The 72,089-nt window shown below is 44.1% G+C and overlaps 1 protein-coding gene and 1 long non-coding RNA gene across 58 annotated transcripts; both read left to right on the top strand.

Annotated features, from left to right (window-relative positions):
- The first annotated feature begins 28,515 nt into the window (after positions 1 to 28,515).
- On the top strand, positions 28,516 to 35,355 carry LOC119275923 (cyclin-T1-2-like). Of its 42 annotated transcripts, none has more exons than XR_005136056.1 (11): positions 28,516 to 29,064; positions 29,282 to 29,488; positions 30,129 to 30,274; positions 30,360 to 30,456; positions 30,562 to 30,621; positions 31,573 to 31,684; positions 31,819 to 31,892; positions 32,355 to 32,443; positions 33,328 to 33,409; positions 34,200 to 34,761; positions 35,030 to 35,355. XR_005136056.1 is itself a non-coding variant. In XM_037556850.1 (4 exons), the coding sequence occupies exons 1-4, from the start codon at positions 33,266 to 33,268 to the stop codon at positions 35,128 to 35,130; spliced, it is 483 nt and encodes a 160-aa protein (XP_037412747.1). In that variant the 5' UTR covers positions 32,735 to 33,265; the 3' UTR covers positions 35,131 to 35,355. The 42 variants fall into 42 exon arrangements, 3 of the variants coding, with proteins under 3 accessions (XP_037412747.1, XP_037412745.1, XP_037412744.1); XR_005136052.1 differs by adding an exon at positions 31,289 to 31,358 and having other exon boundaries at positions 31,573 to 31,892; XR_005136050.1 differs by adding an exon at positions 31,289 to 31,362 and having other exon boundaries at positions 31,573 to 31,892.
- Positions 35,356 to 49,777: 14,422 nt separating this feature from the next.
- LOC119275920 lies at positions 49,778 to 53,698 on the top strand. 16 transcript variants are annotated; one of them, XR_005136017.1, is made up of 8 exons: positions 49,778 to 50,235; positions 50,444 to 50,548; positions 50,660 to 50,879; positions 50,957 to 51,213; positions 51,889 to 51,919; positions 52,121 to 52,229; positions 52,528 to 52,612; positions 52,778 to 53,698. It is a non-coding gene; the product is annotated as an uncharacterized LOC119275920 (long non-coding RNA). The 16 variants fall into 16 exon arrangements; XR_005136013.1 differs by having other exon boundaries at positions 50,660 to 50,875; positions 50,957 to 50,998; positions 51,116 to 52,229; XR_005136011.1 differs by having other exon boundaries at positions 50,957 to 50,998; positions 51,116 to 52,229.
- Positions 53,699 to 72,089: the final 18,391 nt, after the last annotated feature.

The raw sequence follows: 72,089 nt of genomic DNA, 5'->3' as shown, positions 1-72,089 counted from the left end.
AGATGGGAATTTGTTAATGTCCGGTTGTAGATAACTTGACACCAAATCCGAATTAAAACGCATCAACCGCGTGTGTAGCCGTGATGGTCTCTTTTCGGCGGAGTCCGCGAAGTGAACATGGATTCTGGGTTATGTTTGACGTAAGTAGGAATTCAGGATCACCTCTTGATCATTGCTAGCTTCACGCCCGTTCCGCTTGTTCTCTTCTCGCTCTTATTTGCGTATGTTAGCCACCATATATGCTTAGTCGCTGCTGCAGCCTCACCATTTTACCCCTTCCTTTCCCTTTAAGCTTTGCTAGTCTTGATACCCATGGTAATGGGATTGCTGAGTCCTCGTGGCTCACAGATTACTACAACAACAGTTGCAGGTACAGGTTATGCGATGATCATGACGCGAGACCGATGTTTGCTTGTGTTGGAGTTCTTCTTCTACTTCTTCTTCGATCAGGGATAGGTTCCAGGTCGGCAGCCTGGGCTAGCAGGGTGGATGTCGTTTGAGTTTCTGTTTGTGATTCATCCGTAGACGGATGCGCTCTTATGTATGATGTATTGTTGTATTCGTGTGGCATTGTATGCCTTATGTATGTATCCCCATCTATTATGTAATGTTGATTTAATGATATCCACCTTGAAAAAGCGTTTCGATATGCGGGTCTATCCTTGGTGGGACCTTCGAGTTCCTTTTGGATAGGGTCGCATATTGGGCGTGACATGCTCGGGCCTGACCCAGTGGCGTTTGCTTTCTCTGCATATATCTAAGTTGATTTGTTCCTTCATGCTTAACCTACTCATCATTATCGTCTGCTGCCTACCGTGGACCTCTCCACCCTCATGCAAAGCGCTTGCACGTTAAAAGGGGATGCCTGAGCATCGCGACTCATGGGCTCTTATTGTCTCTCCAGCCCTCACACCCTAGCCTTGACCCACAGCATCGCGACCTGTCATACCAGTGGCGGCTGAGCTAGCTCAAGGGTTGGGACCTGAGGACGTAGAGCATTTGCATTCTAACCACCTTGCAGGAACGTACCACCGATAAAGGCCCAGAGCCAGGCGCAACCCGCCTCAAGGTAGGGCCTCTTGGGTCCCGCGCTGGCTCACGGGTGCCCAGATACACCTCTCCTAGCCCTACCGTGTCGGCCACTTGTCAGGGCGGGGCTGTACACGCCCCGGGGGCTCCTCCCAGAGGGGAGCCCCCCTCCCATGCACCAGTGGAAGCACCATACTCCGTGCTAGCTGACGACACTGCCGAGGAGTGGCTATGCCCATACACATACGGAAGCGCTATGCTCTGCACTGGTGATAAACAACTGAGGGCAGCCCACGGCTGCGTCAACCTCAGGGAGCCCAGATCTCAGTGTCTGGCCTCATCGCAATGCCTCCCCTCGGGAGCGCCGCGCGAGGGGGCTGGACACGGGGGCTGCGCCCGGGCCACGCCCGAACACACGCCACCCAGCCAGGTCCCTCAGACCTGGTCGTCGCACGTCCCTCCTCGGGCGGAGCCAAGGTATGAAGACTCGTTTGCGCGTCAAGGGGGGCTCCTGAGCATCACGACTCAGGAGCCTAACTGGTCACGTAGCCCCTCACTCCTTAGTTCCGAAAGGCTAACGGTGGTTGAGGTATGCGCGGCGCCGGGCCCTGCCGATGTAGAATGACAAATCCTCTCCTTCACACCCTCCCTATTTGCTATTCGCGCATCAAGGGGGACTCGTGAGCATCGCGACTCAGGAGCCTAACTTGTCACGTAGCCCCTCACTCCTTAGTCCCGTCCTGGTGATCCAGTCGAGGCTAACAGCGGCTGAGATATGCGCGGGGCCGGGCTCTGCCGACATAGAACACAAGCAAATAGGAAGGAAATCGCAAAATCTAGCAAATCCAGAAGCAAATATTACAGACCATAAATTGTTCTCACAATACCAAACACAAATTTAAACGCCTCCACGAGGCATGGTGCATGTTGCAGGAATCAAAGCAGGAAAAAGGCCGCGAGAAGATCACCCCTGGGCCGCGCCACCACTCGTGGTAGAGTCACGCTTGGCAGCCCCACCTCCTGGAGCTGCGGGGCCGGCAGCACCTCGCTTGGGTGCAGTGTTGAAGGCGCGAAACTTCGATAACAGGGCCTCTGCTTGACCCTTGATGGCTTCGGCAGCAGCGGCGGAGCGCTTGGCGTCCACGGGCTCCAGCAAGTCGTCAAGGTTGGCGCCGGGATTGCGGAGGTAGATGTGGCTGAGGATCTGCATCAGCGCTGCGGAGGAGAGGACGCGAGCCTCGACTTTAGCCATAGGGCCGATGCCGATCACGACTTCTTCAAGCGCCTCTACGAGGAAGGGAACCAGCTTAGCAGGGCCTTCCTTGGCTCCGGCCAGCGGCTTCTCCAGGCCACCATCATAAAGCGTTTTCAGCGCTATGCAGGCCCTCTTCTCGTAGAGCGCGAAGGCCGCATGGTCCTCGGCCAAGACCTTCGCCTCGGCATCCAGTTCGACCCTCTCCGCCTTCAGTGCCTGCTCCAGCGTCTTTAGCTGGTCATGGTCAGCTGAGAGTTCGGCGTCGTGCTCCTTGACAGCAGCCTCCCGAGACTTCATCTCCTCCTCCTTCACCTGGTGGTCACGAATCTCCTTGGCGAGCTCATCACGCAGCCCTCGCAATTCACCTTCCAGCGTCTTGCAATGGCCCTTGGCAGTCGAGGCATCCTTCAACGCCGCGTCGCGAGCGGCCATGGCCTGGGAGGTGGCTTGTTTCCCCTCCTCGGAAGCCGTCACAGCCTGGCTCAGCGCCGCTCGGACGGAGCCATCAGAGCGAACCCAACTAGAGATCAACTCCAAGCGCCCGGCCACCAGGCGAGGGTCCGCGCTCCAAAGATCCTCCTGCAGCCGACTCAGTTCCTCGGCGGCATGGTCCAAGGCAGCAGAGGAAGCAGAGGAGATGGGGGCCGACGGAGTAGGAGGAGAAGACGACAGCGTGATCACGGCTTGGGAGGAAGGGACCCCCTGAGCCTTGGGCACCTCGGCGACAGCATCAAGCACAGGCACCTCCAGAGTCAGCGGGGTCACGGGGGCTGACTCCTCGCCGGAGCGTCCCTGCTGGCCTCGCAAGGATGATCGGGCAGGGGACGTGCGGGCCCCGTTACCTCCCTTTCCCGCAAGTGAAGACGCGGCCATGGCTGAGGAGCCCGTCCCAGGCGGGGTCGCCGCGTCTCCCTTTATCCTCTTCGCCGCGGGCAGCAGCCTGCCCAATAGAAGATGTCAGATCTCGACAGCAAAAGACAGGAGCAAGGCGGAAGTCGAGCACTTACTGATTGACTGCCGCTGGATCCCACGGGCTCCGGCCAAGCTTGAAGCCAAAAAGCCTCTTGCGAGGCTCAGCCTCGGGAGGCCCAGTCGCAGGAGAAGGCACGCCAAAAGGGCTAGAGATGACTTCGGCTGATGCAAGGGCCGGGGTAGATCCTTGGGGGATCAGCCCGGACCTGTCCTTCCTCGGGACCAGGGGCACGTCCTGCCCCTCTCGCCTGGCGCCGGCCTCGTCATCGTCAGGAAAGGAGTGGAGGGTGCTGGACCTGTGCTAGGGGGAAGTCTCCCCCGTCCACTCGAAGGTCGCCTCCAAATCACGCTCCTCGTCCTCGTCATCATCTCCCTCCTCTTCCCCGCTGGATTCACCAGAGGACAGGTTCACCGTCGCCGTCGCCGCCTGAGCCTCAGGATCCTCCGCTGGCACCAGGCCGACCCCGTCAAAGGTGGGCATGGCGTCCACCACCAGCTCCCAGTCATCACGGAGGAACAAAGGGACCGGAGCATCCACCGGGCCTGCCACTTCCTCTCCAACCAAGCAGCGGAGAGTTGCGGTCAGATCCTCGTTGCTCAGGGCATCCAAGCTCAGGCAGAGGACGACATCCGCATCCGCGAGCCTCCACAGTGGGCGTGAGTGCACCTGAAGAGGGGCCACTCGGTGCGACAAAAACTCCCACAGGAGCGAGGCCCCGGTCAGCTTCGCCGCCCTCAGACTGCTCGGCCTCAGGTCGGAGTTCATCTTCTCCAACACCAGCTTCGCCCGCCGATCATCGAGCTTCGTGCGGGACCACGCCTCAACGGCCTCAGGCTGCTTTGTCGGCTGCTCCAGCAGGGGGTTGCAGCACCCAGCGTCCACCATGACCCACTTGCTCCGGAAGCCCTCGGCCCTCTTCCTAGCCTTCGAGATGGCGTTGGACTTGGAGTACGCGACAAAACTCACGCACGCCGAGATATTGCCACCGGAGACCCGGAGGGAGAAGAAATGGCGCAGCAAGGCCATAGAGGGCACCACCCCAACGTGCGCCTCACAGTAGTAGGCGAAGATCGACAAGAGGAGGATGGAGTTCAGGTGGATGTGCAGTGCATGCAACTGATACTGGCGAAGGACGACAAGGAAGAACTCAGAGAAGGGAGGAACCAGGCCAGCGACGACGGCATTCATGAAGAGGGGGTAGAAGGTGCTCCCCTTATCCTCCGGCCGGGCGGAGCCAAGTCGGAGCGTAGTCTCCCCCATCTCGTTGATCTGCGACGCCGCCATCCAGTGCGTGAGGGCGAGATTCTTCTCCGTCACGTTGGGGGAGACTAGAGCCGGTGAGTATCAGGCCGATGCGGCCCCAGCCGGGGTCCTACGTGGCGCCATTGCTCGCCGGGGGAGAAAGGATGTGATAGATCTGAAGATTTTGGAAGCAGAGGGGCGAAGAGCAAGAAAGGGGATCTGGAGCAAGGAGAGCAAGAGTAATGAAGGTAAGGCTAACCCCGGATCAGCCTTTTGTCAGTCGAGCGGTTGCCGAGGCAGCGTGGGGGAGCGGAGACGCCCACATCCAATCAACCGCCACGCGGCGCCCAAGGTCGCATGCTGATGGGCCCCGCGGCGCTCCGCACTTGCCCCTTCGCTTCTCCTCTAAGCCAAGTCCGAGCGCGCCTTGGGCCCGGGGGCTACTGTCGGTGTTCTAGGAACGGGGGTCCCCAGACTTGCCTGCCTGCGGCCTGCGGCGTGGCTCAAGTGGTGGCCCAGTACGACCCATCTTCATCAGCACAAGACTTAAGACCCTCGCAAGGGGCCAAGCCTGGCGGGGCGGACGATGCAAGGCTTCCTCAGGGACGGCCTCGCCAAGAAGGCTCGCGAGAAGGTGGAGAGATCAAGGCAGGGTACCTCGCGAGGTGCTCGTGACGCAAGCCATGATGATCAAGACCAGGCGGGCGCCAGGCGGGCGCCGGCCTGCGCAGTGTCCTTGTTTCCTCTTTGGTGCAAAGGAGGCAAGCACAGACGTGGAGTACCGAGGCATCAAACAAAGGTTGCCATTTTGGTGCAACAAGACCAAGACCGGATGAGCGGTAGGATGGAGGTCACCGTGGAGCCCAAGACAGCGTCGTCACCAGTGCTTTTGGCAGCCGAAGACCAACTTTAGTCAGGATAACTTGTACTAGATGTTCCCCTTCAAAATGGCCGTTGTTGGCGCCCTTCTCGCTCAATATTTGGGAAGAGGCCCAGGGCCTCTATAAATAGGACTAGCCACCACAGTAGAGAGGGATCCAGATTTTGGGAAGACACAGAGAGAGAGGCGATCGAACTCACACAAGTAGTTCATCGCACCAGCTCAAGAACACCTCTCGCGAGGTTGTTCTTCCCTTGTACTGTTCATCATCAGCCCCTGAGGCAATCTACCACATCACACACTGGAGTAGGGTATTACACCACAACGGTGGCCCGAACCAGTATAAATCCCGTGTCCCTTGTGTTGTTCATCGTTTTTAGCTTAGATCTCACGAGACGATGATACGTAGGTTGGTAGGGGAGAGATCTTCGTGCGCACCCCAGAGTTCGAACCTTAAGGGTCTGCCAGAACCCAACATCCGACACTATCTTATGATCAAGCAAAGCAATATGACAATGAATGCTCAAGTCATGTATACGATGATGATGGAAGTTGCATGGCAATATATCTCGGAATGGCTATGGAAATGCCATAATAGGTAGGTATGGTGGCTGTTTTGAGGAAGATACAAGGAGGCTTATGTGTGATAGAGCTTATCATATCATGGGGTTTGGATGCACCGACGAAGTTTGCACCAACTCTCGAGGTGAGAAAGGGAAATGCATGGTATCATAGAGGCTAGCAAATTGCGGAAAGGTGAGAGTGCGTATAATCCATGGACTCACATTAGTCATAAAGAACTCATATACTTATTGCAAAAGTCTACTTAGCCCTCAAAGCAAAGTACTACTATGCATGCCCTAGAGGGATAGATTGGTAGGAAAAGACCATCGCTCGTCCCCGACTGCCACTCATAAGGAAAGCAATCAAAGAGCACCTCATGCTCCAACTTCGTTACATAACGATTCACCATACGTGCATGCTACAGGACTAGCAAACCTCAACACAAGTAATTCTTAGTTTCACAAATACTCAACTAGCACAACTCTAATATCACCACCTTTATATCGCAAAACTATTGCAAGGAATCAAACATATCATATTCAGCGATCTACAAGTTTATGTAGGATTTTATGACTAACCAAGTGAATGACCAATTCCTGTCATCTCTCTAAATTGATATAAGTGAAGCAAGAGAGTTTAATTCTTTCTACAAAAGATATGCCCACGCTCTAACAAATATAATTGAAGCAAAAGAGCATTCTACAAATGGCGGTTTTCTATGTGAAGAGAAACAGGCAATCCAAACTTCAAATGATATAAGTGAAGCACATGAAGCATTCTATAAAGCCATACTCAAAATATTTAAGTGAAGTGCAATGAGCATTCTATAAATCAACCAAGGACTATTTCATACCAGCATGGTGCATAAAAGAAAAGTGAAAACTAAATGCAAAAGACGCTCCAAGACTTGCACATAATGCATGAACGAAACGAATCCGAAAACATACCGATACTTGTTGAAGAAAGAGGGGATGCCTTTCGGGGCATCCCCAAGCTTTTACGCTTGAGTCTCCTTGAATATTTACTTGGGATGCCTTGGGCATCCCCAAGCTTGAGCTCTTGCCTCTCTTCCTTTTCCTCATATGGAGACATCCTCGATTAGACACTACATCCACACAAAACTTCAATAGAAAACTTGGTAAGATCCGTTAGTATAATAAAGTGATGTCTACTACACAACCTTCTTGTAGATGTTGTTGGGCTAGCAAGTGCACAGGTTTGTAGGACAGTAGCAAATTTCCCTCAAGTGGATGACCTAAGGTTTATCAATCCGTGGGAGGCGTAGGATGAAGATGGTCTCTCTCAAACAACCCTGCAACCAAATAACAAAGAGTCTCTTGTGTCCCCAACACACCCAATACAATGGTAAATTGTATAGGTGCACTAGTTCGGCGAAGAGATGGTGATACAAGTGCAATATGGATGGTAGATATAGGTATTTGTAATCTCAAAATATAAAAACAGCAAGGTAACTAAAGATAAAAGTGAGCGTAAATGGTATTGCAATGATAGGAAACAAGGCATAGGGTTCATACTTTCACTAGTGCAAGTTCTCTCAACAATAATAACATAGATAGATCATATAAAAATCCCTCAACATGCAACAAAGAGTCACTCCAAAGCCACTAATAGTGGAGAACAAACGAAGAGATTATGGTAGGGTACTGTAACGCCCCGAGACCGATGTGACAGGTGTCATTTAGTTATTCGCTGTTGTTGCCTTGTCATTGCTTGTGTGTCATGCATTGCATATCATGTCATCATGCGCATTTCATTTGCATACGTGTTCGTCTCATGCATCCGAGCATTTTCCCCGTTGTCCGTTTTGCATTCCGGCGCTTCGTTCTCCTCCGGTGGTCATTTCTACCTTTCTTTCTTGTGTGGGGGTTTAACATTTCTGGATTGGACCGAGACTTGCCAAGCGGCCTTGGTTTACTACCGGTAGACCGCCTGTCAAGTTTCGTACCATTTGGACTTCGTTTGATACTCCAACGGTTAACCGAGGGACCGAAAAGGCCTCGTGTGTGTTGCAGCCCAACACCCTTCCATTTTGTCCCAAAACCCACCTAACTCTGCTCCATCATCTCGGTCGTTCGATCACGATCGCGTGGCCGAAAACCGCACCTCATTTGGACTCTCCTAGCTCCCTCTATGCCTATATATACAACCCCCTCCGAAATTCGCGGTTCAATCTTCCCCTAACCCTAAAAATTCTCAGATCCGCGCCGCCGAACGAAATCCCCACCTTCACCGGACATGTCCGCACCCCTCCACGCCGCTCCAGCCAACCAGAGGCTGCCATGTCACCTCGCCGCCGCCGCTAGCCAACCAGCGCGCGCCATCTGTCCGCTCGGTGCCCACTTCACCGCACCACGCCGCAGGCCCTCCTGGGCCCGAGGCTCCCCGCCGCGCCTCTCCTTTGTCCCCGCCGCCTTGGGCGCTTCGCGCCACCACCGACCCTTGCCGGAACACCGCCGCAGTGCAGCGCCGGACTTGGCTCCGGTCATCACCGACCCTTGCCGGAGTCCGCCCCCGTTGCCCCTTCGTTTTCCAGCTCGCCTCTGCCTCGATCCGGCCCTGGGGAGCCGAGCCCCGCTGGATCCGGTGCTCCTTGGCCTCCCTACCTCGCCGCACCCTGCCGGAATCCTCCATCGCCGCCATCGCCATGGATCGGGAGGAACCGATCTAGCTGGTTCCTCTCGTCGCCGTCGACCTTCCGCGTGGGCCGCGCCCTCCCGAAGGCCCAGCTCGCCCGCGCCCCCGCATCCAGCCTAGCTCCCTACGTTGACCGCGCCCGCGTGGGCCGGCCCAATCGTCCTCCTCGCGGTCCAGCCTCGCTCGGCCTCCTCCCCAGCTTCCTTCGCCAGATCCGCCGGCCTCTCTCTGCAGATGGGCCAAGGCCCAGGGTGAGCCGACCCCCAGCGCCCCCTCCTCTATTTTTTTCTCTGTTGGGCTTGCCCAGTTTCAGGCCGATCATGTTTTTTTCTCATCCTTCGATTTTGTCTAATATTCCAGAGATTGCAGTTTTGCAGAATAGTCCCCCTAGTTCATGCATTTAATAACTCACTAACCGTGCATCGGTTTGAAATAAGTTATATATGAAACTTGCTCAGAATTTCGTGTAGATTAATAATATCCAACTTTCATCCATGTCTGAGATGTCTAAAATGATGTTTGCATTAATTTGCTCCTATGCCATGTTAAAATGATTCAATTCATAACTAAATAACCGTAGCTCCAAATCTAACAAACTTTATATGTAAATGGGGTAGAAAAATGCCTAGTTTAACATGGTGGCTTTACTTTGCATGTTTAAAAACTATAAAATTATGTTTAGGGCAGAACAGTACCAAACCTAATATATGCATATGAGGAGTTTCCGGAATTGTTGTTCGTTACTTCCGGCCTCATTTAACCTTGACTAGATAGGTAGTTTACATTTGCTTCACCTCTTGCCATGTTAATCAACATGTAATATTGTTGGGTACATAAACGAGATCAAACTAAATAATTGATGTGGTGCTCTGTTAATATGCATCCCGATGCATATTGAGCTCCACTTAATTTGTAGGATTGCTTGTGCATTTTGCCATGCCGTGCCTCATTAAACCGGACATGCATCATACTCGTTTGTGCTTCATGCCATGTTGATGTGTTTGTTGTTTACTATGTTGTTTGCTTCTTTCCGGTGTGCTTCTTCGGGTTGTTTCCGACAACGTCGTGTTTGTGAGGAACCGTTCGTCTACGTCTGTTTGTCTTCTTCATGGACTTGTTCTTCTTCCTTGCGAGATTTAAGGCAAGATGATCATACCCTCGAAATCACTAATATCTTTGCTATGCTAGTTTGCTCGCTCTTGCTATGCCAATGCTTCGATGCCTACCATTTGCTTGTCAGCCTCCCAATTGCCATGTGAAACCTCTAACTCACCATGTCCTAGCAAACCGTTGATTGGCTATGTTACCGCTTGCTCAGCCCCTCTTATAGCATTGCTAGTTGCAGGTGAAGTTGAAGATTTCTCCATGGTGGACAGGATTTTGGTTGGGATATCACAATATATCTTATATAATTAATGCATCTATATACTTGGTAAAGGGTGGAAGGCTTGGCCTTTTGCCTGGTGTTTTGTTCCACTCTTGCCGGCCTAGTTTCCGTCATACCGGTGTTATGTTCCCGGATTTTGCGTTCCTTACGCGGTCGGGTGATTTATGGGACCCCCTTGATAGTTCGCTTTGAATAAAACTCCTCCAGCAAGGCCCAACATTGACTTTTACCATTTGCCTCACCACCACCTACTTTTCCCTTGGGAGTCGCTCTCTCGAGGGTCATCTTTATTATAGCCCCCCCGGGCCAGTGCTTGTCTAAGTGTTGGTCCGAACCAGAGCCACTTGCAGCGCCACCTCGGGGAAACTCGAGGTCTGGTTTTAGTTGTACGTAGTGTTCATCCGGTGTTGCCCTGAGAACGAGATATGTGCAGCTCCTATCGGGATTGTCGGCGCATCGGGCGGTCTTGCTGGTCTTGTTTTACCATTGTCGAAATGTCTCGTAAACCGGGATTCCGAGTCTGATCGGGTCTTCCTGGGAGAAGGTCTATTCCTTCGTTGATCGCGAGAGCTTGTCATGGGCTAAGTTGGGACACCCCTGCAGGGTATAATCTTTCGAAAGTCATGCCTGCGGTTATAGGCAGATGGGAATTTGTTAATGTCCGGTTGTGGATAACTTGACACCAGATCCGAAATAATACGCATCAACTGCGTGTGTAACCGTGATGGTCTCTTTACGGCGGAGTCCGGGAAGTGAACAGGGTTGTTGGAGTTATGCTTGACGTAAGTAGTCCAGGATCACTTCTTGATCATACTTTTATCGACCGTGCTTTGCCTTCTCTTCTCGCTCTCATTTGCGTATATTAGCCACCATATATGCTAGTCGCTTGCTGCAGCTCCACCTCATACCTTTACCTTACCCATAAGCTTAAATAGTCTTGATCACGAGGGTGTGAGATTGCTGAGTCCCTGTGGCTCACAGATACTTCCAAAACCAGCTTGTAGGTGCCGATGAGTCCGTGCAGATGATGCAACCAAGGTCAGGAGGAGCTCGATGACGACATTGTCCTTTGTGTTGTTTCGTTCTAGTTGATCAGTAGTGGAGCCCAGTTGGGGTCGATCGGGGACCTTTGTCGCATTTGGGGTTCTTCTTTTATTTTGGTTCCGTAGTCGGACCATGAGTGTTTTTGATTGATGTAATGTTTATTCATGTAATGGTGTGAAGTGGCGATTGTAAGCCAACTATGTATCTCTTTCCCTTATGTATTACATGGGTTGTGTGACGATTACCTCACTTGCGACATATGCCTTCAATGCGATTATGTCTCTAAGTCGTGCCTCGACACGTGGGAGCTATAGTCGCATCGAGGGTGTTACAAGTTGGTATCAGAGCCTTCCCCGACCTTAGGAGCCCCATTGCTTGATCGTTTTTAGCGGCCGAGTTGTGTCTAGAAAAATGTTTTGAGTCATTTAGAAATTATATATCGGAGAGTTTAGGAATTCTTTTTACTCCTCAGTCCCTTCGTCACTCTTGCGAGGCATCCTGACGTAGAGTTTTGACTCTTCTCTTCTCAAATTTCACTAAAAAAAATTTAGGATCACGCGGGTATCTTGGAATCGTTCCGATGGTTTTATGATGAGATCATTGTCTTGGTGCCTCCTGTCAGGGGTTTTGTGGAAGTGTCCCGGGGAGTTGAGCTCTGAGGTGTTGTCATCATAATTTTATCGTTGCAGTTCTGGAATACCTGAGTTTAGTACGCCGACATCGAAAATCTCTTTTATGCAGTTCGTTGGTGAGATAACCTCGATGCCACCCAGTACTGGGGCGGGAGTTCGGGAGTATTGCCATAACTTGTATAACGGATGCTTTTCGAAGGTCGAGGTAGATGATTTCCGAAGGTTTCTTGGTTATGTGTTGAAGGATGGATACAGCTGGATGTAGGATTTGCTAGTTTGGGTGAGATATTATGCTTCCCCTGTATCCCCAACACCTGATTGCATAACCGGAAAATTTTGGGAGTTTCATAGGTGGGAATTCAAGTAGCTCTTAGGATATCTTTTCGACAGATGTATGATATGAAATTGGGGTTCGACGTCTAGTGGTCCGCCTATTCACGGTCGGTTTTACAGTGGCCTTGTTGTGTCTTAAAGAGTCCTTGGCTATGCCTACTCGGGGACGCTTCGTATGTCATGTGCACTGCCTTGTACATGGTGGTGCTGTATGATCGAGCCCGTGTAGGCCCCACCACGAAAACTTCGGACGAAATCTCTATCATATGTTTGTTCCGGCTTATTCTGCAAGCCAATCCTTTGTTTTCGTTTTGAGTTGTGGTATTCGAGTTGCTTCGAAGTCAAATGTTGATTCCATACCTTCCCCAAATGGCGTTCTCATAGTTCTATGTGAATACTAATCCTTCATAATAATCAAGATTGTCTTGTCAATCCTTTTCAACCGGTGTGCTTCTCTTCAAGTGGATTCGGTCATTTCAACTTCCGCAAGATCAATTATCACTTCTTCTCAACGGTGTTTGTTTCATCCGTCTCCAAGTTGCCTTTGTTTTTCCCGCCCTCCCACCCTTCTACTTCAAGGATTCAGATTTCTTAATCACCATCCATTTTTATTGATGGAAGTCTCTCCATTCTTTTTCCTTCATGTTTTTACCCGGTGGTTCACATGAAGATGCTCTTTTAGTTCGTCATTCCCCACTCATTTTTCATCTCCGGTGGTTTCAAGTTAAGCTTTTTTTTGATCATATCCTCTCCTTGTTTCAATGTTTTCTCATGCCGGTGCAATTCTTAATCTTTCACTTCTCGCTATTCTATTGTCCCGGAGTGCTCAAGATATCTCGAAGATTCGTGCTCCCACTCTGCATTCGTTCAAGCTCTTTCGAGGATGTTATCTCATTCAAGTCTTTTAATCCAACCGGTGCATTCTCTCTTTTAAATCTTTTCTATGGTGTTTTTTTTGAGTGGGCCCTAACCCACAGGTCTTTTCCCAGGATCTTACCTGACTCTTCTTATTTTACCGGAGCTATTCTAAAATTTATTTCGAAGTTTGACGTAAGAATGAATTATCATCAGTCAAATGCCTTTCTCCAAGATCTTTCAAATTCTTCCCATAGTTGGCTCAACCTCTTCGCTTTTGATTCTCCCAGAGTGTCTAAATAATTCATGGTGGTGTTTCTCGTCGTCTTTCTTGGATTTTGAAGACCGAAGAAGAGTTTTTCCTCCTTATCTTATCCGTTCTCTCAGAGACTCGTGGTTCTAGCTTATTGCCATCCTCTAATAATTATTTTCGATTGTGAGAATTCTTTTCAACTATCCGGAGCAAATTCAAGAGTCTTCTCAATTTCTTATCCGGAATCCATCTTTTCAAATATTATTCATTCTCAGCTTTCAGCTCACGTTCTTCAATTTTACCGGTGCTTCGTGCAAGTGATCTTTAATCAGCTCGTGATCTCTTCGTTCTCATGGGTCTAAATTCTCTCAAGCATCTTCATTCATTTGCTAATTCTTCCCGGTGTCTTCCTTATCTTTTCTTTGTTCATTTTTAATTCTTACCGTGGTTCTTTCAAGATCTCTCTTCCTTGTTCATCATATCAATTCATTTGTTGTTCCAATCCTAACGGTGGTTCGTTCAAGATTTTTCTTCTTTCTTATCATATCAATTCATTCGTTGTTTTCCAAATCCCACCGGTGGTTCATGGAAGACCTTTCCAAGTTGACGCTATATCTATCTTAATCCTTTCAACGAGAATAAGTAGTGTGTCGAATCCATTGTTTGTCATCAATTTAATTGGTGAAGGATAAACATAATGTAATTCTTATTCTTGTTTCATCGAGTTTATTCAATTCCTGTTTTCCGGAGTGGCTCATCATACTTTTCATGGTTTCAAATGCTCATCTTTTCTTTCCCGGAGTTCCAAGCTCTAATTATCATGCCAAAGATCTATCTAAATCTTTACAAGGTTTCACCTTGTATTTTCAACTTCTCTTTCTTTTCGTTTGATCATTCTTTTGTTACCGGAGTTTCTTCATGGAGGCTATACATGATGGTTCATCAAGGATTTTATTCCTTCTTGAAGTTTTCATCGAGATTCTTTTTAAGGAGCTAAAGCATTCTTCATCTCGCATTCCGAAGTGCATTTTCTTTCTACCGTATCATTGGAGGTGGTATTATGTCATTCTTGATAATTTCCCTTCGTGCTTCGTGTTTCACAAGTTATCAAGTATGAGATATTTTAAATCCATCAACCTCTTCGTTGGAGTTATCTCGGGTTATATTTCACCTAAAGCCTTCCCTATGGCTTGTTGCTATCTATGTTGGTTATAAATGACCCAAGTTATTCATCTATCCTCCCGGTGAATTAAGCTTCTCATCTCCTTGTTGTTATCAATCTAATATATCGTTTCCATTAGTGGCAGAATTTCACCTCATAGTTTTGAGATGTTTTTCCATAAGCCCACTACAAACTTATTCTTTTCGTTGTTGGTTTTCAAACAACTCCGTTCTAGCTTTTGTTGTAAGCGTGCTCCCTCGAGTTATGTTTCCCTTCGTTCATCCCATTCCATTCTTACTTTCGTTCCGGAGGCATTGTGATGTTGCTCTCTTCAACCCATCGTCTTGTTTTGTCTAGTTCATGTTGAATTCTTTCCATTTACAGTCGGAGTGCTGCCCAAATTACATCATTCTTATTCCTTCCCTATTTTGTTTTAACCGGAGTCTCACCCAAGTACTTTCATCTTGCAACTTCATATTCTTACCTTCCATTTCCAACCGGAGTGTTGTCGTAATTGATCCTTATCGTTCCTTGTACATCTCATTTCAACCGGAGTGCTTGCTTATACTTCTTGTCCATTGCAATCCCTTTTCTTATGTCTTTCAAACTACAAGGTTCTAGTAATGTTCCTTGTTTCTCTTTTCTAACGGAGTGCTCTCCAATTCGTTCAACTCTGTTGTGTTCTTTCTTTCTTTCAATTTGTTCAACCTCTCAAGGTTCGTGGTTTCACTCGTTTGCCAAAGAAGCAACTTAGTTTTACCTCTTCTCTTTCTTTTCTGTTGTCCCTCCGGTGCCATTCTAGATCTCGGGACGAGATCCTCTCGTAGTGGTGGAGTGTTGTAACGCCCCGAGACCGATGTGACAGGTGTCATTTAGTTATTCGCTGTTGTTGCCTTGTCATTGCTTGTGTGTCATGCATTGCATATCATGTCATCATGCGCATTTCATTTGCATATGTGTTCGTCTCATGCATCCGAGCATTTTCCCCGTTGTCCGTTTTGCATTCCGGTGCTTCGTTCTCCTCCGGTGGTCATTTCTACCTTTCTTTCTTGTGTGGGGGTTTAACATTTCTGGATTGGACCGAGACTTGCCAAGCGGCCTTGGTTTACTACCGGTAGACCGCCTGTCAAGTTTCATACCATTTGGACTTTGTTTGATACTCCAACGGTTAACCGAGGGACCGAAAAGGCCTCGTGTGTGTTGCAGCCCAACACCCTACCATTTTGGCCCAAAACCCACCTAACTCTGCTCCATCATCTCGGTCGTTCGATCACGATCGCGTGGCCGAAAACCGCACCTCATTTGGACTCTCCTAGCTCCCTCTATGCCTATATATACAACCCCCTCCGAAATTCGCGGTTCATTCTTCCCCTAACCCTAAAAATTCTCAGATCCGCGCCGCCGAACGAAATCCCCACCTTCACCGGACATGTCCGCGCCCCTCCACGTCGCTCCAGCCAACCAGAGGCTGCCATGTCACCTCGCCGCCGCCGCTAGCCAACCAGCGCGCGCCATCTGTCCGCTCGGTGCCCACTTCACCGCACCACGCCGCAGAGCCCGCGAGGCCCGCCGCAGGCCCTCCCGGGCCCGAGGCTCCCCGCCGCGCCTCTCCTTCGTCCCCGCCGCCTCGGGCGCTTCGCGCCGCCACCGACCCTCGCCGGAACACCGCCGCAGTGCAGCGCCGGACTTGGCTCCGGTCATCACCGACCCTCGCCGGAGTCCGCCCCCGTCGCCCCTTCGTTTTCCAGCTCGCCTCTGCCTCGATCCGGCCCTGGGGAGCCGAGCCCCGCCGGATCCGGTGCTCCTTGGCCTCCCTACCTCGCCGCACCCTGCCGGAATCCTCCATCGCCGCCATCGCCATGGATCGGGAGGAACCGATCTAGCTGGTTCCTCTCGTCGTCGTCGACCTTCCGCGTGGGTCGCGCCCTCCCGAAGGCCCAGCTCGCCCGCGCCCCCGCATCCAGCCCAGCTCCCTCCGTTGACCGCGCCCGCGTGGGCCGGCCCAATCGTCCTCCCCGCGGTCCAGCCTCGCTCGGCCTCCTCCCCAGCTTCCTTCGCCAGATCCGCCGGCCTCTCTCTGCAGATGGGCCAAGGCCCAGGGTGAGCCGACCCCCAGCGCCCCCTCCTCTATTTTTTTTCTCTGTTGGGCTTGCCCAGTTTCAGCTCGATCATGTTTTTTTCTCATCCTGCGATTTTGTCTAATATTCCAGAGATTGCAGTTTTGCAGAATAGTCTCCCTAGTTCATGCATTTAATAACTCACTAACCGTGCATCGGTTTGAAATAAGTTATATATGAAACTTGCTCAGAATTTCGTGTAGATTAATAATATCCAACTTTCATCCATGTTTGAGATGTCTAAAATGATGTTTGCATTAATTTGCTCCTATGCCATGTTAAAATGATTCAATTCATAACTAAATAACCGTAGCTCCAAATCTAACAAACTTTATATGTAAATGGGGTAGAAAATGCCTAGTTTAACATGGTGGCTTTACTTTGCATGTTTAAAAACTATAAAATTATGTTTAGGGCAGAACAGTACCAAACCTAATATATGCATATGAGGAGTTTCCGGAATTGTTGTTCGTTGCTTCTGGCCTCATTTAACCTTGACTAGATAGGTAGTTTACATTTGCTTCACCTCTTGCCATGTTAATCAACATGTAATATTGTTGGTTACATAAACGAGATCAAACTAAATAATTGATGTGGTGCTCTGTCAATATGCATCCCGATGCATATTGAGCTCCACTTAATTTGTAGGATTGCTTGTGCATTTTGCCATGCCGTGCCTCATTAAACCGGACATGCATCATACTCGTTTGTGCTTCATGCCATGTTGATGTGTTTGTTGTTTACTATGTTGTTTGCTTCTTTCCGGTGTGCTTCTTCGGGTTGTTTCCGACAACGTCGCGTTTGTGAGGAACCGTTCGTCTACGTCCATTTGTCTTCTTCATGGACTCGTTCTTCTTCCTTGCAGGATTTAAGGCAAGATGATCATACCCTCGAAATCACTACTATCTTTGCTATGCTAGTTTGCTCGCTCTTGCTATGCCAATGCTTCGATGCCTACCATTTGCTTGTCAGCCTCCCAATTGCCATGTTAAACCTCTAACTCACCATGTCCTAGCAAACCGTTGATTGGCTATGTTACCGCTTGCTCAGCCCCTCTTATAGTGTTGCTAGTTGCAGGTGAAGTTGAAGATTTCTCCATGGTGGACATGATTTTGGTTGGGATATCACAATATATCTTATATAATTAATGCATCTATATACTTGGTAAAGGGTGGAAGGCTTGGCCTTTTGCCTGGTGTTTTGTTCCACTCTTGCCGGCCTAGTTTCCGTCATACCGGTGTTATGTTCCCGGATTTTGCGTTCCCTTACGCGGTCGGGTGATTTATGGGACCCCCTTGACAGTTCGCTTTGAATAAAACTCCTCCAGCAAGGCCCAACATTGGCTTTTACCATTTGCCTCACCACCACCTACTTTTCCCTTGGGAGTCGCTCTCTCAAGGGTCATCTTTATTATAGCCCCCCCCCCCGGGCCAGTGCTTGTCTAAGTGTTGGTCCGAACCAGAGCCACTTGCAGCGCCACCTCGGGGAAACTCGAGGTCTGATCTTAGTTGTACGTAGTGTTCATCCGGTGTTGCCCTGAGAACGAGATATGTGCAGCTCCTATCGGGATTGTCGGCGCATCGGGCGGTCTTGCTGGTCTTGTTTTACCATTGTTGAAATGTCTTGTAAACCGGGATTCCGAGTCTGATCGGGTCTTCCTGGGAGAAGGTCTATTCCTTCGTTGATCGCGAGAGCTTGTCATGGGCTAAGTTGGGACACCCCTGCAGGGTATAATCTTTCGAAAGCCGTGCCTGCGGTTATAGGCAGATGGAAATTTGTTAATGTCCGGTTGTAGATAACTTGACACCAGATCCGAAATAAAACGCATCAACTGCGTGTGTAACCGTGATGGTCTCTTTCCGGCGGAGTCCGGGAAGTGAACAGGGTTGTTGGAGTTATGCTTGACGTAAGTAGTCCAGGATCACTTCTTGATCATACTTTTATCGACCGTGCTTTGCCTTCTCTTCTCGCTCTCATTTGCGTATATTAGCCACCATATATGCTAGTCGCTTGCTGCAGCTCCACCTCATACCTTTACCTTACCCATAAGCTTAAATAGTCTTGATCGCGAGGGTGTGAGATTGCTGAGTCCCTGTGGCTCACAGATACTTCCAAAACCAGCTTGTAGGTGCCGATGAGTCCGTGCAGATGATGCAACCAAGGTCAGGAGGAGCTCGATGACGACCTTGTCCTTTGTGTTGTTTCGTTCTAGTTGATCAGTAGTGGAGCCCAGTTGGGGTCGATCGGGGACCTTTGCCGCATTTGGGGTTCTTCTTTTATTTTGGTTCCGTAGTCGGACCATGAGTGTTTTTGATTGATGTAATGTTTATTCATGTAATGGTGTGAAGTGGCGATTGTAAGCCAACTATGTATCTCTTTCCCTTATGTATTACATGGGTTGTGTGACGATTACCTCACTTGCGACATATGCCTTCAATGCGATTATATCTCTAAGTCGTGCCTCGACACGTGGGAGCTATAGTCGCATCGAGGGTGTTACAGGTACAAAACCACCTCAAAGTTATTCTTTCGGATCAATCTATTCAAGAGTTCGTACTAGAATAACACCTTAAGACACAAATCAACCAAAACCCTAATGTCACCTAGATACTCCATCGTCACCTCAAGTATCCGTGGGCATGATTATACGATATGCATCACACAATCTCAGATTCATCCAACCAACCCAAAGTACTTCAAAGAGTGCCCCAAAGTTTCTACCGGAGAGTCAATAAAATGTGTGCCAACCCCTATGCATAGGTTCATGGGAGGAACCCGCAAGTTGGTCACCAAAACATATGTCAAGTGGCACGTGAAATCCCATTGTCACCACAGATAAACATGGCAATACATACATCAAGTGTTCTCAAATAAAGACTCAATCCGATAAGATAACTTCAAGAGGGAAACTCAATTCATCACAAGAGAGTAGAGGGTGAGAAACATCATAAGATCCAACTATAATAGCAAAGCTCACGATACATCAAGATCGTGTCATAGAGAGAACACGAGAGAGAGAGATCAAACACATAGTTACTGGTACATACCCTCAGCCCCGAGGGTGAACTACTCCCTCCTCGTCATGGATAGCGCTGGGATGATCAAGATGGACACCGGTGATGGGTTCCCCCTCCGGCAGGGTGCCGGAACGGGCTCCCGAGAGGTTTTTGGTGGCTACAGAGGCTTGCGGCAGCGGAACTCCCGATCTATCTTCACATTCGATGTTTTAGGGTACGTAGGCTTATATAGGTGAAAGAAGTCGGTTGGGGGAGCCTCGAGGGGACCACGAGAGGGTAGGGCGCGCCCAGGGGGGTGGGCACGCCCCTGTCTCGTGGCCTCCTCGATGATCTTCTGATGTGAACTCCAAGTCTTCCGGATCATATTCTTCCTAAAAATCACGCTCCCGAAGGTTTCAATCCATTTGGACTCCGTTTGATATTCCTTTTCTTCAAAATACTGAAACATGCAATAAAACAGCAATGTGGGCTGGGCCTCCGGTTAATAGGTTAGTCCCAAAAGTAATATAAAAGTGTATAATAAAGCCCGTAATCATTCAAAACAGGTAATAAAATAGCATGCATGCTTCATAAATTATAGATACGTTGGAGACGTATCAACATCCCTAAGCTTAATTCCTACTCATCCTTGAGTAGGTAAATGATAAAAGAAAGAATTTATGAAGTGTGAATGCTAGAAGGTGCACAAGTTTGATCAAGGATAATTTCAATCACCTTTTCTAGCATGATAATATGTCATAACAATAGTTCATCTCATAAAACTTCTCACGATAAAGTAACAAGCAATTCACATGTCAAAGCATAGACCACAAACTTTCTTGAAAACTAGCAAACTTCATTCTCAGTCATCAAACAATTGCAATTCATCTTATTTTCAGGAATAGCAAACTCCACATACTCAACTATCATATAGTTCTATAATTTCTAACACTCACGCAATACTAATGGTTATGGAGTTTCAATCGGACTGTGAGAAAGATAGGGGCTTATAGTGTCGCCTCCCAACGTATTCACCTTTGGGTGATATCAACAATAATAGTTCATTCTAACTTACATCCAATTGGATATATATATCAGGATCTTCCCAACACGAGGTGCTTGCCAAAGGATAAAATGAAAAAAAGGAAAGGTGAAGATCACCTTGACTCTTGTATAAAAGTAAAAGACATAAAGTAAAAGATAGGCCCTTCGCAGAGGGAAGCAGAGGTTGTCATGCGCTTTTAGGGTTGGATGCACAAAATCTTAATGCGAATGAACGTCACTTTATATTGCCACTTGTATATGGACCTTTATTATGCAGTCCGTCACTTTTATTGCTTCCATAACAAGATCGTATAAAGCTATTTTCTTCACACCAAAAGATCATACATATTTAGAGAGCAATTTTTATTGCTTGCACCAATGACAACTTACTTGAAGGATCTTACTCAATCCATAGGTAGGTATGGTGGACTCTCATGGCAAAATTGGGTTTAAGGATATTTGGAAGCACAAGTAGTATCTCTACTTGGTGCAAGGAATTTTGGCTAGCATGAGGGAGAAAGGCAAGATCAACATGTTTGAATGATCCATGACAATATACTTTAACTGAGATGTCGGAAAACATAAACCATTATGTTGTCTTCCTTGTCCAACATCAACTCTTTAGCATGTCATAATTAATGAGTGCTCCCAATTATAAAGGATGTCTAGGATAGTGTATTTATATATGAAATCTCTCTTCCTTCAATATTCTTTCATGAATTGTTCAAATGACCAATACAATGCTTGCTAACCTTCAATACATTTACAACCTCTACTTCTTAGACGTGAAGTCATTACTCCCCATGGGATAAGCAAATGAGGTATATATAATTTCAGATTTATGACAATCAACTCATTCAACAATTTACTCATAGGATATAAGTGAAGCACACGAGTAAATGACAAACTACTCCAACAAGATATAAGTGAAGAACAATGAGTAGCTAAATAATTATCTAACTATGTGAAGACTCTTTCTCAATAAAGAATTTTAGATCTTGGTATTTTATTCAAACAGAAATCAAAGCAAAATAAAATAACATTGCAAGGATAGCACAACTCATGTGAAGAAGCAAAAACTTAGGCTCAACTGATACTAACCGATAGTTGTTGAAGAAGAAAGGTGGGATGCTTACCGGGGCATCCCCAAGCTTAGATGCTTGAGACTTCTTGAAATATTATCTTGGGATGCCTTGGGCATCCCCAAGCTTGAACTTTTGTGTCTCCTTAATTCCTCTCATATCATGGTTTCTTTTTTTTTCAAAAGCTTCATCCACAACAAACTCAACAAGAACTCGTGAGATAGGTTAGTATAAACCAATGCAAAACCTTATCATTTTCTACTGTAAAAAATCACTAAAATTATTATTCAACATTGCATACTAAATGCCTCTGCATATTTAATACTCCTATCATCAAATAGAATCATTAAACAAGCAAACATATGCAAACAATGCAAACATGACAGCCATTTGTCAAAACAGTACAGTCTGTAAAGAATGCAAGATTCATCATACTTGCCTAACTCCAAAAATTATGAAATAAAATTCAAACTGTAGTAAATTTATCAGATCTCATTATGCAAAAAGTTTCAACATTATATAATGCTCTGACTTTTCTAGGGAATTTTTGCAACAGCGGTCAACTTTCTGTTTTCAAACAGCAACATGTATACTAGCAGAATAAGCATGGTAAAGGCTATCCTTGACTTTTTTATTGAAACTAAAGATGCAAAACATTATTATAAATAAAAGCAAGCAAAAACTAACAAGAGAAAATGACGCTCCAAGCAAAACACATATCATGTGGTGAATAAAAATATAGCTCCAAGTAAAGTTACCGCTGAACGAAGACGAAAGAGGGGATGCCTTCTGGGGCATCCCCAAGCTTAGGCTCTTGGTTGTCCTTGAATATTACCTTGGGGTGCCTTAGGCATCCCAAGCTTAGCCTCTTGCAACTCCTTATTCCATAGTCCATCGAATCTTTACCCAAAACTTGAAACCTTCACAACACAAAACTCAAGAGAAAACTCGTAAGCTCCGTTAGTATAAGAAAATAAAACCACCACTTAGGTACTGTAATGAAATCATTCTAAATTCATATTGGTGTAATATCTACTATATTCCAACTTATCTATGGTTCATACCACTTAATACTAGCCATAGATGCATCAAAATAAGCAAACAACACATAGAAAACAGAATCTGTCAAAAACAGAATAGTCTGTAGTAATCTGTATCAAATGTATACTTCTGGAACTCCAAAAATTCTACCAAATTAGAAAGTCCTAAGAAATTTGTGTACCAATCCAGAGCAAAAAGAATCCGATCCAAATCACATTCGGGTGAATTAACAAAACTAATTTACTGGGTGCAAAAGTTTCTGATTTTCAGCAGGATCAACACAACTATCACCGTAAGCTATCCTAAAGGTCTTACTTGGCACTTTATTGAAACAAAAGCTATAAAACATGATTACTACAGTAGCATAATCATGTGAACACACAAAAACAGTAAGGGTAAATATTGGGTTGTCTCTCAACAAGCGCTTTTCTTTAATGCCTTTATAGCTAGGCATGATGATGACAATGATGCTCACATAAAAGATAAGAATTGAAACATAACGGGAGCATCATGAAGAATATGACTAGCACATTTAAGCCTAGCCCACTTCATATGCATAGCGATTTTTTGAGCAAACTTATGGTAATAATAATCAACTAGCATAGGGAGGTAAAACAAGCATAGCTTCAAGATTTTCAACACATAGAGAGGAAACTTGACATTATTGCAATTCCTACAAGCATATATTCCTCCCTCATAATAATTTTCAGTAGCATCATGAATGAATTCAACAATATAACCAGCACCTAAAGCATTCTTTTCATGATCTACAAGCATAGAATTTTTACTACTCTCCACATAAACAAAATTCTTCTCATTCGGAATAGTGGGAGTATCATAAGAGACTTGAACACTAAAAAATGTTTCCACATTAAAAGAGTAATGTTTAGAAAAAGGGTAATCATAATCATGACAAGATTTGTAAATATAATCATCACTACTTTTTATAGCATAAGTTTCATCACAATAATCATCATAATCGATTGAAACCTCTCCCAATATAGTGGAATCATCACTAAATAAAGTTGACACTCTTCCAAATCCACTTTCATGTTCATCAAAATAAGATTCAACATCCTCCAAAATAGTGGGATCACTACTTCCTAAAGTTGACACTCTTCCAAACTCACTTTCATCAATATAATCATCATAGGTAGGAGGCATGCTATCATCATAACAACTTTGCATATCAAAACTTGGGATGCTAAAAGTATCATCTTCATTAAACGTAGCATCCCAAAGCTTGGGACAAACATTAATTTCAGCAAATATATTATCAAATATGTCATTCTCATCAAGCATAGCTTCCCCAAGCTTGGGCCTTTTCATATCATAAGCATAATCACTCTCATCATTAATAGTATGGATAGCACCAATAGTATAGCAATTATCATTATCACAATGAGTAGTAGGAGCAACATCATTTGGGAGGGATACCTTTTTACCTTTGTTGCCCCTTTTTTCCTTTTCTTTTTCACATTATGTGTGGGTTCAACCTTCCTCTTTGAGCTCCTTATTGACGAGATTGGTTGAATAGAAAGCTCCTCCTCGTTACCTGATTCATCATAAGAAATAATAGGAGGATATTGGGAAGTCTCTTCCCTTTCATTAGTATTCTCATCATCTTCTGTTTGCTTTCTTTTCTTTAGGTAATTGGCAATATAAGGATTTTCAATGCAATTCTCCGCACAAAACATATAAATCCTTTCTAGATCAATATCAAGGAAATGCTTAAGATTAAATTCTGGAATAGGCTTAGTTAAACGTTTCAACTCTTCATAACCCAAAAGCAAACTAAGTTCATTATAATGTGCAAGGGAAATCAAATCATCACAATTTTTGGACACGATTCGGTCATGAAACAATTTGCATTGGAGATGTAAATGACCACGTTCATTGCAAAGTTCACAAGTACGGCAAAGGAATTTTAAATTTTCAGCATTCACATATATCCTTTCTTGCAACCATGTAGTTTCTAAATGCTTATGCCTCTTGCAATATATAGCTTCTCTATTTGGTGTGTTCATGCAAACATGCACTCCACAAAAATTGACATGCTTATAAGAGATATTTTCATCATAACTAGAGCAATCATCATTTGTACTATGGATATTCAAGGAGTTCATACTAATAACATTGCAATCATGCTCATCATTCAAAGATTTAGTACCAAGCATTTTAATGCACTCTTCTTCTAGCACTTGAGCACAATTTTCCTTTCCATCAAACTCACGAAAGATAATTAAAAATATGAAGCGTATGAGACAAACTTAACTCCATTTTTTTGTAGTTTTCTTTTATAAACTAAACTAGTGATAAGATAAGAAACAAAAAGATTCGATTGCAAGATCTAAAGATATACCTTCAAGCACTCACCTCCCCGGCAACGACGCCAGAAAAGAGCTTGATGTCTACTACACAACCTTCTTCTTGTAGACGTTGTTGGGCCTGCAAGTGCACAGGTTTGTAGGACAGTAGCAAATTTCCCTCAAGTGGATGACCTAAGATTTATCAATCCGTGGGAGGCGTAGGATGAAGATGGTCTCTCTCAAACAACCCTGCAACCAAATAACAAAGAGTCTCTTATGTCCCCAACACACCCAATACAATGGTAAATTGTATAGGTGCACTAGTTCGGCAAAGAGATGGTGATACAAGTGCAATATGGATGGTAGATATAGGTATTTGTAATCTGAAAATATAAAAACAGCAAGGTAACTAAAGATAAAAGTGAGCGTAAACGGTATTGCAATAATAGGAAACAAGGCATAGGGTTCATACTTTCACTAGTGCAAGTTCTCTCAACAATAATAACATAGATAGATCATATAACAATCCCTCAACATGCAACAAAGAGTCACTCCAAAGCCACTAATAGTGGAGAACAAACGAAGAGATTATGGTAGGGTATGAAACCACCTCAAAGTTATTCTTTCGGATCAATCTATTCAAGAGTTCGTACTAGAATAACACCTTAAGACACAAATCAACCAAAACCCTAATGTCACCTAGATACTCCATTGTCACCTCAAGTATCCGTGGGCATGATTATACGATATGCATCACACAATCTCAGATTCATCCAACCAACACAAAGTACTTCAAAGAGTGCCCCAAAGTTTCTATCGGAGAGTCAAGAAAATGTGTGCCAACCCCTATGCATAGGTTCATGGGCGGAATCCGCAAGTTGGTCACCAAAACATACATCAAGTGGCACGTGAAATCCCATTGTCACCACAGATAAACACGGCAAGACATACATCAAGTGTTCTCAAATAAAGACTCAATCCGATAAGATAACTTCAAGAGGGAAACTCAATTCATCACAAGAGAGTAGAGGGGGAGAAACATCATAAGATCCAACTATAATAGCAAAGCTCACGATACATCAAGATCGTGTCATAGAGAGAACACGAGAGAGAGAGAGATCAAACACATAGCTACTGGTACATACCCTCAGCCCCGAGGGTGAACTACTCCCTCCTCGTCATGGATAGCGCCGGGATGATGAAGATGGACCCCGGTGATGGGTTCCACCTCTGGCAGGGTGCCGGAACGGGCTCCCGAGAGGTTTTTGGTGGCTACAGAGGCTTGCGGCGGCGGAACTCCCGATCTATCTTTATATTCGATGTTTTTAGGGTACGTAGGCTTATATAGGCGAAAGAAGTCGGTCGGGGGAGCCTCGAGGGGCCCACGAGAGGGTAGGGCGCGCCCCCTGTCTCGTGGCCTCCTCGATGATCTTCTGACGTGAACTCCAAGTCTTCCGGATCATATTCTTCCTAAAAATCACGCTCCCGAAGGTTTCATTCCATTTGGACTCCATTTGATATTCCTTTTCTTCAAAATACTGAAATAGGCAATAAAACAGCAATGTGGGCTGGGCCTCCGGTTAATAGGTTTGTCCCAAAAGTAATATAAAAGTGTATAATAAAGCCCGTAATCATTCAAAACAGGTAATAAAATAGCATGAATGCTTCATAAATTCTAGATACGTTGGAGACGTATCATAAAGCAAATCACCACTCTTAAGTACTGTTGCAAACCAATTCATATTTTGTTTTTGCATTGTGTCTACTGTAATATAACTTTTTCATGGCTTAATCCACTAATATAAATTGATAGATTCATTCAAACAAGCAAACTATGCATCAAAAATAGAATCTGTCAAAAATAGAACATCCTGTAGCAATATGAACATCCACCATACTTATGGTATCCCACAAATTCTACCAAAATCATTAAAAATAAACAAGTTGTATAGCAAGACAGTGAAAAAAGAATCAGAACCGTTTGACGTTCCAGATAAAAATGTAAAATCGCGCACTACAGCCAAAGTTTCTGTCCTGCACCGTACAAACCAACAAACATTGTAAACATCCTAAAGGCAAACCTTGGCACGTTATTTTTATAATACAATGGAATTATACAAGGGGGTAATTATTTTTGTTAAAAAGTTTCTGTAATCAAGATTCACAAAGTTTCCGTGAGCATGAACAAAGTTCAAGGCTAGCTCCCACTTCAACAATGCTTGTCTTTCTTACTTTCACTTTCCTTTTTGAAAAGTTTTTGGTTCCCCTCTTTATTTTTTTGTTTTTAAACTATATAAAAGCACTCAACAGAAATAAATGACTCTCTAAAACTTTCAGGTTGTCTCCCTGGCAGCGCTTTCTTTAAAGGCATTAAGCTAGGCATATAGTGCTCAAGTAATGGATCCACCCGGATCCCAAGGTATATCAAAGCCAATTTTAATTAACAATGATTTGTGATTTAGTAGTGAGCACAAAGTAACATATATCATGCAGCAACAAATTCTAACTCTCTTCCTATGCATCAGCATGTCATAAAAGAACAATTCATGCACACCAAGTAAAGGCCAATGCATAGTATAAACAGTTTCTTGCAATTTTATCATGTTGGAAACATAAAGAGGCGGAGATATAGTTCCTCTCTCATAATAATTGCAAGTAGGAGCAGCAAGCACATGCATATTACATTCATCAAAATCATCATGTGTAGTAGTAAAAGGCAACCCATCAATATAATCCTTAATAAGCACAAACTTCTCCAATATAGTGTAGTCAGGAGAATTCAAAAAGATAATAGGACTATCATGCGTGGGTGAAATAGCAACAATTTCATTTTTAACATAAGGAACTATAGCAAGTTCATCTCCATAGGCATAATTCATATTGGCATCTTGGCCACAAGCATAGCAAGCATCATCAAAAAGGGATATTTCAAGAGAATCAACGGGATTATAGCAATCATCATAGCAATTATCCTTCGGTAAGCACGAAGGGAAATTAAACAATGTATGAGTTGAAGAGTTACTCTCATTAGAAGGTGGGCACGGGTGATCAATCCGCTCTTCCTCCTTTTGTTCTTCGCTCTCATCATCTTTTTCATCCAATGAGCTCACAGTTTCATTAATTTCTTCTTTCATAGCTTCCTGCAAAATATTAGTCTCTTCTTGGACAGCGGAGAATTTCTCAATATATAGTTTAACATATGCATTAGAAGCATAATTATCATAACAATATTCAAGTATGGCAAAATTTTCAGATTTGTAGAGAGTAGCATCATACTTTTCAATCAAAGAAGCAATTTCATAAGCACCCTTAAAAGCAACAAATTCTTCAATTTGTTGAACATGATAGTAATTATAAACACACTTAGCATACGAAGATACGATTCCATTATCAATAAACTCACATTGGTAGGGAAGGTGTTTCTTAAGGTTTTTAGCACAACAAGTAATATCATAAATTTAAAACAATACAGTGCATTCGCGACCGTCGGATCATCCTCGTTCTTGGCCTGGGCCATCAGATCTTTACCTCTGGTAAATCTAATATTCATCTGTTGGTAAGTTTTTTAGAGTATGACTGGTGGGCTCGTTTCTGGCATCTATCGACTGGGTGAAACATTGCGCAGGTGCGAAAGGATTTTGGCTAATCCTCTCCTCGCGTGCGGCATGCTTCCAGTGGGTCGTGGAACCCTAGACCCCTTTCCCCAATCCCACGACCGCCTCCATCCTCCCGTGCTCCACCCCGAGCGTGCTCGGGCTCCGCCTCCTCCTCCTCCTCCTCCACCATCCCTTCTCTTCTCACTCTTCCTCCTATCGCAGCTGCCTCCTCTTCTCCCTCTCTCCCTCCTCCTCGCCCCACGTGACCCCTCTCGCGCCGCTCGTCTCCACCTCATATCCAGAATCTTCGCTGCCGCCATAGACCGAGGAGGACGGCGCGATGACGACCATGATGCACCGGACATCCCAGATCGACGACGCCATGGAAGCCATGAGAGCTGGCCGAGGAAAAGGGGGAAGGGCCACATGCCATGAAGGGCACGGCGGCTGTGGGCGGAAGCAGCATGGGTTGAAGGAGCAGCGGATGTGGGCGGGGTCGGAGGTTGGGGGAGACTCGTCGGCTGGGCGACAGCGAGCGCCGGTGAGTGCAAGCATGTGTCTCCAGAAGCGTCCTCTCCTACAAGGCAGGCAAGGCCGACGTCGTCGCCCTCGCAGGTCCTCCTCCCATCCCTTTTGCTCCCCCTCCCCTGCCTCCTCACCTTGCCATTGAGTCGGACACAATGTAAGACAGCCCGCAGGCAAGCTCAAGCTGGAGGCGATGAAATCCCTCTCTTGTGCCAGAATCTAACTTCATATTTGTGAAGTGTTCTTTTGCTTCTATGTACTGTACCATGGTTGTGCTCTGACCAGATCGTTCCCATTTGTTTTGCAGGTTCTACGATCTGTTGCATCCCTGTTCTCGTTAAGGTTAGCTGCTCTATTTCCTAGGTACACGTGTATTATCGTTTATGTGGGTGCTATCATGGTGCTTGGTCTGCTGATCATTTTAATGTTCTGGATCTGGGGTGTGGCTGCATGAGAGGGGAGGCGGCCAATGACAGGGAGAAGGATCAGGCCGTCGAGGAGTGCAAGCAGAAGAGTAAGATGTGTATTTTTTATTGCCTCAAATGATTCAGATTAAGAGTGACAACATCTACGTGTTTGGTTGGGTGGAAAAGTCCCACTTCCGATTACAGCGCTTTCGTAAGACAGTAGAAGTCGTTTGGTTCACCCCTTCTATTTTCTGTTACGATGCTATCCAATACAGCGCTTCACTTCTGTGAAAACGTCCGATCATGGCTAGATACAGAATCATGTCCGCTACGTATTCGCTCATGTCCGAACCAAACAAAACACGTATTCGGGAAGATATATCGGAAGCAGCGCTTCCCGATACTGAAAATCAAAAACGATACCAGCGTGGAACCAAACGTATCCTATGTTTAAAGGTGAAAGGGTCAGTTTCTTGCTCTGTAGCCAGTCTTCAGTTACACATCACATGTGTCTATTTGACATCTACTTGTTTTCTGTATATATGTCTTCCATTCCATGTATCCTTGGGTGCTTATCTAAAGTTTGTATGTAATTACTTTATGGCGCTTGACAGATCACCCCGAAGAATAATTCTGCAAAACAATTATTAGTCCTGACGGCTTTTGTATTTTAAGCTGTACAGTTCATAACATATCATTTGGAACGGATGGAATACATGTAGTTAACTTGATTGATTTGTTTGTCAGATAAATAGCACGGAGAACATATCAGTGCTCTATGTGTGTCTAAGGGATCCAAGAGATGCAGCCATAGACAGTGACTGGTCCCTGAAGTTTGGGACGTTAAAGATAAAAGCAAGCAGTTTTCAGAAACTTTTAGTTGTGGCTCATGGGTAAATTTTGAAACACAAATTTCTTAACTTGTCAAATGTAGCAGAAATAATTAAGATTTAATCACCGCTACTTCCTGGAATGCAGGTTGGAGCAACTGGGAAACCATTGACAAATGCGGTCTCAGTTGGAGTTGGTGGTAGCTTCCTTGGACCTCTGTTTGTGCATGCAGCTCTCCAGATTGGTAAACATTTATTTTATCTACACTTCCTCTAGGTTTTCTTAACTGAGAATATATTTATTGCTAGATTTTGATCTGATATGCCTTTAAAATGTTACTAATTTTCAGACCCGAAAGCAGCAGAGTCTGCCAAAAGCTGGCAACTGAGATTGTAAGCGTGTACTTAGGGTATGCTTCTATATTTCTTTTGCTGACACCTATTACATGTTCTTCTCGCACTTCCTATGGATGATCAAAAATATTAAATGTGAGTGAGTAGAGGCTTCCTTTTTGTCTTTCTGCACCATTCATGCAACCCTAACCAGGAATTCTTTCATTATTGGAGTCTTTCATTGTATATATAACTATTTATTGATGCAAGGTGGGAGAAGGAGGTGGCTAGCCTTTATTGTGTTTTGGTGCGGTGCTCTCCTATTTAATGGTAGATATGATGTATAGGTTCAAGCATGTGATGTTTCTTTCAGTGCATATTTGTGCTTTATGATGTTTGATGCACACATAGTTGAACCTCTTACTCCATGTAATACTTTGCCAAAGAAGAATTTATTAATGTTGGTGTTTTTTCTCTTTTCAGATTTTAGCCTGGGTGCATAAACATACATGCCACACATTATGTTCAAATTTCAGTGCAAGGTTAAACTGGGGATAAATCATTATGGAAGGGAAATGAATGAATAACAAACTATATAGATTTATTATCATATCATTTATTTTTGATTGCATGATCTTAATTGCTCATCTCTGGAAATATTTTAGGCTCTTGCTCTTGGAAGATTAGACTGAGGTGGTGTTGCTTTATGAATAAATGGCGTGCTAACTTACTGGTTTGATTTAGGTGTGTAGGCAGAGGAAACAAAAGAATGATAATCCCAGGTTTAGGCATGCACATGGTCACTGATCACAAAGTAGGTAGGAACATGTGCAGTATTGTGATTTTCAGCAAGAGAAAGAGAAACATAGTTAATTGTATGGATTTTAAGCTACACTATGCGATGTTGCTCTATTATAAAGGCCTTGCTTAACTGCTTGGTTTGCAACATGTATTGCATTTCCAGGGATTATCCTTTTGCTTATTTAGTATTTCCTATGTTCTCTGAAGATTAATTTTGGCCCATACAGTTTCTGGTGACTGGAAGTCTGAAACTGAAGACAGGGCATATTGTTTTGGTTATGAGTGGTCGGAGATATTGTGGCTTGATGTCCCTAGAGCAGTCATACCCTTCCAAGATAGGTGAGCCTGATTTCTTCTGCAATTCTTCCACCACAGTACATGAAAAGGAATATGTTCTACCTATTGGCACCATTTCTTGTGGAGGATTGGTGCTTCCCCTTTATTTTGTCACACTTGGGTGTCCTTGAGTTCAGAATAGATTCACCTTTGTTCTGATTCTGCGCACACGTCGAGCGACGGCAAGCACATCAGACGGCAACACACGAAGGTGAGATTCACCCGTTCTTTCTCTCCCCATGCCGCCTCCTCCCTTCGGCCCCAATTCATCGGCGCGTGCAGACACCTTTCCTTCTTTGACTTCTCCCCTCTTTTTTGTAAAAGCAAAAAGAAGCAGGAGCAAAACGAAAGTGAGCACCATAGAAAGGATGATTATAAATTATTGCAATCGTTGTTGCCAATATGTCACATTACGGGTTCTTGTTGATCTTTGTTGGTTAAAATATGCGTTGCTCTGACCTTGAGAACATTTTTTATCTTACTACTGCAGTTTTGGTTTTTCACTCAAAACATACAGTAGTTCAGTTGTTAATCCATACATAGTCGTATTTGTAGGTTGATGTTATCATATCTTTCATTCAATATCTTGTGCAAAGTTACATGCGTATTTTTCTTTCTTTAGGCCGTTCACCCGGTTGATTTCTGGACCCATATTTTAATGGTTCTCTTGCAGGTGATGTGAAGGCTAGCTACTGTGATCAAGGAAATAACATGTATCTGTGTGGTTTGTTCCTGCTATTGATCGGCCATTGCTCGTTTAAGGTATGTTGTGCCCGTTGCTACTTAATGCTATATAAAACCTATAGCTGTACATAAAACGCCTTGATATGCAAATAACCCAGTTAAAATAAATGGGTTGCGCCATCTAGCATTACATGACGACATGCCAAACACTTTGCCACATAGGATAGTCTATATTTGTATTTCATTCAGTTATCTCATATTTCCAGTAAAAAAGTTCTTCGCTTTGGGGTTTTGGAATAATCTTCAGGAAGTTGGTGACGAGTTAGTAGAACTTATGGAAATGTCGATACTGTAGCTCAAAGTGTAAGATATTTTATGTCCTTCTATGCATTTATTGATACTGTAGCCTGTTGGCTGACTGTCCCTTACTTATCCAGAAACACTGAGTTGTGCTACTTACCCAACCATATGTTAAATATTTCAAAATGCGTCTTTATATTGTCATTGTATCGTAATTGCTTCTCCTGATGTGTTTTTGTTTTACACCAGCATATATTTAGTCCAGTGATATTCAATTGTTTGTCTGATAAGATAATATTTTACATCTTTATGGAGCACTCTTATGGCAAGCACATTTTTTCTGAATGAACTGCTGGTTTTTTTTTTTCTCCATAAATACGATAAATTATCATATCATATGAAATGTTAAGATATACTGAAAATATGCCCTGTATGATGGTGGTCTGGCATTTTAGAATTGTTTTGGGCAATGCATGTCTGTATGCATTTTTTCTTTTGGCCCTTGAAGGCTTCCATGGTACGCATCACATCTTTAATAGTTTGCAATTGCGATAAAAATTGTTGTGCTCGTATCTTTAGTTTTTGTTACACGTGGAGATAATGCCACAACTCTTCCTGGAATTATACTGTCAACTTATGCTGAATTTTTTATTTGTATGTAGGCCACAAGTGATAATTGCTACATCTATTATGTTCTGTCACCGTTTTTACCTTCGTCAATCTCATGCAAAAAATGATAGACGAGTAAGTGTTAGCCAATGACTAACTATAGTCCAATTTTTAAATATTTGTTGAAGTGTAGCTTCTAACTTTATAACATGTAGATACTTTATTTGAGTTTATAATATCCTGTTTTTTGCCTCATAGTTTAGTTTATATAAAAATAACAAATAGTTTCTATCTCCATGGTTTTCCAGTTTGGTGATTGTTCTCTCCATATAGAGGCATTAATAGCTAATAATACACTTTGTACTTCTCCAGTCCAATAGAAGTTGGCGCTGAAGCTAGCAACAGACTCTGTAGATGTCAAAACAACTTGTACTTTTGTGAACTGCACGGGGTGGTTATAAACAGTAGGTATTTTCTATGAGGATAAGATGCACAGATGTACATCCTCTTGGTGTGATGTGGGGATTTTAGTTTAGAAGAGCCTGAGACCTTGTTACTAAATAGCAGTTCACAGGTGGACACACCATTCGATCAATTATGCGGGGTTGAGGGTTTATCATGAATATTTTGGCTGGTACAGCTCTCAAACACACAGCAGAGTTGATTTAGGCCCAGTTACTCTTAAATTATTGAACGTGAAAGCATTTGAAAATCACCCTATCCATGAAGTAGTACCAAGCGTGTTTACTGAAATAGGAGTGCATGTGATTTCTTGTGTTCTTATCTGCAGCAGCAGTGGTAATGGTGTGATTTTCCTCTATATGTCTTGATAGAATATTAGTATTCTATACTATTTGTTATGCAGTTATTCTTATTTTTTTCATGGCGAATGGGCAAATGAAGTCTGAATCTAACATCTATATAGACAATCGCTACTGTTTGCATGTTCTTGGCTGGAAAAGTCGAAGAAACACCCAGGCCTTTGAAGGATGTCATCCTGGTTTCTTATGAGCTTATTCATAAAAAGGATCCTGCTGCTGGTCAGAAAATCAAGCAGAGGGTAATGTAATGGATCCAATTGGATGCTTCTTTTGCTATGGATTGTTCTTTGGTGAACCTTTTTCCCTTTACAAAAGTTGTAGCATGTCCATGACCTAATTTCACCCTATAAATCTTGTTGTTCTCATACAATAACAGAAAATAACTTCAGAAATATAGCCAATAGAAGGCTGGCTATTTCTATCAGAATCCTAACCTTTTCTCATCAGTATATCATTTATTTTGGAATTGTTTTGATTGCATCATCATCTGCTGAAAAGTTTACGAGACTGATAATGATCTAGAATAAAACTATATTCTAACCTACGAGGAGGCTGGGCACGTCTTCTAACCCGCAACAGACTGTATAGGCAGCGGGAGCGCCGGTCCAGACCATGGACGCAGCTTGGTCGAGCTATAACGAGTGCATCTAATTCCAACTCATCAAGGTGAGCTCCCTCTTTTATTCTTCTCAGGCAATGAGGCGTCATTGTAGGCCCAATCTTTTTGTTTGTTGCTTTGAAGAGTGCTGTCATGTTGTGGAAAGGCAACATGTGCTTGATATGTGGAGTTGGTGTTGAGCCTGGCGGTAGTAGACATGGAAGGCACCCATCTCACTTGATCTTGAGAGTTGATTCATATCTTTTTTTCTTGACCTGATTGAGTTCCTGTATATGCAAGGATAAAGAATAAGGGGCATTGTCGTGGTTGTTGCAGAAGGTGTTGGTCAGGAGCTGATTGCCGGGACTGATGACAAGAATGGAGAGCAGGATGAGTATGTCAACATGCTGTTCCTTGACGTTGGCCTTCTTTTATAAAGTTCACATGCAACTCTCCTCCATGGTTAGAAAAAAACTAATTTAAACATTTTGTTTCTTTGATGGTTACTCATTTCTCTTACCGTTGTTGTATCAAAACAATTGTATTTGTTGATGGCCACTTGGGCTCATTTTCGAGGAGAATGAGATGTGGAATAAACTACTCTGAAATGGTTGGTTCCCTTCAGACAGTTTATTAGCTAACTAATTTTGGCTGTTGTTGCACATGATACAGCTGTGCTCTGTTGTTGCCATCTTGCATTTTATGTGAGCTTAAACAGACAATCAATTAAAATTTTACTAAGTTCTTACAGTATGTATTTGCTCAAACACAGTTACTGAAAAAATGCAAATATTTTTAGCAAGTGCATGGTTTTAAATGGGACTCGGTGCCATTTAGCGCAATGGGCAGTGTTATACAAATATAATTTTTTGCTGCAACTGTTATACACTTTTTGTTCAAACTTGGATTTCACAATGTGATAGACATTTTCAAAAGAGTATGGTTTAATATATGGGCTTTCTACAACGAGTACTAAATATGTCCTTGCAAAATGAAACTATTTTCATGGACAACATGGCTTTAGTGGGTCTTTGCACCATTTGGCACAACGGATAAGAAATCGCACTGGTCGGCGGCTGAGGAAACGCCTCTGTCACCCAGCTGAGTAGCCGAGAAAGAAAGGAAGGGGATAGACAGTCTTCGCTGGATCTGCCCCCTGTCGCTTCATATTCAACTCCTCACGGGCCACAGGCATCACGCTACGTGGGCTGGGCTAAATAACATATGGGCTATCCTAATACCTCCTGATCCATATGTCTCCGTATATGCACAACAAAGACATGTTTTTTCTTAGGTTTCTTATCATTTTCCCTCTTTTTTTGCAGGTATGGGCTATCCTAATACCTCCTAATCCCTATATCTCCGTATATGCACAACAAAGACATGTTTTTTCTTAGGTTTCTTATCTTTTTCCCTCTTTTTTTGCAGGAAAAAGATGCACGGCCAGGTTTCTCATCATGATAACCATGTTTTCAAACTTGCTAAAAAAATACAACCATGCCAACTTTACTCTCTCATCATAGTGGCCATATTTTCAAACTAAACATATTCATATTATGCAAAGTTTTCCTTTTCCCAGACTATTATTTAACAACGTAATAAACATGTTTAAAAAATAGCATGATTTAGTTGAAGGTTCTTGTAGCATGAAACTATTTTTATCGGCATCATGTCTTCAGCAGGTCTCTGCGCCATTTGGCGCAACAGGTCAACTAGTTTCACATAAATTCCAAGCAAAGTATTGCAAACGATGAATTTGATCCAGTAAAAGTTTCCCTTTTTCAGATATACGGTGTCACACATAACAAGCATGCTCATCTAAAGATCTGCCCTCAACTAAGCTAGTTGGGGTTTCAGCACGAGCACAAAGGGATCGAAGATGATCCAAGTAAAAAGCTTCAGGAGTGTGATAGATTTTGAGTGGTTCTTCAACCATTGGTTCAGTGGTACAACTAAATTTTTTGGTATTTTGCATTTCCTACCCATAAGTAAAGATAGAAAACAACTCAGAACAACAAATAAAAATTACTTAGTGATAAAGCAAACAAGCACACACGAGAATATTCACCCCACGCTATGACTCCCCGGCAATGGCGCCAGAAAAAGGTCTTGATAACCCGCAAGTATATGGGATAGTTGTAGCCTCTTTTGATAAGTAAGAGTGTCGAACCCAATGAGGAGCTAAAGGTAGAATAAATACACTCTCAAGTCCTATCGGCCACTGATACGACTCTACGCACGCTTGACGTTCACTTTACCTAGAACAAGTATGAAACTAGAGGTACTTCGTAGGTGTGATAGGATAGGTTTGCAAGATAATAAAGGTTGCGTAAATAAAAGTAGGGACTGTTTAGATAAAGATACAATAAAGTAAATATAGCGAGTGTGGAAAAGTGGTGGTAGGAGTTGTGGAATTGTCCCTAAGCAATTGACTACTTTACTAGACCGATAGCAAGTATTATGTGGGAGAGGCATAAGCTAACATACTTTCTCTTCTTGGATCATATGCACTTTTGATTGGAACTCTAGCAAGCATCCGCAACTACTAAAGATTCATTAAGGTAAAAACCCAACCATAGCATTAAAGCATCAAGTCCCCTTTATCCCGTACGCAACAATCCCCTTACTCGAGTTTATGCTTCTATCACTCAAGCAACCCACCATAAAAGAATCATGAACATATTGCAACACCCTACAGCGGGAATCCCTCACGCTTGTGCGACACGGAGGGCACAATAGGACAGCAACATAACCACAAGCAAATTAAATCAATCATAGCAATTCATCAACCACCAATAGGACAACGAAAATCTACTCGAACATCATAGGATGACAACACATCATTGGATAATAATATGAAGCATAAAGCACCATGTTCAAGTAGAGGGTACAGCGGGTTGCGGGAGAGTGGACCGCTGAATATAGATGGGGGAAGGTGATGGAGATGTTGGTGAAGATGATGGAGGTGTTGGTGAAGATCGCGGTGATGATGATGGCCCCCGGCGGCGTTCCGGCGCCACCAGAAGCAAGGGGGAGAGAGCCTCCCTTCTTCTTCTTCTTCCTTGACCTTATCCCTAGATGGGAGAAGGGTTTCCCCTCTGGTACTTGGCTCCCATGGCTTGGGAGGGACGAGAGCCCCTTCGAGATTGGATCTATCTCTCTGTTTCTGCGTTCTGGAATTCTGCCCTGGCACCGTTTCCTTTATATCTGGAGATCCGTAACTCCGATTGGATTGAAACCTTCGCCCAGTTTGTTTTCCAAAAATTAGCTTTCTTGCGGACAAAGAAGGGTATCAACCGCCTTGCGGGTGGCCCATGAGGGTGGGGGGCGCACCCACTTTAAGTGGGCGTGGGCCCCTATCTCGTGGCCACCTCGGGCATCGTCTCGCGTTGATTTTTCCTCCCAAAAATCACAAATATTCCAAAATAATTCTCCGTCCGTTTTATCCCGTTTGGACTCCATTTGATATGTGGTTTCTGTGAAACATAAAACATGCAACTGACAGGAATTGGCACTGGGCACTGGATCAATATGTTAGTCCCAAAAAATAGTATAAAAAGTTGCCAAAAGAATATGAAAGTTGTAGAATATTGGCATGAAACAATCAAAAATTATAGATATTGACGGAGACGTATCATCCAACATGTGGGACATCGACCATCCTGGTCCACTTGTCATGCACACCGAACTCCAAGTGAGAGTCTCCCCGGTCGTCCCGCTGCAGTAATAATGATTAATGAGCTATCAAATCACATGCCCAACCTTTCCCACGGTGAAGTTTCTCGGACGAAGGAACCATTATGACTTCGTTAAATTCCGCTTCTTGAAGAAAACTACTGTGCCAACAGTACTGCTAGCTACAGTAGTTACTCCAACAGAGGCCTCCTTTCATTCATAGGATAGGAATTTTATAGGAATATGAAAATCATAGGAAGTGAGATGACATGCATCTCAATTCCTATAGAGAAAGAGATGCCATTTGATGCATAGGATAGGAATTTTCCCATTGAGTCTAGGCTAATGTACTGGTAATTTGCTCTAAAAACTACAGTAGTAACTAGTAGTACTGGTACATGATTGTACTTAGACACAGACGCACACACTAACTACTAGTACTACTACTTCTCACATGCTGGCCAGACGCCGTCGTTCTCCTTCCCGGCTTTGTCGGTGACACCCCACCGCGCTTGGATCTCCGCCGACCTCTCCGCAGCAGGGCATGCGTCATCTTCTTTCTTGCGGCGGCGAGCCTCTCTTTTCTTGAGTGCTTTCTGACTTTTCCACTCCCTCTATGCGGCTTTGGCCACTTCTTGCTCTACCGCCCATTCGGCCTTGGCAGCTTCAAATTCTGCCCACATAGGTGTGGTCGCGAGCGGCGATGAACTCGGCACGGCGGGATGCCATCGCTTCCCTACCAATTTGTGTGCGGTCGTGGGCGGTGAGGAACTCGGCGCGGCAGGGTGCCATCGCTTCCTTACCGGTTAGTGTCCTGCGTGGTGGCATGAACGACGCTTGGTGAGAGCTCTGGGGTGGAGTGGCCAGACAACTGTATAGTGCATTGGTTTGTCAAGAGCTCAAGGATAGAAGACAAAGGAAATTTGGATTCCCCTTCAATCCTAGTCATTTATTACCGAGTAAAATGCATTGGCGGTCATCGAACTTGTCTTGATAGCTCACTTTGATCATTGTATACGAGATATGGTGATTATACGGTCACTGGCTCAGCATATAGCTTCGTATTTGTCTGGTTGACCAGTCAAAGATTCCGCATGTGCCTCGTCAGCTCGTGTTCTTTATCTATCTATGCGGGCCATATGCCCGTTGGGCCCACATGTCAGTAACCCAACGCACCTGCAGTTAAGTCACTGAAGTAGCGTCCGCATTCACGCCTGACGAACCTACTCCGGCACACCCGTCCATCCATCGGCCGCGGCTCATTGCCATTCGCCCGCTATGTTAACTTGAGCCCCAACTCCCAGCCATAGCCAAAGACCCACACTCATTCTCCTCCGGTCCCTTCCTTCTGTCAGCACCACTCCAACCATGGCCTCCTGGCGCTCCAAAGCTCTCTTGGACGTACTGTCGCACGAGCAGATGAAGGACATCGGTGGCTCCGCTCCGGGCGTGCTCCAAAGCTCTCTTTGATGTACTATCGCAGGAGCAGACGAAGGAGATCACCGGCACCCCCCGACCGCCCTCCGCTGCCACGACCATGAAGCCAGCGTGCGTGCGTGGGCGTAGCCGACAGTGAGGAAGAGTAGTTCATGATAGGTCGCCGCCGCTCTGGTCCCTGGAAGGCCACCGCTACTCCACTCAGTCGACGCCAAGCTTGGTGGGGTAAACATCGGCGGTCGATTAGCCGCTTGACGGCGACGTGGAGGCGGAAATCTTCAGAACCTTGTGCTCCGGAGGAGGACGTTATCGAGGCGGATGAGGAGGAGGCAAAGGCAATGGCCGGCTTTCTCGGGTTCATGGCCGGACATGGTGGTCGGGCACCGACGATCGTTTAGATTAGGTTTATAGTAGGTTTTAGTACGGTTTGTGCAAAATATGTAATGAATTTTGTCCAATTTGTAGGAAAAGTTTTTGAAATGTAATGAATTTCATTCGGTTAATTTGAAATTTTCTTTGTTTGCACGAATTTCATCCGGTTAGTTCATATAGTTGTCGAAAGGTATGTGGGCAGCATCGGTTGGCATCCATCAGTGTCCTCGGACAGATGCTAGTGTAAATTTGTGGGCCAGCGCTGGAGATGCCCTAACTATCATGTTGTAATCGCTAAAATGCTCCATTATTTGGCAGGGAACAGTTATCCCTCGATCAAAATCAGATCCGCCGTGTTTCCACGGAAGTTGATCCTCTAGCATAAAGAAGAGAAGTCACCTAAGCTACAATTCCCTAACTTTCCTCCTTCGCATCCATATGATTAAGGCTCAAATGACTTGATTTAATTTGCAAATTACAAATCTATTGTGTACATTTATAAAAATTACATACAAACAAAATTATGATGCAATAAAATTAATTTTATATTTATTTACATGAATAGTAACCACGCACATAACCTGCTACAGTAGCTAAATACAATATTTGCTACAGTTCCTCCTTCTTTGTTTTGCACTAGATTGCACTGTAGCTTAGGTGACTTTCCTCCTTAATGTTAGAGGATCCACTTCCGTTTCACAGTCCTCCCACGTAAGAGTGTAAACTCTTGCTTACATAAAAATGGAGCAAGTGGACGACACTGTAGCACGTCATATCACTCAAACTAGCCCGCCTAACGCGCGGGAAAGCACCGCCCTCATCATTTTGTTCTAGATTTCTATCGATCGATCGCACGAAAATGTTACGCTTTGCAAGTTCTAAAGGAAAAGGCAACACACTTACGACTCGTACGCGTCGCACCCCTGACAGTCCGGCTCGCACGCCGCTCACCAGAGGGGATACACGTTGTCTTGCAATTTCACTAACATGTGGGACTGCAATTGAATAAACTGTCGATAGCCGAAATCTAATCGCTCGGCGGGTGTCGGCTGAGAAGAGAGAGATGGGGGAGGGAGAAGAGATCGCCCGCCTGCCACGCACGGACTCCAAGAAATATATGGTGATAATGCGAGGTGGGACATGTGGGAGTCCGGACCGCTTCCAAGCCCGCTTCTGACCGCCCTGGCCCACCAGAACCCCCCCACCTCCCAGCGTGCGCTCCCATCTCAGACGCGAGCTGCCCGCCGCATGCATGCATAGCAAGTAGTACCAGTAAAATACTGGGCTATAAGCCCGCTTATGTGGAGGAGAGAGAGGCATTGACAAAGTCAAGGAATGGGCTCTGCAAGATCCCGTCTCTACACGTGCTCCTAGGTATAAAAAAAATCAATTCTAAAAAAAGAGGCATAAAAAACAATTGTGTCTAAAAAAAGAAAGGTAAAAAACATTTGAGAGGAAATAGATGGAGAGAAAGTGAGAAAAAGTTGTAACCTTATAGCCAACCTTATAGTCAACACTATGGTAGTATTACATGAGGAAGGAGGGAGTGGTGCACATGCCAAGTTCACTGGGCTGCCGTGTTTCACACTCCTCCGTCGTAACAGTGGAGACAATAACTTTCATAAAAAATAAACAATGAATACTCGTTGCTCGTCCTCTATATCGGAAAGAATGCTTTCATTCGCCGACATGTGGGACGTCGACCATCCTGGTCCACCTGCCATGCACAAAATTATCCTGGTCCACCCCGGTCGTAGCGCAGGCCAAACCTTTCCCACTGTAAGTTGGTCGGACGAAGGAACCATCATGACTTCGTTGAATTCCGCTTCTTCAAGAAAACTTACTGTACCTGCAATACTGCTACCACACGTGAAGACTGGACGACACTGTACCACGTCGTATCACTGAAACCCACTAGGCCAAACTAGCCCGCCTAGGTCATCTATTTTGGAACGAGGGAGTACGTCTCTGTACTGCTATGATTTTGTGTTGGACGTCTCTGTACTTTTGCTACGATTTTCCTACCCTATGAACCAAATGAGGCCTGAATGTATCTGTGTCGACTATTGTCTGATCGATCGCTAAGCCTAGAATTTTAGGAGCTTGGGCTATTGGCCATCGACGATGGATAAGTATAAGCGTACCACGAGCTCATCAGCCCCAACGTTTCTCTTTGGTGAGTGTTTTGAAAGTACTATAGCTCGCACATTAGCTAGCCTACTAACACCAAGAATCATCAAACAAGCCCTGCTGATATGATAAACAATTCAAACTTACATATAAGCATGCCATATATTACATCAACGATAATGATAACTCCCAAACATTCGGGAGTTAATCATGGCAACCCAAACGCTTTTAGATGGTAACTTTAGTTTGCGTGAGATTAGGGAAACATGGTAATTTTTTGATGAAAAAACGAAAAAGGACAAAGTTGCCATCCCCTATTAACTAAAGTTGCCATCCCTACGAACTAAAGTTGCCATGTCAAAATGTTCGGGACGAATGATACGTCTCCAACGTATCTATTTTTCCAAACACTTTTGCCCTTGTTTTGGACTCTAACTTGCATGATTTGAATGAAACTAACCCGGACTGACGCTGTTTTCAGCAGAACTTCCATGATGTTGTTTTATGTGTAGAAAACAAAAGTTCTCAGAATGTCCTGAAAATCCACGGAGGCACTTTTTGGAAAATATAAAAAATACTGACGAAAGAATCAAGACCAGGGGCCCACACCCTGTCCACGAGGGTGGGGGGCGTGCCCTCCCCCCTAGGCGTGCCCCTGTCTCATGGCCCCCCTGAGGCTCCACCGACCTCAACGCCAACTCCATATATTCCGTCTCGCGGAGAAAAAAATTAGCGAGAAAGTTTCATCGCGTTTTACGGTACGGAGCCGCCGTCAAGCCCTAATCCCTCTCGGGAGGGCTGATCTGGAGTCCGTTTGGGGCTCCGGAGAGGGGGATTCGTCGTCGTCGTCATCATCAACCATCCTCCATCACCAATTTCATGATGCTCACCGCCGTGCGTGAGTAATTCCATCATAGGCTTGCTGGACGGTGATGGGTTGGATGAGATTTACCATGTAATCAAGTTAGGTTTGTTAGGGTTTGATCCCTAGTATCCACTATGTTCTGAGATTGATGTTGCTATGACTTTGCTATGCTTAATGCTTGTCACTAGGGCCCGAGTGCCATGATTTCAGATCTAAACCTATTATGTTTTCATAAATATATGTGTGTTCTTGATCCTATCTCGCAAGTCTATAGTCACCTATTATGTGTTATGATCCGACAACCCCGAAGTGACAATAATCGGGATACTTCTCGGTGATGACCGTAGTTTGACGAGTTCATGTGTTCACTATGTGCTAATGCTTTGTTCCGGTTCTCTATTAAAAGGAGGCCTTAATATCCCTTAGTTTCCACTAGGACCCCGCTGCCACGAGAGGGTAAGACAAAAGATGTCATGCAAGTTCTTTTCCATAAGCACGTATGACTATATACGGAATACATGCCTAAATTACATTGATGAACTGGAGCTAGTTCTGTGTCACCCTATGTTATAACTATTACATGAGGAATCGCATCCGACATAATTATCCATCATTGATCCATTGCCTACGAGCTTTTCACATATTGTTCTTCACTTATTTACTTTTCCGTTGCTACTGTTATAGTCACTACAAAACCCAAAAACATTACTTTTGCTACCGTTACCTTTATTATCATATAACTTTGCTACTAAATACTCTACTGCAGATACTAAGTTATCCAGGTGTGGTTGAATTGACAACTCAACTGCTAATACTCAAGAATATTCTTTGGCTCCCCTTGTGTCGAATCAATAAATTTGGGTTGAATATTTTACCCTCGAAAGCTATTGCGATCCCCTACACTTGTGGGTTATCAAGACTAATTTCTGGCGCTGTTGCCGGGGAGCATAGCTCTATTCTCTGAGACACTTGGGATTTATATTTGTTGATCACTATGAAGAACTTGAAAGACGCGAAAACTATGATCTATCCCTCAACTACGAGGAGAGGTAAGGAACTGCCATCTAGCTCTGCACTAGGTTCTCCTTCTATTTTGAGTAAGCTTGCGATACCTAAACCTGCTACTGCTATGAACTCTGATATGTCGCATGTTATTGATGATGCCACTTTTGCTATGCATGATACTTATGATGAAGCATCTTCTGTGCGTGATACTACCTTGCCATTAGGTGAATTTCTTGATGAACAACTTGCTAGGGTTAGAGGGAATGAAATTATTGAAGATGCTATTATTGATGATAGTGATGATGAAAATTCTCCCAATGATTATGAATTGCCTGTTGTTCCTGAGGGTTATGTTATGAATGAAGAAGTTGCTAGAGCTATCTTTGCTTGCAATGATAGATATGATCTTAAGAAATTATTAGCTAAATGGAAGCAGCAGTCTCTTAATGCTAGAATGAAACCTGACCCTGCTTTTGCTACTTCACCTATCTGTGTTACTGATAAGGATTATGAATTCTCTGTTGATCCCGAGATTATTACTTTAGTTGAATCTGATCCATTTTATGGCCTTGAATCTGAAACTGTTGTGGCACATCTTGCCAAGTTGAATGATATAGCTACCCTGTTTACTCATGATGATATATCTCGCTATTATTATATCCTTAAGATATTTCCATTCTCTTTAAAGGGTGATGCTAAGACTTGGTACAATTCTCTTGCTCCTGGTTGTGTGCGTAGTCCCCAGGATATGATTTATTACTTCTCTGCTAAATATTTCCCTGCTCATAAGAAACAAGCTGCCTTGTGGGAAATATATAATTTTGTGCAAATCAAAGAAGAGAGTCTCCCACAAGCTTGGGGAAGGCTTCTCCGGTTACTTAATGCTTTGCCTGATCATCCTCTTAAGAAAAATGAAATACTTGATATCTTTTATAATGGACTAACTGATGCTTCCAAGGACTACTTGGATAGTTGTGCTAGTTGTGTTTTCAGGGAAAGAACAGTGGACGAAGCTGAATTACTATTGAATAATATGTTCACTAATGAAAATAATTGGACTCTTCCCGAGCCAATTCCCGAGTCAATTCCTGAACCAATTGAGCCAACTCCTGGGCCTATTCCTAAACCCACTCCAAAGAAGAGAGGTGTTTTATTTCTCAGTCCTGAAGATATGCAAGAGGCAAAGAAATCAATGAAAAAAAAGGTATTAAAGCTGAAGATGTTAAGAATTTACCTCCTATTGAAGAAATACATGGTCTTAATATACCGCCTGTTGAAGAACCACATTGTCTTGATAACCCGGCACAGGTAGTAAAGGTAAATTCTCTCTATAGATATGATAAAGTTGAAATCCCCTCTACTAAATTTCATAGTCCATACTTAGATGAATTTGATGACTTTATGGCTAGACAAGAAAGTTTTAATGCTTATGTTGGTAGAGAGTTAAAGAATAATGCTTTCGAGATAGGACGTGTGAGCGATAATATGGCTAGAGTTAAAGGTGAACTTAAACTCGTTAGCAAATATGCTTCTATGGTTGCTACTCATGCTCGAAGTAAATCCTTATGCTAAGTAGATGAAGGATATCATTACAAACAAAAGAAAGATACCGGAAGCCGAAATTTCCACCATGCTTGCTAATTACACTTTTAAGGGTGGAATACCAAAGAAACTTGGAGATCCGGGGGTACCAACTATACCATGCTCCATTAAAAGAAATTATGTTAGAACTGCTTTATGTGATCTTGGAGCCGGTGTTAGTGTTATGCCTCTCTCTTTATATTGTAGACTTGAATTGAATAAGTTGACACCTACTGAAATATCTTTGCAAATGGCTGATAAGCTATACCTGTCGGTATTTGTGAGGATGTGCCTGTTGTGGTTGCAAATGTCACTATCTTAACAGACTTTGCTATTCTTGATATTCCCGAGGACGATAGTATGTCGATTATCCTTGGTAGACCTTTTTTGAATAATGCAGGGGCTGTTATTGATTGCAACAAAGGCAATGTCACTTTTCATGTTAATGGTAATGAGCATACGGTACACTTTCCGAGGAAACAATCTCAAGTCCATAGCATCAATTCTATTGGAAAAGTTCCAACTATCATTATTGGAGGTTTTGAATTTCCTCTCTCTACTGTCAAGAAAAAGTATGATATTCTTATTGTTGGGGATGTTCATATCCCCGTTGAGGTAACTTAGTGTTATTCGAAATTACTCTAGTTCCGTGTTATTCGGAATGAGTTTGTTAACAAGACTTGATCAACTTTTTTAGTGGATTCATTTTGATGATCATGAGATGGATGAAACTAGAAGGCACAACCTTCTGTACCCTTTTTTTTACTTCTTGTTATTTAGAATAAAAAAAGCAAAAATAGTGTTATCTGTCTGTTTTCTGAATTATCCGTGCAATAAAAAAATATCCTGAAAATAAAAGTGCTCCAAATGCCCTCCAAATTTAGTATGATTTTTTATGGAATATTTGAGGATTTTAGGCACTGAAATCACTGCAGGAGGGGCAAGCACCAGGCCACGAGAGTGGAGGGCGCGCCCACCCCCTGGGCGCGCCCCCTGTCTCGTGGGCCCCTGGTGGCCCCCCCTCCACTTATGACAGCACCCACACACTTCATCTTCTACCCCAAAAAATCCCCATCCAGCTCAAGCATGAGTTCTAACTCATTTTGCTGCGATTTTCGATCTCCTTGCTCAAAGCTCCATTCACGAAACTGCTTTGGGAGATTGTTGTCTGGTATGTGACTCCTCCATTGGTCCAATTAGTTTTTGTTCTAGTGCTTTATTCATTGCAAATTTTTGCTGCATAGGTGACCATGTTCTTGAGCTTGCATGTTGAATTTATGAGGTCCCAAGCAATTCTAATGCATGATATAGGCTCTAGGCACTTGTAGGAGTAGTTGCTACCAATCTTGTTTAGTTTTATTCACTTTTATTTTTAAGTTACTAAAATTTTAGAAATTTTTCAGAAAAAGAATTATGTCTAGGAGAATGTATCAAGGTGGTTCCTCGGTAAAGAATGGACCCAGGATTGCTATACATGAGCAAGATGTTGAATTACCAAGGGACGCGGATGTACGAGCTTGTGAGTGGCCATCCGATGATTTTATGGTCGAAGCAGGCTTTAAGGAGAAATTTGACGCGTATGTGCATAATGCTAAGCTGGAGGACTTCTTACAAGATAAGTGTCCTCAGTACTATCAATTGACTGATTCCTTTGTGCGGAGGTTTAAATATAATTATACACGTAATTCTCCTAGTGTCCTATTTGATATTTATGATACATCTTATACCATGGACTTAGAGGATTTTACAACTGCTTGCAAACTTCCGCAGTGGGGTAATATTAATGATCCTCACAAATCTGAATTTAGAGATTTCCTTGCTAGTATTACTGTGGGAGAATCCAGGGACATAGCACAAGCTACCATAGGGAGCATTCATTTTCCTGCTATACATTATTTTGCTCTCTTCTTTGGTAGATGCATTAATGGTAAAGATGAAGCATGTCACATGTGTGTCCCTAATCTGTGTGTCCTCAAGAGTGCTGTGTTAGGTTATAAAGGTTATAACTTGGGGGCAATAGTTGCATGTGGGTTGCAGAATAATGGTAGAGCTGGAGATTTATTTGGAGGAATTTATGCAACCCGTGTGGCTAATTATCTTGGTATAGCCCCACGAGATGGGGATGTGATGATACCTCTTGCTTATTTAGATTATGACGCTATGGTCAATCATCATTTTCTTAGGAGGAATGAACAATTCCTCCATTATCGACTAATCTATGACAGACGCAACGTCGTCCATGTTACTCTTCCTGCTCCTCTCCTTTTTGATTATCAGGAAGAAGGAAGATATGTTGTTACCAGGGAGGAAGCAGCTGAACACGAGGGGAGAGCGGAGGCAGCTCGCCAACACGTCGCAGCTCAGGAGGTGGTTGCTGCTACATCTCAGAACGACCCCAGCTACAACTACGGATATCAGCCAGGCGGTCCTTGGTATTAGACCAACTTAGGCCAAAAGCCTAAGCTTGGGGGAGTACGTGTTTCTCACCGACTTTACATTCATGTTCACACATTAGTCATCGGTGCTCATACTCTTTCATTGTATTATCCATGTTAGTTTAATTTTTTTTCTCGCTTTCTTCTTGTGTGTTTGATAAACCTTAAGAAAAAAAATTAGTTAGTTTAATTTGAACGCTTGTAGTAGAGTTAAAATGAAAACCCAAAAAGATTTCTAGTTCTTCTTCTTACTTGTTGGGAGCTTTCCCTTGTAAATAGTTTTATTTTCCTTTCTTTCCTTTGGGGGTCGAGAAGACCATATTGAAAAAAATCAGAGAGAAAGTTTTATTTCCCGTGTAAATAGTTTTATTTTTTTTTCTTTCCCATGTAAATAGTTTTATTTTCTTTTCTTTACTTGTTGGGAGCTTTCCCGTGTAAAAAATCAGAGAGAAAGTTTTATTGCGTTTTACGATACGGAGCCGCCGTCAAGCCCTAATCTCTCTCGGGAGGCCTGATCTGGAGTCCGTTCGGGGCTCCGGAGAGGGGGATTCGTCGCCGTCGTCATCTTCAAACATCCTCCATCACCAATTTCGTGATGCTCACCGCCGTGCGTGAGTAATTCCATCATAGGCTTGTTGGACGGTGATGGGTTGGATGAAATTTACCATGTAATCAAGTTAGTTTTGTTAGGGTTTGATCCCTAGTATCCACTATGTTCTGAGATTGATGTTGCTATGACTTTGCTATGCTTAATGCTTGTCACTAGGGCCCGAGTGTCATGATTTCAGATCTGAACCTATTATGTTTTCATGAATATATATGTGTTCTTGATCCTATCTTGCAAGTCTATAGTAGCCTATTATGTATTATGATCCGACAACCCCGAAGTGACAATAATCGGGATACTTCTCGGTGATGACCGTAGTTTGAGGAGTTCATGTATTCACTATGTGCTAATGCTTTGTTCCGGTTCTCTATTAAAAGGAGGCCTTAATATCCCTTAGTTTCCACTAGGACCCCGCTGCCACGAGAGGGTATGTATGACTATATACGGAATACATGCCTACATTACATTGATGAACTGGAGCTAGTTCTGTGTCACCCTATGTTATAGCTATTACATGAGGAATCGCATCCGACATAATTATCATCATTGATCCATTGCCTACGAGCTTTTCACTTATTGTTCTTCGCTTATTTACTTTTCCGTTGCTACTGATACAGTCACTACAAAACCCCAAAACATTACTTTTGCTACTGTTACCTTTATTATCATATTACTTTGCTATTAAATACTCTGCTGCAGATACTAAGTTATCCAGGTGTGGTTAAATTGACAACTCAACTGCTAATTTAAAAAAAAAAGAAGCTAGCCAACTCAGCCAACCAGCGCTCCCCAGATTGGGCCTTTGATGGCCGTCCGATCTGCCTGTTGGCGCATCTGAACCGTGGGATCTTCACCTACAGTCAAACCTGATTTTACCTCGCGGTTGTTTTCCTACGCCAATGACGAGTGGGTTCGTCTCACGCGTTCTTTGGCTGGGTCAGCCGTGCCTATGTGCAGACGGTTTTTCCCATCGGCTCCTTGCGCGCCACGCGTGAGACGTGTGTTGGGCGTGAACCCTAGCCCCCCAATCTAGAGCCGCCACACCTCCCCCCTCCTCCTTCCCTCGTCCGCCGCCGCACTTCCTCCCTCCTCCCTCGTCGCCACACCCTTCACCCTAGCACCGCGCGCTCGTTCTGTCGTCGCATATACCATCGCTGCCGGCCCCTGCCATGGTGTCGCGGCGCTCTTCCTGCGCCCTCGCGTCCGACCTCACCAGGTCCTCGATCTCGGCCTCATCGGCTTGCTGCGGCGGCCGCTCTCGACGCCGTCCTTGCGACACGACAGCGGCAAACCCGAGCGCCGACAACTAATGTGGTGGTGCAGCGGACGGCAGCCTCAGCGGGCGAGCGACGGAGACTGCAACTGGTGCACAAGCTCGCACCTCAATGCGTCCGTGCTTGAATAGCTCGCATCTTCACGGCCACCAAGTGCACAGGTGAGTCCCCAACCATCTCTCTCTCTCTCTCCATGGCCCTTTCCCCCACCTTCCCTCCTCACTTGATGGCATCTTGCTCTTGTTTCTAGGGTGATTCGTAATCTGTACACATAATTAAGACTGCTGATTTCATCTACCTATAGTATGCAATTAGTAATGAGATGCATAAAACTTACTGGTACATGACATGTTGATTAAATTTTGACAGGCCAGTAGTTAAATTTTCTGTGGATGAGTCCTTGTCGGATGGATGGTGACTAACGAGATGCACTTCTTTGCCACAAGTAATTTTAATAAAGGGATTGTGTACAAGGTAAGATTACCAGGCATAACTGCAATGCAGCTAGCAAGTGCTCCAGGATTTCATGTTGCTAGATTTCCCCCAGAGGCAAATGTATGACTTACTTGCTGTTGACTTTCACAGTGTTCAAATCTTTTCTTGTGAGAAGGATGCACAAAATCAAGTTTTTTGTCGGTAGGAGCTTTTTTCGCTGTCCAACTGTTCAGTTCCACTGGAACAAGGGGTCCACTGGACTTCTATTGTTTCCGAACTTGATGTGGATAAAATCAACCAGAGTATTATGGTGAAACCAAGTTTCACCACTTGACAACTTACAGGGCCTTTCAAGGAATTGTTCCTGTCAGTAAGTTCTTAGTTTTTGATATTCTTTATGAGACTGTTTTTTAATGTCTGGTCATTAACTCTATCAGTAATTTGCAGAAAATGAGGGGCCAATGTATGATGTTCAGTGGTCTTCTTCAGGTTCTGAATTTGTTGTGGTCTATGGATATATCCTTACATCGTCCTTACATGAACCATAACATTTCTGGTTTAATGTCTTTGTTTTCTACAATTGTTCCTTGACTAAATCTTGGTTAGGCCGGCCAGAGCACCAATATTCAGCCAAAAATGCAATCCTCTTCACGAGCTTGGTGAAGGCCATTATAATACGATAAGATGGAATCCTGAAGGGCGATGTAAGTCATGTAACCTTGCAATAATTTGATCAGCCGGTCGTGCTATGTTCTCTGGTCTGAGTGGGTGTGTGTGTCTATATATATATATATATATATATATATATATATATATATATATATATGTGCACACCCTTCTGTTATAGTTTGGTTATTAGCATAGCAATATGCGTCTAACAAATTGTTCATGTTCTGTTATTGCTTGCTTTCATGTAAGAAAAAAATCATGTTTATCTTGGTGATATCCTTGACCTAAGTTTCTCCACTAATTATTGTTATACTTGGACATGGTAATTTGCCTGGTGATATTGTCACTAAAATTTGTATTAGACAATAGCCTTAACAGTTAGAATGAGTAAACATTCTGATTGGGGAAGTCTTGTCTGGTTTAAGAGAGCCTATGACAGACTACAAAAGCAAAAAAGGGCATGCTTTGATATTTCTTTATGTGGTTGCCACATAGCTCACAGTTTTTTTGTCTAGCTTTCTGGGACTATTCAGAAAGAAATTAGTAGGGAAAACAAAGGCTAAATGGCATGTGCGATGGTCGCCATTTTCCGATAGTCACTATAGCTCCAAGGCTTCAAATGGATAATGAGTACATTTCCTGCAACTTTAGCATGATAATGGAAATGGTGGAGGATCCTTACATGATTATCTTCATATTTCCTGGTGCAGTTTAAGAAGATGTGTTGAAAAACTGTATCAGGTATGTCGACAGCATAACAGGTTTCTCTGTAATCTATATCCCTTGTTGGTACTAAAAAATTAGCGACATGTCGAAGAAATAAATATGCAAGCCCTCACATTGCCCTCATGATTGTTGCTTCTGAATTGTACATGTTGAATAGAAGCCAGAATATCCTGAAAGACTTGGTGACATTGCTGACCTCACAATATCTTTGTATAGCATAAAAATGGAGAAACAAAGAAGTAATGTTCCAGTATATTTGCAGAGGTGAAATATTAACGCCAGTTCGAGCGCACCGGCCTCGATGGCAAGAGACCACTACCATCAGGTTTGCTTCCTCCTTTGCTTGTCCGGTTGCTAGGTTAGTGGTTCATCTTTTTCATAGCAACCTACATCTTTCTATACCAATAATTTGCTTCTGAATCAACATCTTACTTGTCTACACCGGTTTCTGAATCAACATTTTAGTTGTTTCCGAATCAACATTTTAGTTGTTTCTGAATCACCATCTTAGTTGTCTACATCTATCACCATCTCTGTGGCATCTGTGTCTATTTCCCTTAGATGGTTCTCCTGTGTGATGGTTAAAAAATATAAGGTTTGCTGTGTGATATTGCTTTCTTCAGTGTAGTGGTATAGCATACTGTGAGCAATCAGGAACAAAAACAGGAGGTTTAATTTTCACAAATCGGTACTGCATATTTTTCAGAAGTACGTCCACCTTCTGCACAATGCCCTTGCATTTGTTTTCTTATCAAATAAGTTTCTTTATGTAGAATTTGTTCAGTTCTTGTCTCACTCACACCTCAAAATGCAAGTTTGGGAGGGCGGTGCTGGTATAACTGATATCCCTTTGATCTTCGTTAACTTTTGCAGGATATGCATTGTGATTGAACATGAGAAATCCTTTACCTCCCTATACTTCAAGGTGTGTTCTGCTCTAAAATGACAAGCACCCAACGAAGTGAGAGCGCAAACCACATGTTGAAGAGTTATATGCCACCTGCTAGCCCGATGCACATTTTTGTGAGGCAGTATATGAGGCTCCAGTTTGACCATGGGAAGGAGGAAAGTTACGAAAGGACTATTTGTCAGAAAAACTGATGTATCTGTTTGTTATTCACCGTTGCTGATTAATTTTCAATTTTTCATTCTCAGTAAAACTGATGTGTGCTGATGGTGGCAGGGAGGTGTCGTGAGGAGAGCAAATCTGGCAAATGGCAATAGAGCAGCATGCAAGCAAAGTGTACACCTGTGCTATGTTTTGGAGCCCCGTCGAAAGGTTTGGAGGCCCAGGAAGGTAGTGTTGGGGCGTCCGTCGGCGTGAATGCGCTTCAATGACTAGCACCACCGGAGTAGCAGAGAGGTGTAGGGAGGCCGTCGAACAGCCGGGAGAAAGCACCACACGAGGGTCTGAGCAAGCATACCAGGTTTTGCAGCATCTGCCCCCGTGAAGGCCACAAGCCGACGACATGCCCTGATCGTGGAGAAGCACCTAAACAGCCCCGCAAACCCGGAAAGTGCAAGAACTGTTGAATGGAAAGGCGCCGCAGGAACACGTGCACACGCCTACTGGGTGGTGCACATATGTAGTCTAGAAGATTTAAAATTTCGTGTGTAATGTGTGATTCAAGGATTTTCTGGTGTGTGTTGTGAGCCATGCTCCACGATTGTTCCTCCAGTGCTTAATCTTAGTGCTGTTGTATTCCATAGTGTTGTATGGTAAGTCCGTAACTCAACAGAACTTCACAATTATGATAGAAAAAATGTTGGGCGTGATATCTACATTTTCCAATCTGTTGCATTGTTGGTGTGCATCCCAGAAAAGATTTTGTGCGAGACGGGCTTGATGAAGCATGTCGTGGGTGCCGGTGATGAGATTCAGCTGCGTTTCGATTCCGTTGTTCCATTGCTTTGTCAGCATGAAGGCTGTGTTTGTAACACAACATTTGCAGGTCGCGGGCAGCTTCATTACGGGGTCTACAGCTGACGCATGGAGCACGACGGCGGCACAGGTTTAATCTGCAGTGGTTGCGGAGGAGGTATGAATCAGCCAGAGCCAGTTTTTCATCAGAAGGTCTACTGAGTTGGTGCAGATGGAGGTTTGTCCAAGGGGACGGCTGAAAGCCTGATCCGCCCTCTAGACGATGCCTCCGTCACAATGAATACGCCCAGGCCCACCAAAACTTCAGACGAAATACTTACTGAATACAGCTACGAATACATAGAGGGGCGCTGATCCAAATGCAGGTTGGCGGCTGAGATTTCAGGAGCAGCTGAGCCTGGTCTCAGAATCGAATATCCGCTCCTTAACTGGATTTGTACATGGTGTTAAGTATACATATGTTCTTAGGCAAAAAGATATGTACTTTTTATATATATAGAAGGGTCTAAATTCCGCGTAGTCACTCAAACAAAAGATTATATATTTTCAACTCGATGTGGTTTTGGATGAGACTCCATGTTATCAAAGTAAAACGTGCATTTACATCTTATTGTAGAAAAAATCTATATTATATTTATTCAAAGGAGTTAAATTTATTATGTATGTGCATGCTCATAACCAAAACAACTAATACATGTATTTTTACAATGCGCACATGCATTAAAAAAGATACATGTATTTTCAGCGGCATGATTTTGAATGGGACTTGGTGCTACCAAATTAGAATGGGTATATACAGCTCATTATAGACAATAAAATACCGTTGTTTCATACTAAAGGGGATTAGATTTGGTACATAGATTTTGTTCAAATAGAATTCTATGCTACCAGATTTAAATGTGTATATACATCTATTGTGGACAACAAGCCCCTGTTTTTCCCAAGAAAGATTAAAACTATTGTCATGTGTGCTTGCCCGTATCAAAATCAACTAAACCATGTATTTCTTTTCATCGCTAACATGGAATCAGCAGGTCTCTGCGCCATTTGGCGCAACGGGTCCACTAGTACTCAATAATATTCTTTGGCTCCCCTTGTGTCAAATCAATAAATTTGGGTTGAATACTTTACCCTCGAGAGCTGTTGCGATCCCCTACACTTGTGGGTTATCAACGAACTAATCAAATCCCGAATGTTTGGGAGTTATTGGATTCCTACATCAAAAGCTGGTGAGGATACATCTGTTTCCATAACTCGGAGAGGATTTGCATGATTCACTATCAAACAAAAGTAGCAAGTACCGCCCACACAAGATAGTGCACTAGACCTAAGATGGTTTGATAACATGCATCATTCTCGTAATTAAACACAGGGCAATGCAAACTACCCTAAAGGATTAGCGCGACCAACTATTTCTTGTCATCGATCTCTCGGGCAATGACCACAGCACGGACAACGGCATGGGAATCGATCTTCGGGGCGATGTCCAGATGACTGACCGCGACATCGGAATCGATCTCCGGGGCGATGTCCACATGACTGACCGCGACATCGGAATCGATCTCGGGGGCAATGTCCACAGCATGGACAACGGCATCAGAATCGATCTCCGGGGCGATGTCAACAGGACGGACCGCGACATCGAAAACGATCTCTAGGGCATTGTCCACAAGACGGTCCGCGACATCGGAATCATCAAGGACGTCCACCGGCACCTACACAACCCTAACATATTAGCAAGCACATTGCAAATAATCGAAAACCACAGCTATGGTAAGCCATTATTTTTTACCTTGTGCAGCTCACTGGGGGATCCCATCCCTACGGGGGCCATCTCCTCGTCCTCGATGGGGGCCATCACCTTGCCAGGGGAATAATGCTTCTCAACGGTGACTATCTCCTCAAACTCGGCCTTGAGCCTCGCATAGGTGGCCATTAGAGTTTCTGGGGTAGGCACGATGGGGCCCTTGCTGTTCTTCCAAGTTTCTTTGAGGAGTTCGTCCGCCAACGTCATCAACTCTTTGGCCAGTGCTTGTTTCTTGGAGTTCTTCATCTCCATCCGCCAACATGGTCAACTCGTTGGTTGGTGCTCGCTTCCTGGAAATCGCTGTCTCCAGTGGGTTGTCCGCCGGCAACTCTTTGCCTAGTGCTCCAGGATCCATCAATGAACTGACAAACAAAAAGCAATTGAAAGGAAACCACAATCGCAATGAAAATGGGAAAAGAATAGGCTGTGAGAATCGGTCGGTGCTTCGCAAAAAGAAGATTCTTGGAATGAAAATATAGCAGCATCACTGATTCACCCACCATCGGTACAGAAGAAAAATGGCAGAAGTGAGTAGCCTAGAGTGAGGTTTTCTTCAAGAAAGGGGAGAAAGGGCTTCAACAAGCGTTCTAGTGAAATGATGGTTGCTTCGTCCAGTCCAACTTCGAGGCCACTTTACCACTGCTGGTAAAGGTGTGGGTTTTGTGATATGATGGGTCATGACGGCCACACCAGGGTGACCGGTGAGTCTCAACTGTAGCACCTCGCTGTGATTTGGTGGATGGCACGCAGGCCTGGATGCTTTGATGTCCCGCATGTAGATAGAGCGGCTAGTCATATAGGAGTGCTCAATATTGTGCACCGCGACCAAGGCGGAGAGGAAAACGAGAGAACTACGTAATTAATGCATGAATTTAATTAGGGTAGTTTTGCGAAGTACAAGATACATTCCTCCAATCACAAAATGCCTTGGTTGATGAGATTTGAGATTTGAGCCCTATAAACCGTAAGGGAGGGAGTACTGCACGCGGTGTAGTCTAGTCACTTGTTTAAATCTCTAGGAAGGCAAATACTCCTTTCCGGTTTATAGGGCTATACTAGCAAGCACTAGTACTACAATCGTGGGATCAAATAGCAATTTTGTCTGATGCAAGAGCCTGGCTATATGCGTGCTCCAAGGCCCCGCACTACGCCCCACCCCTACACAAAGACTGCCACGCGAGTGTTCGCAAATGCCACGTTTGGGCTGGCTTGGCTCTTCGCCTCTTCGAGAAGACAAACAATGATGTTACTACTACTTCTATAGTATCGAATCCACTGCTGCATGTCCGTCCACCGCGTGCGGGAGGGATGGCGTGTAGTGAAAGCTTCTCCTAGTCCTGCCAGCCACCACGCTCATGCGCGAGGGAGGGACGCAACTTCATTGACTTACTGCTCCTACCTTTGTGTCTATGACAGGTGGGCCCAACAAGTGGGTGGCCCACCTATCCTGCAGCCAAAGGCAGGTGCAGTTAAGGCACCGGAGCTCAGTCCGCGAGGGAGAGGGTGTTGTAGTAATCTCTTGGTCTTGTACGAGTTGACGCGACACATCAAAGCACTGCACTCGATATATTTAAATAATTTGCATTTACCGATGCATTAATTACGTGACACATCAAAGCACTGCAGTCAATATAAGTCTTTTTAGACATTTCAAATGGACTACAACATACGGATGTATGTAGACATATTTTAGAGTATATATTCACTCATTTTGCTTCGTATGTAGTCACTATTGCAATCTCTAAAAAGACTTATATTTGGAAACGGAGGGAGTACGACACATGCATGCATGCCGTGACTTTCCTTTTGATACTTGCATGTGTTGATTTGATGCACCTTCCCAAATTTTGACTATAAATTTTACTAACCAAATGTTCATGCATGTCACAAAAAATTACGGGGCTGTTTGAATTTTGATTATGTTTGTCTTATGTTGCCACATTATTTTTCCCGCACTTGCCACACTTGCCTAACTTGAGTTTCTCAAATTGTTAGACACACTTTGGCTTGCCTAAGGGAATCTTGCCACACTTTTTGTGTCTATGACATGTGGGGTTCACTGCTAATAAAAAAATTCTTGTCTTATGTGTGGCTAATAAAAAGGACTTATATTTAGGAACGGGGGGAGTAGAAAATATAAATAATAATGCATGTTGGGGCAGCCTACGTTTCCAATAATTTTAGCCATGGGCTTGTTCACAATTTTTACAAGGGGCTGGTTGTTCATTTAATGGAGGGACTTGTACCAGACTTGAACGATACAAAGTGCGACCTAGCACACCGTAACACCACTTGGATTAAGCGGTAGCTATCTCAAAAACAATCAACAACTAAAAAAAGGCGACCTGGCACGTAGTACACAATTTTAAACGATTGTTTTGATGGAGTGAAAAAGGAAAACTACCCCACTACGTATATATAGGCCGGAGCCTCCGCGCTTGCTTGCTAGGGTTGCTCTATTCACACACTCTCATCCTCTCCAGATCTAAACAAGATAGCGGTGGTAACACTGTCTTTCTCCCTTCAAAAACACAGTCTTTGTATCCTCACCATTGGTTACAGATCCGGACGTATCCCCCTCCGCCGGTGAAGGGGAGGAGGGGCAGCGTTTAGCCCGTCGTCGACAGCGAGGGAGGAGACCCACTGCCGACCGCACCGTTATCTATGGCCGAGCGCCAGCGCGGGAGGTCCTCCGATCCCTTCGTCGTTGCCCTAGTGTGGGCGGATCCGGCCTCTCGCAACCCACCTATCCACATCCCGACGACCTTCACGCATATCTTCCTTCGAACCCGCCTTAGCTCTACTTCTGCAACTCGCTATGTCACTGCATGTGCATCATTTTCTACCTCTCATCCCTTCTCGATCGGATGGTCCAACGTCACCTATTTTTATTCTTCAATTGTTAGAGGCAAAGCTACTTCATGGAGTTGAACCTTGTACTTGGTTCAAACAAGAAATGTAGTGGGGGTGGGGGAATTCAGTATGTACATCGAACTTGGTACAAACAGGAAGGAAAGGGGGTGAAAGTAGAATAGACTGGTCATCCAAACGGTCTCTTGGTCGAAAAGGGAAATATAGGGGTAACACTGTACACAGTGGTATGACCAGGACTAGATTTGCTATCCACACATAGGAGTAGGTGGCTAGAGTGAACAAAAATGGGACCAACCCAGATATGTTTCTTGGATGTTTGTTTCTCGGGGCAACAAACTATGAATCACCACTTTATGCCCCTGTTTAGGTACATGGTGCTGGACTGCTAGTGCACCCACTGTCCCATGTCCTTATACAAAATATTTAGCTGTTCTTAATCTAATGCCCTTGGTAAAATAAAGCCATGCTACTGTTATAATCCATGACAAGTTTAGCCAAATGTTTTTGCCTGTAATTATTTGAGACTCTGACTGTTTCCTCTGTAGCTTTTTGTGCAAACAGGGATATCCATTTCACCTGGTTGCTGTTGTGACCTTTTGGTGCACTGCACAAAACACTTCTTAAAAGAAGTGGCTTTTGTGTTGTTTAACTGGAATGTTAGAATGGAACAGTTGGTTCATTTCGGTGGAACTGCACAAAGGGAGATATGTGTTCCAATCCTCATCATCCATATTGGCACCATAACCTTCCTTTAGGTAAGAATGATATTTAATGCATGTGTTCATCTCTATTTTGTGACTGCCATGAGAAAATAATGCTATTTTTTACTAGTACACTTGTACTCCCTCATTGACAAAACCAATTCTAAAATAGAAGGCCAATCATGTACTTGGTTTCACCAACTGGTGAGGAGAAAGAGAAACAAAGCATGAAGAGGAAGAGGAAGAAGAATAAACAGTGCCATGGTGATCTTACTGAAGCCAGAGGCCTCAGTCAAGGCCATTCAAGGGCTCCGGCGACGACTACCTTACATTTGAGACGATCCTCTAGGGAGCCCTTCCACTTCTGCTATCTCACTTAATTAATTAGGAGTACTTAAGTACCACTAATTTGTTGCTGCCTAATTTTCCTGTCGGAGTTGAACAAATCTTTAGTAGCACCCTATGCTAAATCATGTACGTGTGTATGTTTGTCTATGGAGGTGAATCATGTGGTGGAGCAGGGAGAGAATATTATTAGTGTCATGACATAATAGTGCTATTGTTTAGCATGCCAATTTATTGCCATTGGTTCAATGAGGCAATGTTTTGCGTATTGTCCATCATGAATTTGATGCTACTGTTAGAGTAATATGCTAATGTCTTTCTATCCTTTCTCACTAAGCTAATGAAGGTTTCACCTAGTTCCTACTTGTGCAAACAGGGATCATGTTGAGCCAATCATACATTTTAGTGGAACTACACAAGACAATACAATGAACTGTATCCCAGTCAGTGCTTTAACTCTGCTGGAAGTTCTTGATAATCTTTTGATATAATCTCAGCACTGGTAAACAAGAGTGATTTCAACCATACATTTGAAGTGCACAAAAATATATACTATTGAGTGATTCCAGTGAGTGCTTTTGTAACGCCCCGGATACAAGTTTCCATATTCGTAACTCCAACTCTTGCCTTTTCCGGAGATGCGATATGTTATTTCCTCCGTGGTTGGGTTTTTGTCTGTTGTTTTGCATTTTGTTCTTGTCTTGCATTTCATCTCATAGCATCATGCGCATTGCATCTGCATGTTTTCTTAAAGCTTGCACCCATTCGTAGTTGACGCGCCCCCCCTTGCTTTCGTCGATCGTTCTGAGACCAACCATGTTTTCGTTTCCCTCTTGTCCAACCACCTAACCTCTCTTGCCAGCTCGCAGCCCCCTCACGCGCGTGTCCGAAACTTCCCCGAACCCGACCCGGGTTGTTGTGACCGATGGGTCCGGATAATCCCCATTCATCTCTAAAACATCTCCCTTTTCTTAATTGGACTCCCTAGCATATTTATTCTTGTCCGTCGGATTTTGATCGAATGATCCAAACCCCCTCTCTTCTCCCTATATATAGTCAAACCTTAATCCATTTGAGACCAAACCCTAAAATCTAGGGACCCGTCCCATCCTCACAACCGCGCCGCCATTGAGCGCCACCGCAGCAGCAGCCCCAAGCGAGCCCCCATCGCGCGCCTCTCCTTTCCCTTGCTCCTCATCTCGGACTCATCTCCCTCTCTCCTTACTGGACAGGAAAACGCCATGGCCGCCCCTGAGCTCCGTCCGCACCGTCGTTGCCCGGATCCGGCGCCGGCCAGCCAGATCCGCCCCATCTCCACCTCGCCGGCCTTCCCTGCTGCCGCGCCGTAGACCCCGTTCTCGCCTGCGCCCGCTGCCGCGTTCGTCTTCGTTCAGGAGCTCGAGTTCGAGACCCTCTGCCTCACGCGTTGACCGCGTCGCCAGCCACGTCGGCTGCGCGAGCCTCCTCTGCTCGCCCGCGTGGGCTGCATCTCGCGCCAAGCCCCTACGTCGGCCAGCCTCCTCCACCAAGTGGGCCGAAGCCCATGGGTGAGGCCACACTCCAGCAGCCCCATGCCGGCCTCCTCCAGATCCGACCGGGCCTAGGCCCATGGTGAGCATCAGACCCGCTGCGCCCCCCTTCCACTGTTGGCCCAAGTGCAGATTCGGCCCGTAGCATTTTTTTTCAGATATGTGAATTTAGCTTTTAACCCAGGAATTTATGTTTTACAGATTGACCCCCCAGAGCTCATGCATTTAATAACTCACAAATGGTGCATCATATGTAAATAATTTATATATGTAAAATGCTTAGAATTTTGTGTAGATTAATAATATGCCACTTTTATCCATGTTAAAAATGTTTAACTTGCTGTTTGTTTAAATTTGCTAATATGCCATGTTAAAATGATTTATTTCATAACTAATTAACTGTAGCTCCGATTTTAATAAACTTTATATGCAAATGGGGTAGAAAAATGCATAGTTTAAGATGGTGGACTTTATTTTCCTGTTTAACAACTCTAAAATATGTTCTAGGGCAGAACAGTACCAAATCTAAAATATGCACATGAGGATTTTCCGGACTTGTTGTTTGTTACTTCCGACCTCATTTAAACTTTCCTAGATATGTAGTTTCATTATGTTTCACCTCTTGCCATGTTTAACAACATTTAATATTGTTGTGTACCTAAACGATATGAACTAAATAATTGTTGTGAAGTTTCGTCAATATGCAACTCGTTGCATATTGAGCTCCACTTAACTCGTAGTATTGTTTGTTGCACTTTGTCATGCCATGCCTCTTTAAACCGGACATGCATCATACTTGTTTGTGCATCATGCCATGTTTATGCTTGTGCATTTACCTTGTTGTTTGTTTCTTTCCGGTGTTGCTTCTTAGTTCCGGTAATGTTGCGATTGTGAGGATTCGTTCGACTACTCCCGTTCGTCTTCTTCATGGACTCGTTCTTCTTCCTAGCGGGATTTCAGGCAAGATGACCGCTACCCTGGATCTCACTACTATCATTGCTATGCTAGTTGCTTCATTCTATCACTTTGCTGCGCTACCTATCTTTTACTCTTCAAGCCTCCCAAATTGCCATGAACCTCTAACCTTTGACACCCTTCCTAGCAAACCATTGTTTGGCTATGTTACCGCTTTGCTCAACCCCTCTTATAGCGTTGTTAGTTGCAGGTGAAGTTGAAGATTGCCCCATGATGGACAGGATTATGTTGGGATATAACAATATCTTTTATACTATTAATGCATCTATATACTTGGTAAAGGGTGGAAGACTCGGCCTTATGCCTGGTGTTTTGTTCCACTCTTGCCGCCCTAGTTTCCGTCATATCGGTATTATGTTCCTGGATTTTGCGTTTCTTACGCGGTTGGGTGATTTATGGGACCCCCTTGACAGTTCGCTTTGAATAAAACTCCTCCAGCAAGGCCCAACCTTGGTTTTACCATTTGCCTCACCTAGCCCCTTTTCCCTTGGGTTTCCGGAGCCCAAGGGTCATCTTTATTTTAGCCCCCCCGGGCCAGTGCTTGTCTAAGTGTTGGTCCGAACCGAGTAGACTGCGAGGCCCCCTCGGGGAAACTCGAGGTCTGGTTTTACTCGTAAGATGTCTCATTCGGTGTTGCCCTGAGAACGAGATATGTGCAGCTCCTATCGGGATTGTCTGCGCATCGGGTGGCTTTGCTGGTCTTTTTTTACCATTGTCGAAATGTCTTGTAAACCGGGATTCCGAGTCTGATCGGGTTTTCCTGGGAGAAGGTATATCCTTCGTTGATCGCGAGAGCTTATCATGGGCTAAGTTGGGACACCCCTACAGGGTATAAACTTTCGAGAGCCGTGCCCACGGTTATGGGCAGATGGGAATTTGTTAATGTTCGGTTGTAGATAACTTGACACCAGATCCGAATTAAAACGCATCAACCGCGTGTGTAGCCGTGATGGTCTCTTTTCAGCGGAGTCCGGAAAGTGAACACGGTTTTGGGTTATGTTTGACGTAAGTAGGAGTGCAGGATCACTTCTTGATCATTTCTAGCTTCACGACCGTTCCTTTGCTCTCTTCTCACTCTTATTTGCGTATGTTAGCCACCATATATGCTTAGCCGCTGCTGCAACCTCACCACTTTACCCCTTCCTTTCCCATTAAGCTTTGCTAGTCTTGATACCCATGGTAATGGGATTGCTGAGTCCTCGTGGCTCACAGATTACTACAACAACAGTTGCAGGTACAGGTTATGCGATGATCATGACGCGAGAGCGATGTTACTTGTTTTGGAGTTCTTCTTCTGCTTCTTCTTCGATCAGGGGATAGGTTCCAGGTCGGCAGCCTGGGCTAGCAAGGTGGATGTCGTTTGAGCTTCTGTTTATGTTTCATCCGTAGTCGGATGTTGATCTTATGTATGATGTATTGAGGTATTCTTGTGGCATTGTATGCCTCTTGTATGTATCCCCATCTATTATGTAATGTTGATGTAATGATATCCACCTTGCAAAAGCGTTTCAATATGCGGTTCTATCCTTGGTGGGACCTTCGAGTCTCTTTAGGTTAGTATCGCATATTGGGCGTGACAAGTTGGTATCAGAGCCTCGACCGACCATAGGAGCCCCCTTGATTGTTGGCCGTTGTTGAGTCTAGAAGAAAACTATTTTGAGTCTTAGGATTATATATATCGGAGAGTAGGATTCTTTTTACTCCTCAGCCGCTTCATCTCTCTGGTGAGGTCTCTTGACGTAGATGTTTTGACTTTCCTCTCCTCAAATTTCACTAAAAAAATTTAGGATCACGCGGGTATCTTGGAATCGTTCCGATGGTTTTGTGATGAGAACATTGTTCTTGGTGCCTCCTGTCTTTTATGTGGCAGTGACCCGGGGAGTTGAGCTCCGAGGTGTTGTCGTCACAATTTTATCATTGCAGTTCTGGAATACCCGAGTTTTGCCAACATCAAAAATCTCTTTTATGCAGTTGTTGGTGAGATAACCTCGACGCCACCCAGTACTGGGGCGGGAGTTCGGGAGTATTGCCATAACTCGTATAACGGATGCTTTTCAAAGGTTGAGGTACACGATTTCGGAAGGTTTCTTGGTTATGTGTTGATGGATGGATACAACTTGGATGTAGGTATTGTTAGTTTGGGTGAGATATATTACTTCCCCTGTATCCCCAACACCAGATTGCATAACCAGAAAGTTTCGGGAGTTTTATAGGTGGGAATTCAAGTAGCTCTAGTTTTATCTTTCCAACAGACACATGATACGATATGTGATCTATCATATGTTTGTTTCCGGCTTATTCTGCAAGCCAAATCCTTTGTTTTGTTTTATTTGTGGTATTCGAGTTGATTCTAAGTCAAATGTGGAATCCATACCTTTCCTAAGCGGTGTTCTCATATTTCTATGGGAGTACTAATCCTTTTGATCATCGAGATTGTCATGTCAATTTTTTCCAACCGGTGTGCTTCTCCTCAAGTGGATCCGATCATTTTCAACATCCGCAAGATCAACTCTAAGTTTTCTCACCGGTGTTTGTTTCATCCGTGCCCAAGTTGCCTTTGTTTTCCCACCCTCCCACCCTTTTCTTCAAGGACTCAGATTTCTTAATCATGTATCCTTTTATTTGTGGGAAGTCTCTTCATTCTTTTATTTCAATGTTCTTATCCGGTGATTTCCCATGAAGATGCTCAACAGTTTCAAGTTCATCATTCTTCATTCTCGTATTCTCCAGTGGACTAACTCAAGCTTTCAGTGTTGATCATATTCCTTTCCTCGTTTCAAATGTTTTTCCATGTCGGTGCACCTCTTAATTGTTCACCTCTCTCTATTTTTATCCGGAGTGCTCAAGATATCTCAGAAGAATCAAGTTCCCATTCTTAATCCGCTCGAGTTACTTCAAGGTTTTTCTCTCATTCAAGCTATTTAATTCTACTGGTGCAATCTCTATTTCAAGCAATCCTTTAATGATGTTTCTTTTGAGTGGGCCCTAACCCACAGGTCTTTTCCCAGGATCTTACCTGACTCTTCTAATTATTCTGGAGTTATTCTTAAATTATATTCAAGTGTGACGTAAGAATGGATTTCATCAGTCAAATGTCTTTCTCCAAGATCTTTCAAATTCTTTTGTTGTTGGTTCAACCTTTCTAATTTTCATTCTGGAGTGTCTCAACAATTCATGGTGGTGTTTCTCGTCGTCATTCTCGGATTTTGAAGACCGAAGAAGAGTTTCTCTTAAATCTTGCTCCATTCTCTTCAAGATTCATGGTTCTAGCTTGATGCCATCCTCTCATAATTGTTTTCAATTGTGAGAATTCTTTTCACCCATCCAGAGCATTTCATGAGTTGTTTCCATTTCTTTCCTCCAAAGCCATCATGTCATAATTTTTTTCATTCTCAGCTTTTAGCTCTCCTTCTCCATATTCTACTGGTGCATCGTTCAAATACCCTCTAATCAGTTCATGATCTCTTCGTTCTCATGTATTTAAATCCCCTCAAGTATCTTCATTCATTTTCAAATTCTTTTCGATGAATTGTGCCTTTGCTACTTTCATTTTCAATTTTTACGGTGGTTCGTTCAAGATTTCTCTCCCTTCGTTATCGTATCAATTCACTCGTTCTTTCGTTGTTTCAATCCTACCGGTGGTCGTTGAAGACCTTCCTCAAGCTCACGCTATATCTCTCTTAATCCTTTCTACGGGAATAAGTAGTATGCCAAATCCATTGCTTGTCATCAATTTAATTTGATGAAGGATAAGCATACAATAAATCTTATTCTTATTTCCTCGAGGTGATTCAATTCTTTTCTTCTGGAGATTGTTCAAGATGAAGTAATTCTCGGTTCGAGATGTTTCATCTATTCTTTTCCGGAGTTCCAAGTTTTCCGCATTATCTCGTCGCGAAGCTCCATCTAAATCATCGCAAGGCTTCACCTTGTGTTTTCAAGTTCTCTTTCTTTTTATCATCCTTTTACTACCAGAGTTCTGCATGGAGGCTCTACATGGTGGTTCATCAAGGATTCTTTTCATTCTTCAATTGTTCTTTAAGATTTCTCTTGAAATTATGACCCGCCAGGCTATACTCTAAAATAAACATGGTGCCTAACACATGTTTTGTTTTGAGGAGCTCAAGTATTCTTCATCTTGCATTCCAAAGTGCAATTCCTTCTACCCTATCTTTTGGGATGGCGTTATGTCATCCTTGGCAATTTCTCTTCATGTTTCGCGATTTACTTGTTGTCAAGAATGAGGTATTTTAAATCCATTAATCTCTTCGTTGGAGTTATCTTGTGTCATATTTCACCTAAAGCCTTCCCTAAGGAATGTTGCTATTTGTGGTGCTTATCAATGATCCGAGTTTTCTCCTATCCTCTCGGCGAAAGAAGTTTGCATCTCTTCTTTGATCTCAAACAAGCAATTGTTTTTCGTTAGTGGCAGAATTTCACCTCAAGTGTTGAGATGTTTCCATAAGCCTGCTACAAGCTTATTCTTTTCGTTGTTGGTTTTCCAACAACTCCGTTATAACCTTCTTGGAAGGGCGCTTTCCAAGCTCATTTGTGGCACAAGTTGGCATTTTCTTCTCCATCCTTTTATTCCGATGATCTATCTTCTATTTCTTATTTCGGAGGCATGGTGATGTTGCTCTCTTCACTCATCATCTCGAATTGTGAGGACCGTGTTCTTTTCATGCTGATCCATTTAACCGGAGTGTTGTGTCATCTCTTCAAGTTCTTTTCATCTTATCAAGTTTTCCTTCTTCTTTCAGTCGGAGTGCTACCCAAATTATATCAATCTTATTCCTTCTCTATCTAGTTTTAACCGGAGTGTTTTCAACTTTGTTCATCTTCGTTGTTTTTTTTTTTCATTTTTCTCAACATCTCAAGGTTCGTGGTTTCACTCATTCGTCAAAGAAGCAACTTAGTTTTACCTCTTATCTTCCTCTTCTTTTCCCTCCGGTGCCATCCTAGATCTCGGGACGAGATCCTCTCGTAGTGGTGGAGTGTTGTAACGCCCCGGATACAACTTTCCATATTCGTAACTCCAACTCTTGCCTTTTCCGGAGATGCGATATGTTATTTCCTCCGTGGTTGGGTTTTTGTCTGTTGTTTTACATTTTGTTCTTGTCTTGCATTTCATCTCATAGCATCATGCGCATTGCATCTGCATGTTTTCTTAAAGCTTGCACCCATTCGTAGCTGACGCGTCCCCCCTTGCTTTCGTCGATCGTTCTGAGACCAACCGTGTTTTCGTTTCCCTCTTGTCCAACCACCTAACCTCTCTTGCCAGCTCGCAGCCCCCTCGCGTGCGTGTCCGAAACTTCCCTGAACCCGACCCGGGTTGTCGTGACCGATGGGTCCGGCTAATCCCCATTCATCTCTAAAACATCTCCGTTTTCTTAATTGGACTCCCTAGCATATTTATTCTCGTCCGTCGGATTTTGATCGGATGATCCAAACCCCCTCTCTTTTCCTTATATATAGTCAAACCTTAATCCATTTGAGACCAAACCCTAAAATCTAGGGACCTGTCCCATCCTCACAGCCGCGCCGCCGTTGAGCGCCACCGCAGCAGCAGCCCCAGGCGAGCCCCCGTCGCGCGCCTCTCCTTTCCCTTGCTCCTCATCTCGGACTCATCTCCCTCTCTCCTTACTGGACAGGAAAACGCCATGGCCGCCCCTGAGCTCCGTCCGCGCCGTCGTTGCCCGGATCCGGTGCCGGCCAGCCGGATCCGCCCCATCTCCACCTCGCCGGCCTTCCCTGCTGCCGCGCCGTAGACCCCGTTCTCGCCTGCGCCCGCTGCCGCGTTCGTCTTCGTTCAGGAGCTCGAGTTCGAGTCCCTCTGCCTCACGCGTTGACCGCGTCGCCAGCCACGTCGGCCGCGCGAGCCTCCTCTGCTTGCCCGCGTGGGCCGCATCTCGCGCCAAGCCCCTACATCGGCCAGCCTCCTCCACCAAGCGGGCCGAAGCCCATGGGTGAGGCCACACTCCAGTAGCCCCATGCCGGCCTCCTCCAGATCCGACCGGGCCTAGGCCCATGGTGAGCATCAGACCCGCTGCGCCCCCCTTCCACTGTTGGCCCAAGTGTAGATTCGGCCCGTAGCATTTTTTTTCAGATTTGCGAATTTAGCTTTTAACCCAGGAATTTATGTTTTACAGATTGACCCCCTAGAGTTCATGCATTTAATAACTCACAAATGGTGCATCATATGTAAATAATTTATATATGTAAAATGCTTAGAATTTTGTGTAGATTAATAATATGCTACTTTTATCCATGTTAAAAATGTTTAACTTGCTGTTTGTTTAAATTTGCTAATATGCCATGTTAAAACGATTTATTTCATAACTAATTAACTGTAGCTCCGATTTTAATAAACTTTATATGTAAATGGGGTAGAAAAATGCATAGTTTAACATGGTGCGCTTTATTTTCCTGTTTAAAAACTCTAAAATATGTTCTAGGGCAGAACAGTACCAAATCTAAAATATGCACATGAGGATTTTCTGGAATTGTTGTTTGTTACTTTCGACCTCATTTGAACTTGCCTAGATATGTAGTTTCATTATGTTTCACCTCTTGCCAGGTTTAACAACATTTAATATTGTTGTGTACCTAAACGAGATGAACTAAATAATTGTTGTGAAGTTTCGTCAATATGCAACTCGTTGCATATTGAGCTCCACTTAACTTGTAGTATTGTTTGTTGCACTTTGTCATGCCATGCCTCTTTAAACCGGACATGCATCATACTTGTTTGTGCATCATGCCATGTTTATGCTTGTGCATTTACCTTGTTGTTTGTTTCTTTCCGGTGTTGCTTCTTAGTTCCGGTAATGTTGCGATTGTGAGGATTCGTTCGACTACTCCCGTTCGTCTTATTCATGGACTCGTTCTTCTTCCTAACGGGATTTCAGGCAAGATGACCGCTACCCTAGATCTCACTACTATCATTGCTATGCTAGTTGCTTCGTTCTATCGCTTTGCTGCGCTAACTATCTTTTACTCTTCAAGCCTCCCAAATTGCCATGAACCTCTAACCTTTGACACCCTTCCTAGCAAACCATTGTTTGGCTATGTTACCGCTTTGCTCAACCCCTCTTATAGCGTTGTTAGTTGCAGGTGAAGTTGAAGATTGCCCCATGATGGACAAGATTATGTTGGGATATAACAATATCTTTTATACTATTAATGCATCTATATACTTGGTAAAGGGTGGAAGACTCGGCCTTATGCCTGGTGTTTTGTTCCACTCTTGCCGCCCTAGTTTCTGTCATATCGGTATTATGTTCCCGAATTTTGCGTTCCTTACGTGGTTGGGTGATTTATGGGACCCCCTTGACAGTTCACTTTGAATAAAACTCCTCCAGCAAGGCCCAACCTTGGTTTTACCATTTGCCTCACCTAGCCCCTTTTTCCCTTGGGTTTCCGGAGCCCAAGGGTCATCTTTATTTTAGCCCCCCCGGGCCAGTGCTTGTCTAAGTGTTGGTCCGAACCGAGTAGACTGCGGAGCCCCCTCGGGGAAACTCGAGGTCTGGTTTTACTCGTAGGATGTCTCATCCGGTGTTGCCCTGAGAACGAGATATGTGCAGCTCCTATCGGGATTGTCCGTGCATCGGGTGGCTTTGCTGTCTTGTTTTACCATTGTCGAAATGTCTTGTAAACTAGGATTCTGAGTCTGATCGGGTCTTCCTGGGAGAAGGTAAATCCTTTGTTGATCGCGAGAGCTTATCATGGGCTAAGTTGGGACACCCCTGCAAGGTATAAACTTTCGAGAGCCGTGCCCGCGGTTATGGGCAGATGGGAATTTGTTAATGTCCGGTTGTAGATAACTTGACACCAGATCCGAATTAAAACGCATCAACCACGTGTGTAGCCGTGATGGTCTCTTTTCGGCGGAGTCCGGAAAGTGAACATGGTTTTGGGTTATGTTTGACGTAAGTAGGAGTTCAGGATCACTTCTTGATCATTGCTAGCTTCACGACCGTTCCTTTGCTCTCTTCTCGCTCTTATTTGCGTATGTTAGCCATCATATATGCTTAGCCGCTGCTGCAACCTCACCACTTTACCCCTTCCTTTCCCATTAAGCTTTGCTAGTCTTGATACCCATGGTAATGGGATTGCTGAGTCCTCGTGGCTCACATATTACTACAACAATAGTTGCAGGTACAGGTTATGCGATGATCATGACGCGAGAGCGATGTTACTTGTTTTGGAGTTCTTCTTCTGCTTCTTCTTCGATCAGGGGATAGGTTCCAGGTCGGCAACCTGGGCTAGCAGGGTGGATGTCGTTTGAGCTTCTGTTTGTGTTTCATCCGTAGTCGGATGTTGATCTTATGTATGATGTATTGAGGTATTCTTGTGGCATTGTATGCCTCATGTATGTATCCCCATCTATTATGTAATGTTGATGTAATGATATCCACCTTGCAAAAGCATTTCAATATGCGGTTCTATCCTTGGTGGGACCTTCGAGTCTCTTTAGGATAGTATCGCATATTGGGCGCGACAGCTTTATCATCTCTTATGGACTACATGGATAAGCTTTTTTCCTCAGGTTGGTACGGGCCTAAGGCCTTCATCCGTATTAGTTTGCTGTCATCTCTATTTGTATCGTGATACTGTCATGAGAAACTCCTTTATCTTTGCATGTTAAAGTTTTGCAACCTATGATACATGGCAATGCTTTGAGTGTTGAGCTAATTGGCACTGATTAAATAAACTAATACCTCTCTTTAAGCAAGACTACTATGTTGCTAACTTTACCCATTAAGATAATGAGGGTGCTTCTATTTGTTAGTGTATGTTTCATCAACTAGTCCCACTATTATAGTAATCTCACTCTCTCAATATATCTGCCAACAGGGATGCTCGATTTTGCTGGAACTGCACAAAAACTTTGGGTGCTTCATTGCCTCGACAGCTTCCGTCCTTTCCTATCAGTCGCTAATCTAGGCTTGCTTCCTTCCTTTGTTGTCAGTCCCTTCACTTATCTCGGCTTCCAGTCAAAGGAAATAGTAATTTATATGATACCTCACATAGGTTGGTGCTGGTCTTTATCCTTATTATTGTGCTTGTCATGTATTGGTAATTTGGTATTGTGCTACTGTTTGCCGATTTTATAAAGGAGTAACTTGGAGCCTGAACTCGTAGGCAAATCATTGCATTGGGTGATTTCAATAGAACTGCACAAAAAGATCAGATGGACAGATACTTATGTTGTTGCTATGTACTCCAAAGTTCACTCAGACAAGCATCGATGTTGACATGAAGAAGTGCCTATCTTCATTCGAGTATCAACCAGCGTCAACCAGTTGTCAAACTCCAAGTATTAGGAGAGTGAACACCAAAAATATTGCTTGGCACATAGCCCAGAAAAACACAGTCCAGTCTTTGGTCCAAACTTGTGCCTTTTGGTTATCGACAGATATGGTAGCGAACTGTATGGCATGGAGTCTAAATATTCCAGACAAGTTGGTTGATGCTTATATTCATCTGGCACTTAATCAGTCTACACGCCAAGGATGCTCCATTTCAGTTGAACTACACAAAAATGTGGGTGGTTCATTTTCTCAACCGCGTCCTTTCATGTCTGCAATGTAGAATTTTGGCGAGCTATAGGACCAAGATGAGCCAGTAAACTAGTTGGATGAAAGTAGTGGCCAAGTTTCTCAAACATCCCTTGGCACGAGGCCACTATTTGAGGATAAACCTACAAGCAAAGTTCAGATTGTCTGTGCTGCCTCTTATGTACTCGAAAGTTTACTCGTACAAGCATTAAGTTTAGCAAGAAGTACCTCCGACTGAACACCATTTACCAGTATGTACCCTAGGTAATTAAAGTTCGTCCATGGATCATATTGGTTGTGATTTCAACCATTTGGATGCATAAACACTGTGAACATGTGTATATCTGAATTTTTTGTGAATTATCTATGAATACTGTCGTGTGATCTATCAATCATTTGGATGCATAGACATGCTGAACTTGTGTATATATGAATCTTTTGAGTTGTTGATTGTGAATGTTGGCTATGACTATGAACATGTCATGTGAACCTGAGTTTGATATGAATGTTTA

The sequence above is a fragment of the Triticum dicoccoides genome, chromosome 3B, assembly GCF_002162155.2.
Source record: "Triticum dicoccoides isolate Atlit2015 ecotype Zavitan chromosome 3B, WEW_v2.0, whole genome shotgun sequence".
Lineage (NCBI taxonomy): Eukaryota > Viridiplantae > Streptophyta > Magnoliopsida > Poales > Poaceae > Triticum > Triticum dicoccoides.
Note: the sequence above shows the minus strand (reverse complement) of the source record. Positions and strands in the feature narration are given on the sequence as shown.

Excerpts from the sequence above, each read along its gene's own strand:
- LOC119275923 (XM_037556847.1), top strand. The coding sequence starts at position 33,266 with ATGCCACAACTCTTCCTGGAATTATACTGTCAACTTATGCTGAATTTT. Across the intron at positions 34,340-34,674 it reads AAAATCAAGCAGAGGGTAAT|ACTGTATAGGCAGCGGGAGC; the intron begins GTAATGGATCCA and ends AACCCGCAACAG. Across the intron at positions 34,762-35,000 it reads TCTAATTCCAACTCATCAAG|AATAAGGGGCATTGTCGTGG; the intron begins GTGAGCTCCCTC and ends GCAAGGATAAAG.